At 44.3% G+C, this 72,089-nt stretch overlaps 1 protein-coding gene and 1 pseudogene across 2 annotated transcripts; one reads left to right on the forward strand and one right to left on the reverse strand.

Annotated features, from left to right (window-relative positions):
* Positions 1-8,808: 8,808 nt before the first annotated feature.
* On the reverse strand, positions 8,809-45,557 carry LOC126497383 (quinone oxidoreductase-like protein 2). Of its 2 annotated transcripts, XM_050135374.1 has the most exons (10): positions 45,440-45,556; positions 45,246-45,354; positions 42,557-42,653; positions 40,444-40,502; positions 39,858-39,926; positions 39,026-39,135; positions 36,955-37,036; positions 32,182-32,363; positions 28,795-29,023; positions 8,809-10,463 (listed from the first exon to the last, which is right to left on the reverse strand). In XM_050135374.1, exons 1-10 carry the CDS (start codon positions 45,487-45,489, stop codon positions 10,395-10,397), a joined length of 1,056 nt encoding a protein of 351 aa, XP_049991331.1. In that variant the 5' UTR covers positions 45,490-45,556; the 3' UTR covers positions 8,809-10,394. The 2 variants fall into 2 exon arrangements, with proteins under 2 accessions (XP_049991331.1, XP_049991332.1); XM_050135375.1 differs by lacking the exon at positions 28,795-29,023 and having other exon boundaries at positions 45,440-45,557.
* Positions 19,553-20,300, forward strand: LOC126497384 (40S ribosomal protein S6-like; annotated as a pseudogene).
* Positions 45,558-72,089: the final 26,532 nt, after the last annotated feature.

Genomic DNA, 72,089 nt, shown 5'->3' on the forward strand with positions numbered 1-72,089 from the left:
ACGTAAGCCAGAAGCACAGGCATCTGTTCTCTGCCTGTGTAACTCTATGTGCTGTACTTTATTTAGCTGACATCACAGCGGGCTTGTTTAAATCATCACCACCACAAACACGCGAGTGACGCATTGTACTGTAATGATGGTTCCATGTCCACAAAGGCCCTGCAGGAGCTTTTGACTCCATTACGTTACAGGAAAACTAAGGCATTTGTGGTTCACCGTTGGCTGGAAGGCCATTATGTGAAGCAGGGCTATATTTTATTTAGACTCTGAGGCAGCATGTTAATTTCCTGTGGCTTCCATAAACAAAGTAGCATAAACACAGAGGCTTCAAACTGTAAGAGTTGTTTTCTCGTTGTTCCAGAGCCAGAAGTTCCAAATCAAGTGCCCATCCTCCATGTCTTCTGGCTCCCAACCATACTGGCGGTTGCATCACTCCAATTTTTGCCTTTGTCTTTATGTGGCCATCTTCCCACTGTGAGTGTGTGTGTGTGTGTGTGTGTGTGTGTGTGTGTTGATTACTTTTCTCACCAATTGAACAAAACACCTAGCATGACACACAGATGGCCGCGCTCATGGTGGTGGGAACTCCTCATGTCTCTAGTAGTGGCTAACCAGGAAGCAGAGAAGGCTAGACAGGAAGCAAGGTTGGACCATACCCATCCAACTCTGTCCCTCTGGCCCCATCTTCATCAACTAGGCCCCACAACCCTCACAAAACAGTACCACCAACTGAGGCCTTCACACTAAAACATATGTGACTATAGAATCCATTTCTCATTCCAACCAAAACTGTGTAAATCTCTCTTTCCCTAGAATACCTAATCTTAACTGGAGTATATATACAAGTATATATGTTCAAATAATGTTATATTCACAAGTTATAAAGGCTTATTATGTCAGCATATTATTTTTTAAATAATTTATTTATTTAATTTTACATACATTGGTATTTTGCCTACATGTATCTCTGTGTGAGAGTGTCAGATCTTGGAGTTACAGACAGCTGTTAGCTGCCATGTGGGTGCTGGGAATTGAACCCAAGTCCTCTGGAAGAACAGTCAGTACTCTTAACCACTGAGCCATTTCTCCAGCCCCAACATATTCTATATGTGGAACAATCTAACAAGGGGTCTGTGGGTGGTGCCGTAGGGACAGTTAGTAATGACATTCTTACACAAAGTACACGGGCTCTTTGGGCCACGGTAAAATCTACCCGCCACCACAGCTAAAAGAGACAGCAGTGGGCTTTCTTTATAGACCTCAGTATCCAAGAAGAGGAAAAAGTAGTCTGAAAGACAAAAAGACTGTTCTGAGGGGTTTGGGGGTATCCTTCCTCAAACACGCCTATGGGAAGGAGAGCAGTGCTGATTCAGGCAAAACCCACCCTCGCTGTCCGTAAAGATTCAAACCTTCCTTTCAGGGCATGTCAGTGACATCTTCAAATACGCCAATAGCTCTTATTTGATGAGAAGCTACAAACTGACAAGATAATGGAAGCCTGAAAGATTTCCTGCTAGCTCCCCATTAGGAGAACATAGTGCACCTGGAGAGACGAAAGCAGAGAAAATGACCTGTGTTGTATACCAATCCCAAATTTAGTTAAATGGGCAATGCGCTCTAGCAATCAAGGACTAGGTGCCCATTCCTGTAACACAGAGATGGGAAAAAATAGTGTGCATCCTCATCCTGCAAGAATTTATGCACCAGAGGGGATGTGAAAAAAATTAAAAGCCAATATGAAAGACTAACATAGCTAAAAATCCTTCTGTAACCAGGCATAGTGGTGCACGCCTTTAGTCCTAGCACTCGGGAGATGTAGGGAGGCAGATCCTCATGAATTCAAGGCCAGCCTGATCTACAAGGAGAGTTCCAGGACAACCAGGGCTGGTATACAGAGATGCCCCATCTCAGAAAAAAAAAAAATCCATCTGTATTATATGGACAGACCAATACAGAAGTTCAAAAATTAGAAATTATTGATCCCACGTTTATCCAATGTTGGTGCTTCTTTGGCTCCTACTCCACCAGCCTGGCTGGACTCTTTCCCTCAACTCTCTCTCCATGAGATTCTAACATCTCTGTTTTACAAATGAACACAAGTTTGAAGTGATTCACCCAAGATCCAGTAACTCTTAAGTCAGGGAACTTTTGCCCTGAAATCCAGAGCTTTTTCTACACTACACCAAAGGATAAGGAGGATTTAGAAAGGAAGGAGAAACAAGAAGAACATTTCGAGTATGGGAAACAGGATTAATATTTTATTACTACATTGAGCTCATTGGCTCCTGAGAGCCAGCCTATGTCCCCAGATGAGACGCCACTTCAGTCTCTTAAAATACCTGCTCTTAGACTATCTGGGTCAGTGAATGAAGGATCACGGGGTCTCCGTGTGGCTATTTTTAACTTTTTAAAAAGGAATCTTTAAAGGAGAAAATAAAAATTAAGTCGGGAAATCTATTTTCTGAAAAGGAAGCCATGAAGTAGGAAGTGGCAGGGTTTTCACCCTGATATGGGAGTTGCAGGGCGGGCCCGTACATGGTCACTGGGGAAGCAAAGACAGGTGGGTCAGTGGACTAACTGGCCAGCCCATATCCCAATGGCCGATCCTGTCTCAAAAATCAGTGCAGACAGCTGCTGAAGAAGGAGCTCCTCGGTCGACCTCTTCAAAGTTTGTGCACATCTGTGCATGCACACCTGCACAGCACACACGTGTCTGCACACACAGAAAAATTCTAAATAATAAGTTAAATTGAGAAGTGACTCCCTACGGTCACAGAGGTCATATCTGCAAGTAAGTTCTTTTAGCCCAAATCCTGTACCTTCCACTCTCAGCAGGCCCACTTAGAAGCCTGGTTTAGGCAAGAGTGTCAGACAGAGACAGGAAGCCTAATAAGCTCCCCATGATGCTTTCCTTCAATGGGCAATTTTGCCACATTATTTTAGGTTACTTTTACAATCCCCCATGACACTGACCTCTAATATTGTAAAGCTCTCTTTGATTGGATTTGGGTCCCAGCAAACTTGGAGAGTAATAAGATCTTTGTGCTCACAATGCCTGTGTAAAAAGTACTATTTTTACTTTGCCCTAAAACTATTTCTTTAAAATGATTTTTAAAAAATCATTCCTAGTTTTATCCTCTGGCACTTAATAAGTTCATATTTTTATCCAATGATTTTCATTATTTCATAAATTTCAATCAGGCTCTTTCTTACCCTGTGGCTTTCCAGAATGAAGAGCCCTAATTCTTTTATCGCCCCTCACTTTTTAAAAATATGCACTCTGCACTCTTGATCAAATGAGATGTCCTTCTCTAGACCTTGACTGGCTCTGGGTATCTTTGAAGTTCATCAAATCACCAGGCCCCCATCACTCTGCCTATTATTCTGTATAAAAGAGCACAATGGCTTCGGCTAAGATGTGAAAGTCTTTTTGAGACATTAAAAAAAAAATCAAGCAGTCCCTTTGCTCTGTGTCAATCCAGCATAGGCTGCAAAGGCTTACATTTTCCTTTGACTCTGAAGGGAAGTGAAACACACAGGTACAAGGCAGTCTTGTAATCCATTGTGGAAATGGTGACTTGACTTGAAAGCTCTTGCCTACACCAGCTCATCTGACCCTTGCCTGAACCACAAGATGCAGAAGAAAACATACCATTATTCTTATGTTTCACAGGAAAAAAGTAAGATGAATCTGGCCCAAGAACAAAGCTGGAGTTGGAGAGCCAGCCCCTGGCCCTCCAGGCAAGAAACAATGCCTTTAGTCACTAGATAGAACAACCTTCTGTATAACTGCTTGTCACCTTAAATCCCAAGCGATCCCCTCTTAAGTTTCTTTTGGTGGTCTTCAGCAAAGTCCTGAAATATTCTACAGTCCTATTAAAAGGAAAGACCCTCACGGTCCATACAACAGGCTTCCTTTCTCACATCATTGGGTAATCTCAGTCACACTGTGTGTCAGGACCACATGCAGGCAAAAGACCCCTGAATTCGTATATCTAGACTGCACTCCTCTCTTTAGAGCACCAAGCAAATACTTAAACACTCTTGGGTATCTCAATATGCAAAGAACTTCATCTCCTTAATTATGCCCTCTCCATTGCGAGAACCCAACTCTTTCATTGATCCTTCTAGGAAACACATGTCCAGAAAGTTGGTGTCACCTTGACACTTCTTCCTTCCCTTCTGTGCCTATACCCAAGCCAATACCACGTCCCTCCACTTTCCTCTCCTGCGTGGTTCTACATTCTGGCCACATCTCTCCTTCCCTACCACAACCAAAAAGCTGCAAGCTGCAGTGGTCCCTTATTTAAAATGGACTCCTCCCTGATCTGCTCCCCTTCAATCCCTCCCCTCTACAGCTGGTAGAAATCAAAAACATAATTCTGATCACATCTGCCTGCCCTGATGTGGGAGTGTCATATATCAATCTGTTGATTTCATTGCTTAAGTTATAATAAACCAGCTGCTTGGCCTCATGGCTTGGAACATAGATGGGAGGAGTAAGCAGAATAGAATTCTGGGCGAAAGAGGAAGTGAGGTCAGACTCTGCTCTGCTCCCAGAGAGACCAGACAACTCTGCGCTCTGGAGCAGAGACATCATGGACGGAGGCTAGAATCTTGCCGGTAAGCGCACCTTGGGGTGCTTACACACATCATTAGAAATGGGCTAGTCCAGGTGCGAGAATTAGCCTGTAAGGGCTAGAGTTCATGGGCCAAGCAGTTCTTAAATGAATACAGTTTGTGTGTTGTTATTTCGGGCATGAGCTAGCCAAGCGGCCGGGGTGTTGGGGACGCAGCCCCGCCGCTCCATATTGCAACACTGCCCCATCCCCTCTAAAACATTTCAGTGGTATCCCATTACTCTTACGGTAAAATCAAAATTCTCATAAATTGTCTTCATCAAGTCAATGTGTACCCTGGTCCCTACTTGCAATACCATCTCACAAAGCTCATGGACATTTCTGGAGTTCCAGGTTCACTCACCTACCTTCAGTTCTTTTTGTTTTCATCAGCCACAGGGTCCTAGAATATTCCCTTTTCCTCCATCTTTCGGCAGATGCTTAAGAGGCTGTCACCAGAGACAAAGCCCTGCCCCCATTATACCTTACCTGACTCCGGTTCAGCATTGTTGTGGTTTTGCATTTTGGTTTTTTTTTTTGGGGGGGGGGGTTCGAGACAGGGTTTCTCTGTAGCTTTGGTGCCGGTCCTGGAACTAGCTCTTGTAGACCAGGCTGGCCTCGAACTCCCAGAGATCCGCCTGCCTCTGCCTCCCGAGAGCTGGGATTAAAGGCATGCGCCACCACCGCCCGGCTCACTCACTAGCTTTTTATAGGATGTTTCTAGTTAACTTTGGATATTACTAGTGAATAATTCTTTTATGCCCCTCCCCCTTGTTTTTTGCTTCCCCTGCTCTCAATCGCTCATTCTTATAGACTTCAACATGTAACTGTTTTGTCTGACTTGAGTCAGAGTCTCATTCTGTAGACCAGGCTGGCTTCGAACTTTGTGTGATCATCCTGTTTTTGCCTTCCAAAAGTATGTGTGTGCCAGCACACCAGGCTGGGTTTTGTTTTCTGTGCCCGGCTTGACTATCTCCTCCACTAGATTTGTAGCCTTTGCCCACGCCAGTCTCCCCTGTGTAGTGCTGAGCACTTTGTCCATGATCCCCCAGCGTGGAGAGAGTTCCAGAAGCCAGTGCATGCCCCATGCAGACCATCAGCATAGTAACACGCTCCGATGGTGAAGAGAACTGTAAGAGTAGAGTCCAGCACAAAGACGACTTTGAAAAATCACTTCTGTTTGCTTTTCCTATAAAAACATAGAAGGAAAACTTAAGAAGGAACAGCCTACTCCCCTACCCCAACTTATTGTTATTAAATCCAGGCGAGTCGGTGATGACCTCTTGGTCCCTTCACTTGTTAAATACCAGCACATTTATCATCTTTATTATAACACAGGTAGAAAAGATCACTTTCTAGATTTACACATATACACAGGAAGGAACACCATCAAACACACTGGTGAGAGCTAGATGGCTTCATTCCACGGATGAGAGCAGAAAATCTCACTTTGGTTGTTGACCCTTTGTGTGGGTCAGTGTTGGGGACTGAACCCAAGACCTGATAAATGCTAAGCAATTAAAATGGCTCTGCCATGGCGCTACCTCCCGAGTCTTTCACACTAGTCGGGAGAGACATGTGCAAGCAGACCAGTCCGCCATTACTGCAAAGGGAGAGGCAGGGCCGTGGGAGTGATTGCTGCAGCAGCCAGCCTCTGAGGAAGAATTAGGAAGTCTATGAATATAGAATAAACACTGTCACTTGGAGACATATTGATTCTTTTTTCCTACTAATGGCTCAGATGGTGGAGCCACCAAACAATGACTAAAATATGAGTCAGATGCTTTCAAATCAAATCATTTCACTGAAGCAGGAAGACAGGCAAGCAGAGAGCAGGTCATCAGAGGCTCTCACCAATACCTGCTAAATCTGAAATCCATTCTCCTAAATGACTGCCTCTTCCCATCCAAGTCATTTTGACATTAGTGAGCTGGGGACATTCGATCTTTACTGCTTGTGACACCCAGTGACCATCCATGCTCCATGGAAAAGGCAGCTCCCGCTTGGAATGACACATTCTTTCCCAGTTCTGAGTCACCTTCCTTCTCTCTTCCAGGAACCATCCAGCATGCCTTCAGCAATGCCAAAGGGTTTGGAAAATGCTGAAGCTGCCCTCTGTGGTGGTTTAACAATAAATCACACCCCCCAAGAGAGTGGAAGTATTAGGAGATCTGGCTTTGCTGGAATAGGTGTGGCCTTGTTGGAGGAAGTGTGTCACTGTGGGGGTGGGTTTTAAGGGTCCTATGCTCAAGCTGTACCCAGTGAGACAGACCACTCTCTGTTGCCTGTGCACGATATAGAATTCTCGGTTACCTCTTCAATACCATGTCTGCCTGCATGTCACCATGCCCCACTGTGATGATAATGGACCTCTGAACTGTAAGCCACCCCAATTCAATGTTTTCCTTTATAAGAGTTGCTGTGGTCGTGGTTTCTCTTCACAGCAAGAGAAACTCTAAGACACCCTCAAAGTTGAGTCTTATGAGATTTGGGAAAACTCAACTTTCACTTAAGAATACAATTAGCTACTGTGAAGATAAAGTTTAGGGAAATGGTTTTTTTAAAAAAAAAAAAAGTTGTGTCTTCAGAGGAGCAGAAGTGCATAAAGCTCCAAGGAGGTGAGAATATGCTGTACACAGCAGCACATGGCAGAGCCCCTTCCCACAGCAGGCATGTGACCAATTCCCACAGCATCTTTCTCCACACCTCCTTCTAAATTTTTAATTGTTTCTTTAAATGTTCATCCTTATTTGATTTCATACTTAGATTCTTTTTTAAAAAACTAGTTTGAGGACAATTTTTGCATATATATATATATATATGTGTGTGTGTGTGTGTGTGTGTGTGGTATATGTGTATGTGGTGTCTGTATTCACATGTGTGTGAACACATTCAGTTTATGTTGTGAGAATGGAAGCCCCAGGTCAACACCATGTGTCCTCAGTCTGTGTCTACGTCATATATTGAGGTAGAGTCTCTCACTGAACCTGGAGCGTTCGCTGTCACTGGTCTCTGCCTCCCTGGCACTAAGATGACAGGTGGGCCACCACAAAGGACTGGTTTCTATGGTTCTAGGGATCTGAACCCTAACCCTGTAAAGGCTTTGCCCACTGAGCCATACTTCTTGCCTCAAAGATGACTATTTTGAAATGGTCTAAGATAGTTACCAGAGAGTAAAACCTCTCACCATACTTCTTGGCACAGAACCAAATTACTACACAAAAGGCCCCACATGCACCCTTGTGTGTCAAGTGCCGGTTTATATCCCATCAGACCCCCCTTTCTGACAATTATCATTCAAGCATCAGAAGAGACAGAGCATAACTGCTTCTCCTTCTACTAGGAAGTCATATCTTGATAAACTCTCTACAAGTTGGAAGTCTCATACATTGGAAATGCATTTACTACCTCTGACCTACACATGATCATAGCCTAGCATCAGGACAAGAGAGACGGCCTGGGAGACTCAGCATCCCCTTTCCAGTATGAGGGCAAGAGTATGCTAACATAGTGTGCACTGCTGGCGTACGAGAGGACCAAAAGTCAAAGTTCAAAGTGAGGAGTCTACTGAATGCCCACTGCTTTGACAGCTAACATTCCAGTTTCAGTGAGTGAGAGACCCTGCCTCAATGTAGGAAATAGAGAGAGACTGAAGAAGACATATGACTTTGACCGTCTCAATGTCTTCCATACTCACAACATACACTCTATGTGCACCCGAACATGTGTTCCCATGCACATGTAAATACAAACGCAAACATCACACACACACATACATACATACACATGCAAAACATTATCTTCACAAGCATTTTGAAAAAGAATATAAGTATATAGTGGGGAAATCACAAATCAAATCATTGTAGGTCAAGAATTGTCTGCAGAATGTCCGGCACCTAATGGCAGTGTAGGTCTCCCCCAACACGCAGGATGAAGACAGGGCAGCAGCTCCCACCCACTGAGTTCAGCACAACACACACTGCTCTCTCCCCTTGAATCTATCAGTTTACTTAGAAGTAATAGTAACACATCTTTTTTTAAAACAGATTTATTTGTGGCAAAACATGCCCAACATTTACCATTTCAACCATTTGTAAAACAATTGGAAGTGTACACTCCGGTGGTTCATTAGGATGGTCACCACTATCGTGCATTTCCGTAGATTTTGGTTCATTTTCGCAACCTGAAACTCCTCAGGCCTTAAGTAACTTCCTAATTCCCCCTGAAAGGGGGGTCAGGTTTACCAGGATCTATTTCAAGAGGGCTCCTGATGACCACCTACTTTATGTCTTGTTGAATTTGACAGTCCCAATGTATGCACAGTTATACAATACATATGCATTATGATGTATATTATATATGTGCTATATATATATATATATAAATATACTAGTACGCATATGTACACATTCACCTGTTAAGAGGTATTTGGGTTGTTTTCAGGGCAACATATTCTTAATATAATCCCGCAGTTTAAGACTCTAGATAAGTTAAATGGTAGAAGGTATAGGAAGCCAATAGGGGATTCAGACATGATACTCTCAAGAACTTGTATCTCAAGAACTTGTAACTTGTCTGGAAAGAAGAGAAAGTGGAAGGAACCAGCATTCACTAACAGATTACTATTGCTATGTGCTTTACCCAATTACCTCATGTACTGGCTGGCACAGAAACTCTGAAAGATATTGTGACAGTCAATTTGCAGCAGTGGTTCTCGGCCTTCCTAATGCTGCAACACTTTAATACACTTCCTCATGGTGTGGTGACCCCCAACTAGAAAATTATTTTCTTTCCTACTTCATGACTATAAATTTACTGCTGTAATGAATCATAATGTAAATATCTGACATGCAGAATAGCTGATACATGACCCCTATGAAAGGGTCAGTCAACCCCCAGGGGGTCACAACCCACAGGTTGAGAACCACTGGTTTACAGCAAGAAAAGCAAAATGCCAATCACTTGAGTCACCATCCTACAGCAGGGAGGGTGGGATTCAAACCCACATCTTAGATTCAGAAGCCTGTATTCCTTCCACTATACATGTGTCCCCGTGATTCAAGGGGAGTGGCAAATCCGAGAGCAACATTCCTGAGAATGCAGGCAAATGGAAAAGGCCAGGCCTGCAGATCAGAAAGGCCTTAGAGGTGGAGGAGAGGAAAGCACAGGAACGGAGCACAGGGCAGGGATCAGCAGAGGCACACTTGGGCACTGGGGGATTGTGGAGATGATTCTGGAAGAGTGGGAAGGGACAAGTGAGTCACAATGCAGTGTCTGCTCAAGGAGTCTGAGTTCCACAGTGTAGAAAATGCTGAGACACTGAGACGAGACACAGTCAGAGCTGATTCAGGGAGACCCCATGGCGACAATGTGAAACACAGTTAAAGATGGAATGGGAGAGTTTAGCCATAGGAGAGGCCAATCAGAGAGAAGACATAATCAGAATAGAAAAGGAGGTGTGGAGGCCCAGGGACAACTGGGGGGAGGGGAGGGAGACAACAGACTTGGTGGCTGAAACACTGATTTAGGTGAGCATACCTCCCGCCCGGCTTTCCTGAGACATGTTCACCTTGTAGAATTACTAATCATACCTTTTGCTCTCAGAAAGAACAGAGTTTGGGCAAGAACCTCTGTGATCACGCAGATTATGAGCAACAAGAAAGCAGAGACAAAGGGAACTGTCACCAAGATGTGGCACCTGGGTCAGTCAGGAAGACAGTGGTCTTTACAATGCAGGGGGAGATCAGATCCTGAGTCTGCTGCCTGGGTGAGGATTTACTTCAGGGACAGGAGCACCTTGCCTGTGGATCTGCGTTGTATCACATGAAGGAAGGCCTCGTTGACCTGAAAGGAACAGAATGCAGTCAGACTTACGCATATTTCAGCGAATATCCGTCAGACGGCCAATTATTAAAATATTACTATTGAAATAATATCAGAGTATTAAGCTGTATATCTATGAACTTTATACAATTATGCAACACTAAGTCACCACAAATGCAAAGGAATACAATAATATTTAAGAATAACCGATCCACAGAACTCCTCCCCATCTAAGCTTATGATTTTCAGTGTTATCAGATACATAAGTGCCAGCAGGCAGAAAGTTTCACTGGCAAGTCCTTATTCTACTGGAAGAAGAATCAATACTTTAATTTCTAAAAATATTGTTGTTTTATTAAAAGTAACCAGTTCCTCTATAACTAAAATTATGACATATCACAAATCCTATTTTCAGAAATACAAGGTTATAAGGCAAAGTATAAGCAGTCATAGTAATGAAAGCAATGCGATACCGGCAGGAAACGGATGGATGGAATGGAATAAAGGCCCCAAACAGAACCACACTGAGTCAACTGGTCTTTAACAGGAGTAAAGCAACTCAATGGAGCAAACAGAATGCTTTCAACAGACAGTCCTGAGGAAGCTGGAGACCCACATTTAGAAACCAAAAGTGACATAGGCATTCACAAAAATTACCTCAAGCCAGCTCATAAATCTAAATGTAAAATGCAAACTATAACACTGGAAACAATCTAGTTCAGTTTGGATTTCACAGTGGATTTTTGGATACAGCACCAAAAGCACCATCCATGAGGGAATTATTAATAAATAAACTTCATTAAAATTAAGAATGCTGAGGCTGGCAAGATGACCCCACAGGTAAGGGTCCTTATGCAAGCCTGGTGACGTGGGTTTGATCCCCAGGACCCACATAAAAGTAGAGAGAATGGACTCCACAAAGTTGTCCTCTGACCTCCACATGTCCACTGTGATACAGGCACCCACACACTTAAAAATAATAACTTTTTCAGTTAAAGTATGTGGGACCACAGAGAGAGTTCAGTCAATAAAGCATGTGAACCTGAGTTAGACTCCCTGATCCCACATAAAAAGTTTCATGTGTTCCTGTGACCCCAGCTAGGGAGGCAGAGACAGGAAGATCCCAGCACTCACTGGCAATCAGTCTAGCCACATCAGTGAGCTCCATGTTCCAGTGAGACTCTGTCTAAAAAGCCAAGGTAGAGAGTGACATAAGAAGTCACCTGGCATCCACCTCTTATCTCCACATGCATGCACATACATGTGCATACACCTACATATATGCATGCACATAAACACAAAAAAGAAAGTTGAAAAGATAAGGCATACAAAGCCTTGAAGAAAATCATTGCAAAACACGTACCTAACAAAGGGGATAGAGAGATACATGGATAGATAGATAGATAGATAGATAGATAGATAGATAGATAGATAGATAGATAGACAGACAGACAGACAGACATTAGAGAGAGAAAAATGCTTAATGCTCAGTAATAAGGAAACACCCAAATAAAAAATGAACTAAAGGTCTGAACAGACATCTTATCAAAGAAGCACCCAGGAATCAAATAAGCACAGAAGAAGACACTCAGTAGACAGAGTAAAACAGTGGAGACCCACTAGACACCTATGAGGACAGCTAAGAGCCGTGGCACTGGTACCAACAGTGGTGAGAAAGCAGAGCAGTGGGATCTCTCCCTCGCTTTGGTGAGCACACAAGGTGACAGAGTCTGTGGAAGGCAGTGTGACAGTTCCCCACCTGTCTAAACATGCACTTGCTCTACAACCCAGCAACCACATTCTTGAGTCTTCACTCACATAAACCGGAAGCTATGTCAAAATGAAAACACATACATGAAAGTCATTAACAACCTCATCCACAGCTGGGCAAACCTAAGAGCAAGTGCCCTTCAATAGGCAATTGGATAAGCAAACTGGTACATTCATGCAATGAAGTATCATTCAGTGGCAAAAAAAAAAAAAAAGAAAATGAACCGAGTTGGGTGTGGTGGTGCACAACGTTAACCTCAGCACTTGGAAGGGGAATTTCCAAGATCAAGGCCAGCCTGATCTATGGAGTGAGTTCCAACACCGGGGCTACATAGCAAGATAAAACAAAAACAGTAACAACAACAACCAAAAAAAAAAAAAACTGTCTCAAAAAAGAAAGAAAAGAAACTAGAAGAAAATGAACTAGCAAGCCACAGAAAGTCATGGAAGAGCATCAAGTGAACACTGCTAATGAAAGAAGAACAGCCAGAAGATGATGCCAACCACATGGCATTCTGAAAAGACCAACAGAAACACCAGAAAGGTCAGTGACTGCCAAAGATACGGTGTAAGGGGCTGAGTATGAAGATGTAGAGCCTGGAGGATGGTTTAGGGAAGCCATTCTGTGGGCTATGTAATGGTGCTTACATAATAGCAAAGCTCACAGAGCTGTACCACACAGAGGGAGATTTGATGCACACTCCCCACCGTGATTAACACTCTTCATATGCAGGCGTCGGCTCACCGGTTGTAACAAACACGCCACGCCAGTGCAAGGTGCTGAGTAAGGCAGGCACTTCTGACTGTAGAAGAGGGAGCATTAGAACTATATACCTCCTCTCCAATTTTTCCGTATATGTAAACCTACTTTAAAAGTAGTCTATGATAAATGATGAGTACAAAGAATGAAATTAAAAAGCAAAGAGTGGAATGAACAAAACTGTCAACGATTTACAGACAGTATAATAATCTACATAGGAAAATGAACCAAAGCAACAAAAATAAGAAAAGGCATTCAAGAAGGAAAATAAAAAAGAACTTATAAAAACTGCTGACTGATCAGGTAGTGGTGACGCACACCTTTAATCCCAGCACTCAGGAAGCAGAGAGGCAGGTGATCTCTGTGAGTTTGAGGCCAGCCTGGTCTACAAAGCGAGTTCCTGGACAGCCAAGGCTACAAAGAAACCCTGTCTCAAAGAAATCAAAAACAAAAACAAACCTATTGACTGTCTCTACATTGAAAATATCAATGAGTAAGTGTAACAGAAGTAAAATATTGTTCTCAAAAGTAACAAAAATAGTAATATTTGTGAAAAACATAAAGAATATCTCATAAGATCTTATGGAAAATACTTTAAGCTCTACTAAAATACAAGAAAGATCTAAGCAAATGGCTATTCAGTCCTACTTACAGATAAGACAACAAATATGAAAAGGAAGAACAGAGGTGTAAAGTTACTGTTCTATACATTAAAACATACTTCAGAGCTATACACACAAGAGCTGTATGATGCTAGTACATGAGCAAATATTTGAACCATGAAAGGAGAAAACAGAGAGCAGGTCTGTGTATCCTGAAACCTGAAGAAGGATGAAAGTAGCATCCCGAATCATGGAAAAAGACTGACAAAGCTGAAAAAACTTGCTTGCTACAAAGAGGAAGATAAAAATTAGTTAGCAATGCAAAGGTAACCAAATATAGTCAGTCATTAAGGTACATAACACCATAAGTGTGCAGACTCAATACTGTGTCTACAGTCACATGCTCACAGACTCAATACTGTGTCTACAGTCCCAACTGTTCTGGAGGCTACAGCAGGGAGATGGTGTGAGCACAACTGTTCAGGGCTAGCCTGGGCAACACTGCAAGCCCCTATCTCAATGGTTCTCAACCTTCCTAATGCTGTAACCTTTAATATAGTTCCTCACACGTGGTAATGCCCAACCATAAAATTATTCCATTGCTACTTCATAACTGTAATTTTGCTACTGCTATGAATTGTAATGTAAATCCCTGACCTGACATGCAGGATATTTGATATGGGGCCCCTGTGAGATGGCTGTTTGACCCCCCAAGGGGTTGCGACCCACAGATTGAGAATTGCTGCCCTATCTCAACAACTGAAACCTATAAAATTAATAAACAAGAAAACCATTTTAACCCTGGGATAATGAAGGACTCTGAAATAACCACTACCACAAAACAAAATATTGATGTTGGAGAAGCTTAGATGTTAGCCATAGACAGACTGGGAGACTTTTGCAATCTAACTGCTCAAAGACTAGTTCAAGAACTACAACTATCTGCAGTCTTGAAACCTGCCTGCATGTTTATAGAAGCCCAACCTAATCGTAAAAGATCCCCCAGTGTGGTGGTTTGCATGGGAAATACTGGCAAATACTGGAATACTCGGTCCCCAACTGGTGTCAATGCTTGGGAAAGTTATGGAACCTTTTGAGGTGGTGCCTTGCTGGAGGAGAGGGGGCTCGCCCTGCTTGCAGCTCACTCTCTGGTTTTTGTTGGCTGTTAAAGATGTGCTCTCTTAGCTTCCTGTTCCAGCCATCGGCTACCATGCCCCCGCCCCCATCATCATGGATGCTCCCACAGGCACCGTAAGCTAAAATAAACTCTCTCTGCCGTAAGTCCCTTTTGGTCGTGGTGTTTTAGCCCAGCAACATAAAGGTAACTAATACACTAGATGACTTACAACACATCAAAGTTGAGAAGCACAGATCACACAAAGAACTGTACACAGTGTGGGGGGATGGGGGGGCAAATAGAAAACTCAAAAGAGACTAAATACAATTCAAACAACTAGAATACCTCCTAAATACAGAAAGAAAGTGGGGTTTTGTGTACGTGTTTGTGAAGTGTTTCTCCTAGGGGGAGGGAGCACAGAGTAAAGGACTGAGTGACCTTCACTGTATGAAATACACCACGGAGCTACATCCCTAGCCCAGCCAGCTGGTAAATATATACAGAAAGATGCTTAAATTCATTAAAGTCAGGAAACTCCCTTTAAAATACAAGACACCTCTTTCTGCCTTATTATTTGGTTAAATACCAGAAAGATGGACATTGCCATATAGCAACAAAACGACAAGTAAACAAGAGCTCTCACACATTGCTGGTAGCGACAAAAACCTGGCTGGGCCCTTCTCCAGAGTGGACTGGCAATCAGAACGAGTATGTGTATTACCACAACCCAACAGTCCTGCTCCTAGCAAAACTTAAGAGCTTAGACCTAAGAGACTGTTTATTATGGTAACACTTCAGTGCCATGAAATCAACCCCGAGGTTTATCATGAGCGCATTTGCAAACCATGGTGGGTGCATGCCATGTACCACTGCCCGGTTCTGGGAGGCAATGGAGTAAGCACAGAAACAGCAGCACCCGGTCTTCACACAGCACGGTGTCTGAAGGTGAGAAGCAGGCCCAGATCAGAAGCACACCACCAGTTATGCAATTTAAATTTAACGTAAAATATCTGGGATGTCAAATAAAGAAATGCATGTAATTAATTTAAAAAAACACACACAAATATGTTCATGCGCTTCACAAGGAAATACAAACCCACAGAAATGCATCAAACATGCTGCAGAGATGTGCTTGGAAGGAAGAAAAGAGTGAGGACGGACAGTGGGGGTGACAGTCAATGGCATAAGAAAAGGCAAGCATTTACAAGTATACAAACACAACAGCAAAGGCTGGCCTTGCATAGCCCATGTATTTGTTAACACGTGTTAAGAAGAGATTGCTGGTTAACCAACCCTTTCCATTTGAGATTGTCCCAAAGAAAGCACACACAAAATAAAGAGCTTGGAAATAAGCATAGAAGCCGGGCGGTGGTGGCGCACACCTTTAATCCCAGCACTCGGGAGGCAGAGGCAGGCGGATCTCTGTGAGTTCGAGGCCAGCCTGGTCTACAAGAGCTAGTTCCAGGACAGGAACCAAAAGCTACGGAGAAACCCTGTCTCGAAAAATAAAAAAAAAAAAAAAAAGCAGAGAAATCAATCAATCATGACACTCTCTGTGCAGCATGAAATCTATTTTCAAAAAACATCTGCATTGCAGGGCTCTGCGCCTTAGGAGACCTTTCCACAGTGCAAACAGACTCACTGGGAGGAGGTGGATGATGTCTAAGACAGATGTTAGGAACACTCATGCCCGTCGCTGTCTTCAGGTGACTCACCGCTGCTCGACTCTCCCTGTCAGATAGGAACTGTTCATTCCCCCAAGGTTTGTCCCAGCCTCACAATAGGAAATGCTGAGAAAATAGGTATTGTTTGAGAGTGGTGCTTCATCTCCCAGCCTCCTGGTGATGAGGACTCCTCTGCAAATGAATGCTAACGTGAAAGGGAGCTATGACTGCCAGTGCTCAGTCTTGTTTCTACCCAGTTTCACTTTAACCGTTTTGCATATAAACCTTTTGCAAAAATGAATCCCATATTTACCTGGCTTGCAAAGAGGTAAGACTATGTGGAAAGCTTAATCCCATTTATCTGACTGTATTTTAGATGTCCCATCAGCTTTCCAGGCCCAGCTGCCACTTCTGTTATTACTGTAATTGCTTCTAAAAGCAACTCAACCCTGTCTGCTTGTTCCCAGTGGTGTCCATTCAGGACTGGGAAATAGAGAAAAAAATAGAGTCTGGGGCCCAAAGTTAAGTGAAGGCAATAAAGATCTGAGTGACAGCCTGCGAGGCAAAATGCAAAGCTTCCAACGCATCCTTTGAGAGCTGCTAACAGGGGTCTGAGGACACTGCCCTGCATCCTACACGCTATACAGACAGGGAGCCACAAGGCACTAGAGCCGACACAAGCTGTACCCAGCACACTTGTTTTCTGCCCTGAGGGGGCTGAAGCCATAATTAAATGCGTCTGGTGAGACACGCAACCTGGAATTTGAGGAAGGGAAGGATAATACTTTTGTTTTAAGGTGAAGGTTCTGCTTTTGGAATTTGTAATTAGCTCATCAAGTAGGAATAATCAGAGTACTTACAGTCCCCAAATACATCATGCTGATTCATGCCTCCCATTAGAACTTGGCTCTTCCCTATCAGCACTCTGCCCAGGCTTTCCAACTGAAAAATAAACTCAAGGGCAGGACTAAGTCCCACATTTTTATGGACTGTCATACAGAATGTTCTCAGTGAATGATGAACGAAACAGGTCCATGAATAAATGAGTGAATGTACCTGAGACTGAGTGGGCTTTTCTATTAAAAGGCACTGCTGAATTACATTCGTCATGTCCTTATTCTGATACAGAATGCTCTGAACCCTCTTTTTAAAGTCAGTCAATGATGGAGGGACAGCTCAGTGGAAGGGGGCTTTTCCTAGCATGTGAGAAGTCCCAGGTTCAAGTCCCACAGTATCACACACACACACAAGTCAATCATTCCATTTCCTCAGAAAAAAGATGCAGAGATGCAGACAGCATAAAAACTCATGAAAAGTACCCAAGATCTCTGCTCATTAGGGGAATATAAGTTATACTCATAAGAAGGTAACTTTATACATCTACTAAAGTGGCTAAAATTAAACAACTAATAATATTAAGTGCCAACAGATACAAAACCACTCCAACTCTCAGGCATTATTGGTAGGGAATGCAAAATGGTTCAGCCACTCTGAAAAACAGTTGACAGTTGGCTTAAAAGTTAAATACAGTTTTAGAAACTAGGTAGAAGCAAAATCCCAAAATGTTAACTCAGACAGCCTAACTTCCAATCCACATAGCTACCCTGGTTTCTGGTCCAGAGTGCCCTGCTCATAGGAAGCCTATTTGCCATGGGCTGTCATAGGAATGGCATAAGGCGGTGCTGTCTTCAAACCCCATGGGATGTGGAGGCTGAGTCAGAACTGTTTCTGAGTGACGGAGACAAAGTGAAGAGCTCCTGGGGTTGCCAGCCTGCCCTTTTCTTACTGCCATCAACAGCCTCTCCTTTGCATAGGTTTCCTTTAAACAAACCATTTAGAAGCAACTGAAATCAAGTCTTGGCCCTCCCTCATTCTTCCTAATAACATTATTTAGGTACTATAGGAGATGAGGGGAAATAGTAAAGCCATTTAAGTATCTCTATAATTTTTAACATTAAATGTACATTTAGCATATATCCTAGAAATCTTGAGCCTAAAATAAAGTCATATTTCTACAAAAAAAAAAAGCACATGGATATTAGTCAAACCAGAAAACAATCACATGCCTTTGATAGGCAACTGGATAAACAAGCTGTGCTAGATCCATTTTCCATCCAGCGAAACACCACCCAGCCTCATTATAATAAAGTTTCCATTTAAAAACAGAAAACAATACCACTTCACAAAAAAAAGGGAATAAATTACTGATGCATTCAGCAGCCTGTATTAACTTCTGAAGACATATGAAAAGTTAAAGCATCCAAATTCCTGGGGCTGAAGAGATGGCTCAGCAGTTAAGAGCACTGGCTGCTCTTCCAGATGGTGTGGGTTCAGTGCCCAGCACCCACATATGACACCCCACAACCATCTGTGACTCTAGTCACAGGGGATCCGACACCTTCTTCTAGCCTCTGTGGGCACCAGATGATACACAGACATACATGCAGTTAAAACACCCATGCACATAAAACATAAATAAATTTAAAAGTAAAAGTAAATACATAAATCAACAAAAAAAGCGCCAAAATCAAAAGCTATGAACTATATAAATCCATTTATATGGTATTCTGGAAAAACCCAAATTATAGGGAGAAAAAACAGATTAATGATTGCTAGGAGCTATGGGATAGAAACGGAAGATAGACTCAAAGGGGCATAAGGAAACCTAAGATGATGGAAATAGGCTATATCTTGATTTTTTTGGGGGGTTGATTATATACTGTATTTGTTCATCAAACTCAGAGAGCTGTCTGGGTACAGTGACATGCACCTATAATCCCAGCTGCTAGGGAGACTGTGGCAGGAATGTCTCTTCAACTTAAGAGTTCAACGTTACACTGGCTGAGAAGTTATTGGCATTGTATTGCTGCTGGGAGAGGAAAGTCATTTTCTTCAGTGGAGTGGCACGGGGTATATTGTCTGCACTAAAAGGTAAGCCCCACTTTCAAGACAAGTCAGCCAAGTGACTTACTGATAGACTAGACTTAATGGGTTTTAAAGGATCAGGGGGTAGAGAATATGAATGATACGATGTTGGGTGGGTGAGAAGGTGGGGGAAGATCTGGGAGGAGCTGGAAAGGGGGATGAATATAATCAAAGTATAACTATGAAATTCTCAAAGAATAAATAAGAACATTATTAAGAAAAAAGAAAATGTTCCTTCCTGTGGCACCTTCTAGGCAGCTAACTGTGTCAAGATGAAGCTGAACATCTCTTTCCCAGGCACCAGCTGTCAGAAACTCATTGAAATGGACAATGAACGCAAACTTCCTACTTTCTATGAGAAGCAGGGCCACAGAAGCAGCTGCTGGTGCTCTAGGTGAAGAGGGGAAGGCAGGTTATGTGTCCAAATCCATGATGGGAATGGCAGACAAGGTGTTCCCGGAAGGCAAGGTGTCTTGACCCATGACTGGTGAGCAAGGGGCATCAGAGTGTGCCTGCCGATGAGCAAGGGGCATTCTTGTGACAGACCAAAGAGAACCGGAGAGAGGAAGCACAAGTCTGCTTAGGGGCACATTGTGGGTGCCAAGCTGAGTGTTCTCAACTTGGTTATTGTAAAAAGGGGAGAGAAGGATATTCCTGGACAGACAGAAGAAACTACTGTGCCTTGGGGGTTGGGGCCAAAAAGAGCTAGCAGAATGCAAAAGCTTTTCAGTCTCTCTATGTCTACCAATATGTTGTCGGAAAGCCCTGAAACAAAGAAGGTGAGAAGCCCGGAACCAAAACCCCCAAGATTCAGCATCCTGTTACTCCCCGTATCCTGCAACACAAGTGCTCTAAGAAACAACATGCTAAGAAAAACGAGGAGGAGGCTACAGAATGTGCTAAACTTTTAGCCAAGCGAATGAAAGAAGCCAAAGAAAAATTCCAGGAACAGATTGCCAAGAGACGTAGGCTGTCCTTGCTGAGAGCTTCTACTTATAATCTGAGTCCAGTCAAAAATAAGTCTTTAAGGGTAACAAACAAATGAACAAACCACACACACACTAGTGTTTTCACTGAGGGTTGCAATTCCAGGGCAACAAGGGTAAGAGAAACTGAGTCAAAGGAGAATGGAAACAGCATGGTGGTGTGTTACAGATCCTCAACTGATTGTCTCTTCCAAGGTACACAGAGCGCCTGCTCATATGGGACCTCTCTGGAGAAGCCATGTGTGTAAAACAGTCAGTGGGACGAAAATAAAGCAATTTACCTCCTGTCTTCCCTTCCTCAAAGCTTGCCCAATACAGTACACTCTCACTGCTTCACCCAGCCCTCATGCTGTTCCTAGGAAGAGAGGCTCCTGTGAGTCCATTAGCTCAAGCCTCTGCTCCACGGATGCAGCTCCAGCCTGAGGAGCCCAGGGAGGCCTTGGCACTAAGATCCGCCTCATACTGGGGAACAAGAGATTGTCAGTGGAGTGAGGAGAAGCATCCTAGGATAGCCATCTAGGCTGCAGGACTGCAGGCCCACTGGAAGAGCATCCCCAGAGAAATGTGACAAAAAGCAAGTGGCCAGAGCCTGGGTGGGGTGGAGGGTGGTACAGGTAAGAATAGCAGATATGAAATTCTCCACAGACTGGGTCTGGACCAATGGAATAATTACTATAGTGTTTATAGTTGTGTTTATAAGACTATTCCACCTGTTCAGAGGAACCTGGAAGCAAACAATTTCTAAACATTAATTCTAATTAATTCAAGTGTTCCAACTCCCTGGACTCTATTCCCAAAGACCAGCTCCGCAGCCCAGGCCCTTCCAGCTCATCACCCACCCCCTGCCAGGCCTTATCTCCAATCCCAGCGGACTTCCTTCTACTGCCCAGATGAAGACCACACCAGTCAGAACAGAGATGTCCTGTTGCACAAAAGATCAAGCTAGCTGGAAGAGAGGGTCAGCCCCTAACTTGGACAGAGACTCCCTAGTAGTCATGACAGCCAGAAATCTAGGCCACAAAGATCAGAAGACCAAAGAGGAAACAGAATCCAAGGAACAAAACACCATCCACCAAAGACAAACTGAGAATTCAGCACCTAGACCTACAATCATCCAGAACCTCAATGCCTAAACACCAGAGGAGGAATACAATCAACAACAGCCAGAAATATGGCAACACCAGAGCCCAGTTATCCTATAACAAGACCTGAATATTCCAAGGCAGCTGAACACAAGAAAACAACCTTACAAACAACTTTATGAAAATGATAGAGATCCTTAAGAGGAAATGGGGGGGGGGGGAAATCCCATAAAGAAATCAAGGAGACAAACAAAAAATTGCTGAAAATCAACAAATTCCTTAAAGAATGCCAAGAAAGCTAAGAAAAAAAAAAAAAAAACCAAACAGGTGAAGGAAGCAATTCAAGACTGAAACTTGAAATAGAAGCAATAAAGAAAACACAATCTTCCGGGCAAAGGTGGTGCACACCTCTAATCCCAGCACTTGGGAGACAGAGGCAGGCAGAACTCAGTGAGTTCAAGATCAGCCTAGTCTACAAGTGAGTTCCAGGACAGTCGGGACTGTTACACAGAGAAACCCCTGTCTCAAAAAACTAAAAGAAAGAAAGGAATGAAGGAATGAAGGAATGAAGGAAGGAAGGAAGGAAGGAAGGAAGGAAGGAAGGAAGGGGAAGGGGAAGGGGAAGGGGTAGGGGTAGGGAAGAGAAAGGAAGGGAAGGGAAGGGAAGGGAAGGGAAGGGAAGGGAAGGGAAGGGAAGGGAAGGGAAGGAAAGGGAAGGAAAGGGAAGGAAAGGGAAGGAAAGGAAGAAAACACAAACTGAGGGAATTCTGAAATGGAAAATCTGGGTAAATGAACAGGAACTACAGATGCAAGCATCACCAACAGAATACAAGAGATGGAATGATGTGGGAGTGTCATATATCAATCTGTTGATTTCATTGGTTAAGTAATAAACACACTGCTTGGCCTCATAGCTTAGAACATAGGTGGGTGGAGTAAACAGAATAGGATGCTGGGAGGAAGAGGAAGTGAGCTCAGACTCTGCTCTGCTCCCGGAGAGACCCGACAGCTCTGCTCTCTGGAGCAGAGGCCCTGCTTCACTCTCCCAGGCAGCTCCGACCCAGGATGGACGTAGGCTAGAATCTTCCCGGTAAGCGCACCTTGAGGTGCTTACACACATTATTAGAAATGGGCTAGTCCAGGTGCGAGAGTTAGCCGAGAAAAGGCTAGATAGAAATGGGCCAAATAGTCTTTAAATGAATACAGTTTGTGTGTTGTTATTTCGGGCATAAGCTAGCCAAGCGGCCGGGGTGCTGGGGACGCAGCCCCGCCGCTCTTATTTCAACAATGGAAGAGAGAATCTCAGGCATTGAAGAAACAATAGAAGAAATAGACTCATCAAAAAAAAAATGTTAAATCTAAAAAACTCCTAACACAAACATCTAGGAAATCTGGGACATTATAAGAAGACCAAACCTAAGGGGGAAAAAGGAATAGAAGAAGGAGAAGAATCCCATCTCAAAAACCCAGAAAATATATTTAACAAAATCATAGAAGAAATTTTTTTCTAACTCAAAGAAGGACATGCCTATAAAAATACAAGAAACTTACAGAACAGCAAATACATTGAATCAAAAAAAGAACGTCCCCACACTACATAATAACCAAAACACTAAACATGCAGAACAAAGAAAGAATATTAAAAGCTGCAAGAGAAAAAGGTCAAGTAACATATAAAGGCAGACCTATTATAATTATACCTGACTTCCCAATAGACACTCTAGAAGCCAGAAAGGGCTGGACTTGCAGACTGTAAGAGACCACAAATGCCAGCCTAGACTACTTTACCCAGCAAAACTTTCAATCACCATAAATGGACAAAACAAGATATTTCATGAAAAAGTCAAATTTAAACAATATCTATTCACAAATATACAGAAGGTACTAAAAGGAAAACTCCAACCCAAGGAAGTGAACTCATATCGGCAAAACCCAAAGAAGAGAAACACATACACACACATACACACACACACACACACACACACACACACTACCAAAAATAACAACAAAATAACAAGAATTAACAATCATTGATCATTAGTAGCTGTCAATATCAATAGATTCAATTCTCCAATAAAAAGACACAAGCTAGCTGGGCAGTGGTGGCACACACCTTTAATCCCAGCACTTGGGAGGCAGAGGTAGGTGGAGCTCTGTGAATCTGAGGCCAGCCTGGTCTACAAGAACTAGTTCCAGGGCAGGCTCCAAAGCTACAGAGAAACCCTGCTTCAAAAAACCAGAATAAATAAATAAATAGATAGATAAATAAGTAAATAATTTAACAGTTAAAAAAAAAAAGGACCCATCCTTCTGCAGCATACAAGAAACATACCTCAATATCAAAAACAGACATTATCTGTAGGGATAAGTCCCACCCCTTAGGGGGCGTGTTCGCCTCAGGCTAAAGTTCTCCTATAAAATTGGTGAGCATGCTCCCAGCGCTCTCTTCTGCTTTCCTGGTCTCCGCGGGAACAGTGGTTCTGTAAGTCTATTCCTCCATTAAAGCTGTCTATATTTTGACAATCTGTCTGCATTCGCTTACGCCGTTACAATTATCTTAGTGTAAAAAATCAGGAAAAGATTTTCCAAGCAAATGGACCTAAGAATCAAGATGGTATAGCTATTTTAATACCTAACAAAATAGACTTCAAAACTAGCCGGGCAGTGGTGATGCACGCCTTTAATCCCAGCACAGGGAGGCAGAGGCAGGTGGATCTCTGTGAGTTCGGGGCCAGCCTGGTCTACAAGAGCTAGTGCCAGGACAGGCTCCAAAGGTACAGAGAAACCCTGTCTCGAAAAAAAAAAATTTAATCAAATGGGATGGAGAAAGACACTTCATACTCATTAAAGGAAAAAAATCCTCCAAGATGACACTGAATTCTTAATATCTATGCTCCAAACCAAGGGTACTCACATTTGTAAAAGAAATATTACTGGGGCTGGAGAGATGGCTCAGTGGTTAAGAGCATTTCCTGCTCTTCCAAAGGTCCTGAGTTCAATTCCCGGCAACCACATGGTGGCTCACAACCATCTGTAATGATGTCTGGTGCCCTCTTCTGGCCAGCAGACATACACACAGACAGAATATTGTAGGCATAATAAATAAATAAATATTAAAAAAAAAGAAATATTACTNCTATATTTTGACAATCTGTCTGCATTCGCTTACGCCGTTACAATTATCTTAGTGTAAAAAATCAGGAAAAGATTTTCCAAGCAAATGGACCTAAGAATCAAGATGGTATAGCTATTTTAATACCTAACAAAATAGACTTCAAAACTAGCCGGGCAGTGGTGATGCACGCCTTTAATCCCAGCACAGGGAGGCAGAGGCAGGTGGATCTCTGTGAGTTCGGGGCCAGCCTGGTCTACAAGAGCTAGTGCCAGGACAGGCTCCAAAGGTACAGAGAAACCCTGTCTCGAAAAAAAAAAATTTAATCAAATGGGATGGAGAAAGACACTTCATACTCATTAAAGGAAAAAAATCCTCCAAGATGACACTGAATTCTTAATATCTATGCTCCAAACCAAGGGTACTCACATTTGTAAAAGAAATATTACTGGGGCTGGAGAGATGGCTCAGTGGTTAAGAGCATTTCCTGCTCTTCCAAAGGTCCTGAGTTCAATTCCCGGCAACCACATGGTGGCTCACAACCATCTGTAATGATGTCTGGTGCCCTCTTCTGGCCAGCAGACATACACACAGACAGAATATTGTAGGCATAATAAATAAATAAATATTAAAAAAAAAGAAATATTACTAAAGCTTAAGTCACACATCAAACCTCATACATTAATTGTGGGAGACTTCAAATCCCACTCTCACCAATGGCCAAGTCATCCAGACAAAAACTAAACAGAGAAGTAATAGAGCTAACAGATGCTATGAATCAAATGGACCTAACAGATAGCTACAGAACACTTCACCCAAACACAAAAGAATAGACCTTCTTCTCAGCACCTCATGGAACTTTCTCTAAAACTGACCACATACTCAGTCAAAAAACAAGTTACAAACACAGATACAAGAAAATTGAATTCTATTTATTTCAGACCTGTGAGGTTTGAGTGCTATGTTAGGTCAGGATGCATAGGCAGCCAGCTTCATCAGACTGCATACCTCCGCAGAGCTATTCTCTAGACAGATTATGGATGGATATGTAATCCACCCCTCACAGCACAAACATCAACATAGAGTAAACAGTTCTGTTCCACTTTAAATTCAAAACCTGAAGACTATGGTTCTAATCCTGCCTTCTGAGATATCAATGCAAAAGTTATCCTTCATGGGAACAAGGAAAGCTCAACTCTGTATTTTGTAAGAATGCTATCATGGGCATTCAAAAGTTACTAAATTCATCGTGTTTTTTCCGTGTGTATTGTCTGGATTAATTCTCACAACCAGTGTAGCACATAGAATATATTACTGCCCCGTTGTAAATGATGACAGAGAAAAAAGATGTACAATTTACTCATAGCCAGCATCTGAACTCCAGGGTCCTGTCCTCAGTAAGCCACCCAACGGATACATGACCTACAATAGCTTGATTCCATAGCTAGACAGGCTCAAATAGCACACAGCCCCTGCCGTCAAGGAATCTGTGCTCTGTGGCAAAGATGGGTATTGAACAAGTAATTACAAAGTAAGTGAAAAAAACAGAGCCCCGGGGCTGGAGAGATGGCTCAGAGGTTAAGAGCATTTGCCTGCTCTTCCAAAGGTCCTGAGTTCAATTCCCAGCAACCACATGGTGGCTCACAACCATCTGTAATGGGGTCTGGTGCCCTCTTCTGGCCAGCAGGCATACACACAGATAGAATATTGTATACATAATAAATAAATAAATAAATAAATAAATAAATAAATAAATAAATACAGAGCCCCTGCGGTTCAGGTTTCAGTCCACTAGCAGGACAATAGTGCAAAGTTTATTGCCATATTAATACCAACCATCATGGTCAGCTCTGCAAAACCACCCATCATTTAGACACTGCATAGATTTTATGAGTTCAGTGATCATTTTCTTTCTTTTTTCTTTTTTTTTAAGCATTTTTATTTATCATGTATATAGGGCTCTGCCTACATGTATTCCTGCAGGTCAGAAGAGGGTACCAGTTCTCATTACAGATGGTTGTGTGCCACCATTTTGTTGTTAGGAACCAAATGAAAGGGCAGTCAGTGCTCTTAACTGCTGAGCCATCTCTCCAGCCCTAGTGATTGTTTCCGAATCCCAACAGGTTTTGACAAATAATGTTTAAATCAAAAATAAGGTTCAATAAAATCAATTATATATTCACTTACCCTCAGAACAAAATCGTCGCTGCCTAAGTAAATACCAGAGTGCTGATCATTTTAATTACAAGATAGCTCTTTCATGTAGATATTTCTATGAGAGATGAATAAGCCTCACACCATGGGATACAGCATTTTTGGCTGTGGTAGCCAGAACCACAGCACTTGGGAAGATGAAGCAGGCAGATTTCTCTGAGTTTGAAGTCAACCTGGTATACATGTGCATTCCGGGCCAACCAGAACTACACAATGAAAACTTATCTTTTAAAAAAAAAATACAGCATTGCGAAGTCAATTCTTGGTTCATTTAGAGATAGTCTGACATGGTCATGAACAGAGATTTTGGTGTCTGACCAACTATGCCTACATGTTGGTTCTGACACAACACGTTATTGGGAAGCTTTCTTGGCTTCTAAGTCCAAGTTCTTCACCAGTAAAAGGTAATTAAACAATGGGCAGACCACAAAGAGTTTCTCTGAGGGCTGAACAAATGAATGAATGAATGAATGAATGAATGCAAAGTGCCCAGCCTCTAGTATCTGTCTAAATTGTCTGCTGGGTTGTGGACACAGAAAGAGAAGAAATAGCAAATGTGTGGTGTATGGATGGACTTAATGTCAGGGAGCCAGAATCAGAAGGCCACTGGAGAGCCCCTAAATCAGCAGAGGAGGCAGATCCAGGCACTCTCAGTAAAGGGCCCTTCCTGGGAGGCAGAAAGGCGAATGGAAGCTGGCAGACAGTAATTAGAGCTAATTCATGTTTGGGAGGAAAGAACAGCAATGTGGACAATTAAAGTGGCTTTTCCCCATGCCTCAGCAACACTGAAAGCACGTCAGCAGAGGGAGGAGATGTCACCCACCACTTGCTTGCCCTCCCGCAGCGCGACTTGTCTACCAACAGGTACAGCCTCCGGGTGATAGAAAGCCACAGCCGGAAAGGGGCCCAGAGGTTACCGAAACTGGTGGTTTTCGAGTCTTTAAACCACAAAAGTCTTTTCTTAAAAGGAAAATATGAATGAAAAAGAGAAAGCATGCAGTTCCTTCGGCTTCTGAAAAAAATGTGGTCCCAGAGGGCAGCAGCTGTGGTCTCCACTTCCCACCCACATCCCCACCACAGCTCCTAAAGCATCATCAGAGAGCCACAGACAGTGACCTTCTCCTCGATTCTACCTTAGAGACCAAGGTCAGGAAGCAGGGGGCTCCCGTGTCTACAGAGGAAGCGGGCTAAACTAGAACAGAATACAACCAGTTTTCTAACGGCCAGTCGGATCCTCTACCAACAGTTTGCCACTTTCTTGACCCACACATCAAAAAGGAAACAGACACAAACTGCTTCAAGAACCCAGATGGGAGGCTGGTAACCCATGAAGTGGAGCACCATGAGCCTAAACCCTGCTAATCCACACCTGAACAGGACAGGGCCTTCATCACTGACAAGAGCTACCAAACAAGGTTGTTCATTTTTTTCTTTTACACACTAAAACAAATTAAGGCAAAAACAAAAACAAAACAAAACAAAAAATCCTGAAAGAAAGGCAGGCACCACAGGAAATGCATAGCAGCCTCGCTTCACAGCCCAGGCTGCGTGCAGTTCTGCTGGGGAGGAAGGTTAAGCCGCATTAGTGAGACTGTGGGGGAACGAAAACAGGGAAAATATCCTAACAGGATTAACTGCAGTGACTAAGGCATTGATTAGAGTCTTCTGATACCCAGCATGATTTATGTCCTGAGCCCAGTGCCCCGCTCAGATCATCTGCTTAGACCTGGAAGCATCTATATTTGAAAACCAAAGGTCAGGCCAAGTGCTTCCTCCTTGGGACTCTATGTTGCACAGTTCAAGGTTCAAATCAACACACGTAAATTATTTTCTAAAGTACCGTGACTTTCCTCCCTTTGAGTCACCAGCGATAGACCGAGCCCTCAAAGTTCAGCATAACCTGCATCTACGTCGAAAGCCAGGAGACTGGCAGGAATCCGGTCACGCTGAAGCCTATGATGTTCCACTGCTTCGTATGGACATCCCAGCACTCAGGACAGCATTTTCACCTTTTCAGTCCATAAAAGGAGGGTTTATGCTACTCAGAGAGAAGGCTGCCAGATTTGACATAGATTACTTCCCAGCCTTATCTGTCCCACGTTCCTTACACGCTGCCTCACCTTCTCCAGTTTGAACACAGCGCCGACGTGTGGGTGGATGAGCCCTTGCTGGCAGTACTGCAGGGCTGAGGACATGCTCTTGGAAAACAATGCAAAGTCCTGCTGTTGGTAGCGACCCCAGAATAGGCCTACAGCAGAGATATTCTTCAGGAGCAACAAGTTGGTGGGCAGAGAGGCGATTTTTCCTCCAGCGAATCCCAACACCACAATCCTGCCTTCCCACGCCAGGCTGAGGGAGAGGAGGGAGGGGGGAAGGTTATAAGCAGCAATGGACAGACGGCTGGGAAGATGGCTCCGTCAATGGAATGTCTGTAGCGCAAGCATGAGAACCTAAGTTCTGATCCCCCTCATTCACATAGGAAGCCAGGCATGGGGTGTGCACCCATAATAACAGCACTGGCGGTCTCTGCGCAGCCAGACCAACTGAGATGGGAACTGATGGGTTCAGTGGGAGACCCTGTCTCAAAATATCAGGTGAAAAGCTGGGCAGTGGTGACACATGTCTTTAATCCCAGTACTCAGGAGGCAGAGGCAGGCGAATCTCTGTGAGTTCGAGGTCAGCCTGGTCTATAGAGCTAGTTCTAGGACAGCCAGAGCTGCACAGAGAAACCCTGTCCAAAAAAAAAAAAATAAATAAGGTGAAGAAAAATAGAGGAAGAAAGAGAAGCAGTGTCTACCTCTGGCCTCCGCACAAGCATACATGAAGCATACATGGACAAGTTTACCACCCCAACATACATGTACATATACACGCATACACACACAAGAACAATGGACATGCATACCCATCAAAGTGGCTACTCTAAAAGAAAAGAATTAATAGCAAGGATGTGGAAAAATTGAGATCCTCATGTCCTATAGGTGGGATTTATTTCAAAATGGGGAGTGGGGGTACTACGATGAGAAACAAAATGAAGTTTCCTCAAAAATTTAAAAATATGTCTCCGGGAGGTGGTAGCACACACCTTTAATCCCAGCACTCGGGAGGCAGAGGCAGGCGGATCTCTGTGAGTTCGAGACCAACCTGGTCTACAGAGCTAGTTCCAGGACAGGCTCCAAAGCCACAGAGAAACCCTGTCTCGAAAAAAAAAAATTAAAAATACATTCACTAACTCTACTCCGGTGTATTTTAGAGAACATGAGAAGTCTCTGTGCGCACCTATGTCTACAGAAGCATCATTCCCAAATAGCCAAGGGATAGAAACAAGTCACGCCTCCTCCCCAGATGGAAGGATAAGGAGCGGCACACAAACAAACACACGTGCTCACACGTGGAATAGTACTCCACCTCTGCAAGGAAGGAAACCCTGTCACGTGTGTCACACAGGTCTGGGACAGTGTGCTTTAGAACCGAGGCTGGCTCTTGTGGAACAGTCCTTCTGTACACTGTGAATATGTGTCACTCCGACTAATTTAATAAAAAGCTGAACGGCCAATAGCTAAGCAGGATTTGGGGGCAGAGAATGCTGGGCAAAGAAAGATGGAGTTGCCAGTAAGAGCAAGAAGGAACAAGACATGCAAGAGGACAGGTAAAGGCCATGAGTCATATGGCAACATATAGATGAATAAAAACAGGTTAATTTGGCTGGGTAGTAGTAGCACATGCCTTTAATCACAGCATCGGGCAAGAGGCAGAGACAGGTGAATCTCTGTGAGTTCAAGGCCAGCCTGGTCTATAGAGCTAGTTCCAGGACAGGTAGGACCGTTACACAGAGAAATCCTGTCTCAAACTCCCACCACCACCAAAAAAGGGCTAATTTAAGTTATATGAGATATAAGCCTAAGTTATCGCCCAAGCTTTCATAATTAATATAGATCTCCATGTCATGATTTGGGAGCTGGCAGGAGAGACAGAAAAAGTCCAATTGCACTCTCTTCAACTATGGAAGGATATTGGGTATCAACAAATGTCTTTCCACAGGCTGTATTTCAAGGCAACTGGACTTGAAGATTTTGAACACAGGCAGCAGGAATAAGACAGATGATGGCATAAGCAGTCAGTGTAAACAAAGATATTTTAGGACTCCTTAAGGCATGGTACTTCTTTAGAGGATTCTGAATAATCTATAGAAACTGCCAACTTTTCTTTATCCCATTGTGAAAAGTGCCATAGAGCATACTATTCGTGAATCATAAAAATAATAACAACTTTGCATGGGCCTTTGATGGAAGAGATGTGCGTAGTTGTTTGGGTTTTGTCTGTTTGGTGGCTGTTGTTTTGCTTTGCTTCTTCAGAAAGGAAATGTAAGCTGTCCTTGAACACAGTTATCAAGGTGGAAGGCAGGAGAGGAGGAGGTGCACTGGGTCTCTGCACCCTTGACTGCTTCTCTAAGCACAGGACCAGCACCCTGAGTGATGCTCCCTTGTCCAGATGCCGGCTTCCCAGCTCATGGGATTCCTTTGGATTCTTTCCAGTGCTAACTGGATTCCTTCTGTGGCCAAGCTGCTCTCTCTGCTCTTGTTTTTCTACCTCAAACTGAGATAAATGACAAAGCATGGATGTAAAAAACATGAAACCAGGCCAGGTGTGGTGGCTCCTGTGTGCTTGTAATCTCAGTATTCAGAAGGCAGGACACCAGGAGTTCAAGGTCAGCCTTGGCTTACTGAGTACCTTTCAGGACAACACAGCAAATACCCTGTATGCTTTGTTTTTTGAGGAAGGGTTTCTCTGTGTAGCTTTGGAGCCTGTTCTAGAACTCACTCTGTAGACCAGGCTGGCCTCGAACTCACAAAGATCTGCCTGCCTCTGCCTCCCAAGTGCTGAGATTAAAGGCATGCACCACCAACACCCAGACAAATATCTTGTCTTAAAAAACCCAGGAGGAGAGAGAAATGGAGAGGGTAGGTGGAAGCAGTACTCTCAGAGAACGCCAGAGGCCCTGGTGAAAACACAAAGAAGCTGGTAAGAAAGAACAGTCCCACCAAGCCCCCGGTGACACAGTTCATCAGAAAAGTCAAGAAGCACACAGTGTGCTGCTGCAGGGCCTGCACCGTCCAAAGAGCTGGGGAATGGGGAACTGCCGCCACAGCAATCCAAGCATCAGAACAGTGCTAGCCCCAGAGCCCTGCACCCCTATGTATTTAAAGCAGTTAGTGGGGGGCCCAGGGAGTTAGATTTAACACACGGATAATTTCTAAAGTCCTTGGCATTGCCAACTGGAGAGTCTGCAGTCATTTTTTGAATATTTTCCAGCTGGGTATTTTGTTTTTACTATATTTAAGCATTTCCTGATTTTCTCTGCTTCTGTTCCTTGTCACCCACCCACTCAGCTATTCTCGCTGATGCCGATGCCTACAGGAGACATGAGCAGCAAAGACAGAGAGAAGCCGAGGCAGGAGTCGGAGATGCAGGAAGGCTCTGTGGAGCCCCAGCTCTAGGGCACGTACCTGCTGAGAGACTCTAGGAAGACGTCTCCTCCCACCATGTCGATGGCCACATTCACCCCACCACTGCCCACCAGCTTCTTCACTGCCTCCTTCAGGCTGCCCTGGCTGTAGTTCACGCTGAACTGTGCACCCCGCTCCATGGCCAGCTTGCACTTCTCATCGCTTCCAGCGGCAGCTATGACCTGAGGGAAAACACAAGGCTTCCAATGATCCAGATCATGTCATAGGAGGGGTACAGCCTAGCAATCTATCCTCAAGCGCTTCTCAAGAAACTCCCCCTGCCCAAGCATCAGCCTTGATTCCAACACTGACAGACCTCACGGGCCCCTCCGGGAACCATAAGTTCTGAAGCCCACAGTTTGAGGAACCCCATATGTCTAGTTAGATGGTTTAAAAAGCAATGAAAGTTTTCTCCAACTCCAAATGAAAACCACCATTTAATGAGCACCCACCATGAGCCACACAGTAAGAATACAAGCTGGACATCACAGCTGGAGTCAAGAAAGCACGATGTAGCGTGTGGCCGGGAAGGAGAGAGGCTCCACACGCACAAACCAGAGACATCCAGTCTAGAGGTGAACATAAGTCAGATAGACCAGGGTTCAAATCCTGGCTCTTCTAACCACCAGCTGTGTCACACTGGACAAATTACTTAGGAAGAACTAACTACACACTGTGTTAGTATTTTCCCAGGCACTATTCTAAATGTTTCATGTACAGCAGAAATTCATTTATTCATGGTAGTTCAATGAAACACACACCATTAGCTATATGTTATTAATGGAGAAACTGAGGCAAGTTAAGAGAAGTTAAGTATCCAAGGAAGTTCACACAGCTGAGACCCAATCCAGGGAACTCACTTAACCGAGCTCTGCACACTTAACCTCCTCATGCCTGACTTCTCTGAGGCTCAGCTACCTCAAATCAGTCAAAGAAAACATACTTCTAAAGGTAAGTGGAACCCTGAATACAAACGCCCCAGGGGAGGTAGAAAAGTTGCAGCCAAAGTCAGACATATGCAAAATCTTATTCTATTTAAACTTCAGAGGAAGGTTATGGGACAGGGATAATTACTGCTCGTCCATTACTGCAGAGGTACAGGCTCAGAGAGATTAAGCAATCAAGCCAGGGTCACCCAAGTAGTAGATGGCAGAAGAACACTGCAAGTCAATAGTACTGCCTTCTTCCAAAGTGCATGTTGTTCCTGCTTTGTCATCCTCAGGAAAAATCATGCCTACAGGTTTGTGGCTAGTCCAGGATCTGGGAAACTCCAAAGCTACAAACACCGAAGTGTCGCCAAGAAGAACCTTTTCAGTGAGGACGCCCAGCACAAAGTCCAAGGCGGTGCTCAGAATCTGCACTTGTGTAGCTTGAAAGCGTTGGTTGGACTGTTAGTTGGGGGCTTGGGTTGCTTGCCTGGCTTCTTTGAGACGGGCTATTGCTATGCACTGCAGGCTGGATTCTAGCTCTCCGTTCTCCTCCCCCGCTCTTCTGGTTCTGAGAACAATGGGAGTATACCACCACTCCTGGACATAAAGAAACTTAATTTTCTCTCTTTTTTTATGGTGCTGGGAATTGAGCCTGGAGCCTTACACTTGCCAAACAATTAATTGCTCTACCTGCTTAGCCATGCCTGGGTTTTTCTCCAGCCTGCCTCGCAAGCACACATGTGGAACTCTCTATTTGTGATATCTTGACAGCACTCAAAAGACTTTTAGATTTAAGTACTGCAAAGTGTGGATGCTTGGGCAAGGGATATTGGACTTCTTCTTACCCATAAGGAGGCAGTGTAGAGTCCATCACAGTGGTACATGCCTATAAACCCATCTGTCTATAAGGCTGAAGCCAGCCTAGGCGATGGAGAAAGACGCAGTCTCACTGTTACTGCCCCATTCTACTGACCACTTTAACCATTTGTAAGCTCATTTCCCAGCATTACTATGTATGTGTGATGGTTAAGATCTCTTTGAGTTAGATATAGCAGCTTCTTTGTTAATTGATTGCTAAATAAAATCTTTAGTATGTTAAAAAAAGAATGTGTTACCGGCAGAGGTGGCTCACGCCTTTAATCCCAGCACTCAAAGCCAGCCTGGTCTACAGAGTGACTTCCAGGACAGCTAGGGCTACACAAAAATACCCTGCCTTGAAAACACATAACAAAGCAAAATCCTCCCAGATACTAAAGAATATCAGTGCCCATAAAGGATTCCAAACTCACCCATAACTATTTGGAAATGAAAGCTACTTTTAAGTGCTCCCTAGTACAGCCCTTAAAACAGCCCAGTTTACTGAGGGCTATTTCCACAGAGGGCTATGGCGAGCAGACACCAGACCAGAACCAGGTACCTGATCCCATCTACAGACAGTCACGAGGTCCCAGTGAGACCTACAGTGAATTACTTTCCCTCTTGGTGCTTCACTTCCTTGATCTGTGAAGCAGAGATAATAAACACTTAGAGGACTCCTCTCCCAGGGGTGGTGTGAGGATCAAGGTTAAGACAATTGCTTTGGAGGCCCTCTGAACGCAGCAGGCAACACTGTGAGCAGAAAGTGTGATCACGTGGCCTGTGCCAAGCAGGGTGCATGCAAACAGTTTTAACCTTTACTTTCATTTATTTCTATTTTAAAGAACTTTCTGCTTCAAAAGAAGATATAGCTCAGATGAATTTTAATATCTGAATTGAAGCAAAGTTTTCTACCAAACCTCTTAGAACTAAATAAATAGTATAATTTTGTCTTCCTAAGAAATGCTAAACAGACATGGAGACTAACCATGATCTCCTCCCTGCCCCCGTAAGAGAGCTAAAAGCCCTTCCTGATAACATGAAATGTGCTAATATTGCACAGGAAACCTCCAAATTCCCAAGGCCGTTCTCAGCTCTCACATCTCCTTCCACAAGTTTCCTAAGGTGAGAAAGGAAAGATGCCATCTGAGGCACCAAATACCATCAACTTCTGTTTCTAGGCACGGTCTCACCATTCCGGCCACATGGGCCTGAGGAACCTTGCACGCGGTGTATCCAAAACCGATCTCTATTTCCTCCCGCACGCTCCGTCTCAATAAATGCCAATTCCAAAAGTTAACTTAGTCTTTCTCTTCCCACTCAGTGTCTAACAATAACAGGACTCATTAGAGCTGTGCTGACACACCATACTTCTTATAGGCATGTGCACATGGAATCTCAGTATTCCCAGCAGCTCTACGGAAGCGCTGCTCACAAATGAGGCGATGGATGCTCTTCAGCTGGAAGCAGAGCTGGCATGTGAACCCCCTCCAATACCTTTAAAGTTTTCCTCTGACTAGTAGGATGCTCTCTGGTCTTGGAATTCTCTATTTTTTCCCACTTCAGTGATCTCGACTGCCTTGGTCCAGGTATCATAACCTTTAGCCTAGGCAATGCACCTGCCCTTCTGTCTCCATCACCTCTGACCTTACCTCTATCCCTCATACCCACAGTCACGGTGAACTTTAAATGCAAAGACAGTGCAGGGAGTGGTAGTGAGGGCCTGCAATTCCAGCCAAGCTGGAGGATCCCCAGTTGGATGCCGGTCTAGACCACACAGGAGGATCCCCAGTTGGAAGCCAGTCTAGACCACTCAGCAAGATCTTGCCTCAAACAAAACAAAACTTAAAAATAATAATGTCATTTTCCTACTTTAAATTCTCAGCAACCCTCCCAACGGTCTCCAATAAACTTTCAAATACTTCAGCTACAAACAAGGCCCTCGTGGTCCTATCATGCCGGACTAGTCACCTTTCATCATCCCCTACAGGTCCTTTGTTCCAGAGATAGCACTGGCAGCAATTCTCTTCTTGCACGGTGCCTCTTTCTTTTTCTGGGTCTTCTACAGCATTGTCCAACCACTACAGTAGCCTTGACTTGCCCTCACCTTCTGCTATAACTGATACCAGTCCTTCAGAGATCATCTGAAACGTCTATTTCCTCATAGAAGTCTTTCTCCGGCCCCTGCAACCCCAGAGATGTCCCCTGTAGAGAACCAGTCCATCTTCCACTCATTCATTCATTCATTGCTTGATTTAGGAAATAGCTCTTGAGTATATACTAGGTTCCAGGTACCATGAGAGCTGCTGGGATGAGTCCTGAACCATGAAACCATTTCCCCTGCCCTCATGGGGATTATAGTCCAGAAGAAGGGAAGACATTGACCCACAATGGGCCACATATGGAGTAATCACACAGGAAGGTATGTACTAAAAAACAGAGGCATAGGATAGTATGAGATCATACATAAATAGTAGGGAGGGGAGACTGACCTAGCCTGAGGACAGAGATGCTTCCCTGGAAAGGTGCCGTGAGTTTAAGCCTGAATAAGTGGGTGACAGTTGGGAGCACTGCAGGTAGAGAGATGTGCATCTGCAGAGGCCATGGTGGGAGGCAGCCCTTGCCAGGTTCCAGTACCTCAAGGCCCAGTGGTACACTCTAGGTCTCCTCTTAGTGGGAAAGCACACAGATGGCAAGACCATCCTCTAAGTACTGTGTGTCCCGGTGCCCTTCCCAGGACACTTGATAAGTGAATTAATGTCTTTTATGCCTAAACACTGGAGTTAATTTTTTTTTTTTTTTTGGTTTTTTCGAGACAGGGTTTCTCTGTGGCTTTGGAGCCTGTCCTGGAACTAGCTCTGTAGACCAGGCTGGTCTCAAACTCACAGAGATCCGCCTGCCTCTGTCTCCTGAGTGCTGGGATTAAAGGCATGCGCCACCACCGCCCGGCTGGAGTTAATTTTTAAGGGATACTCTAACACACGCATACCTTGGCCCGGAGAACATTTGTCGCCACATCGATCACCGCAAGGCCTGTGGCTCCAGAGGCTGCCGTTACTAGAACAGTTTCTCTGTGCCGAGGGAAGACGAGTATTACTGCAGGAACCTTCAAAGCTCATGCACGCTAAGATCCCAGGAACACAGATGAGGGCATTTTAAAGAGCATTCAAACCTTCATGTTACTCTATCCTCCAGCCTGAAGGGGTGGGATATGTACGTGACTTCAGGATCAATGCTAACTCTGTCTAGTTCTAAAGATGTTTCCAGGAAGAGGTCTCTCAATCTCTCTGGATAGCCTGTCTCACGGCAGTAGCGGCTGCTCCTCTGAGCGACCACACTGACGCATGCCTCATGTCATCCCGTAACTATTCTCAACTAAACATGGTCTGATGTTAGAAGGTGGTATGTTTTCTGTCCTACCCAGTCCCACACCACCCACAGCCCTTTAGTCCCAAATAATCACACAGAGGTCCACATTAATTATAAACTGATTGGCCCATTAGCTCAGGCTTCTTATTAACTAATTCTTATAACTTACACCAGTCCATAATTCTTGTCTGTGTTAGCCATGTGGCTTGTTACCTTTTTTGGTAAGGCAGTCACTTCTTGCTTGCTCTGTATCTGGCTTCCTCTGTGTCTGGGTGGTAACTGCAGACTGAATCTTTCCTCTTCCCAGAATTCTCAACATCCTGCCTCTACTTCCTGCCTGGTCACCCTGCCTATACTTCCTGCCTGACTACTGGCCAATCAGCATTTATTTAAAATACAGGTGACAAGGTCCAGACCATTGTCCCACTGCAGTGTAGTCATGGACTAGACACTGTTCAACTGAAGCTACCGGATGGAGCAACTCTGAAGGCCAGCGCTGTGAACTGATTGAGAGCCAGTTTCCCAAATATAAAAGGAAGATTGCAGAACTTTTTTTTTTTTTTTTTGAGACAAGGTTTCTCCGTAGCTTTTTTGGTTCCTGTCCTGGAACTAGCTCTTCTAGACCAGGCTGGCCTCGAACTCACAGAGATCCGCCTGCCTCTGCCTCCCAGGTGCTGGGATTAAAGGCGTGCACCACCACCGCCCGGCTTAGAACTTTTAAATTTAAAATATCCAGAGCCGGCAGTGGTGGCATATACCTTTAATCCTAGCATTCATGAGACAAAGGCAGGTGGATCTTTGTGAGTTCGAAGTCAGCCTGGTCTACAGAGTGAATTCCAGGACAGCCAGGGTAACACAGAAAAACCTTGTCTTGAAAACCAAATATAGATAGATAGATAGATAGATAGATAGATAGATAGATAGATAGATAGATAGATAGATAGATAGATAGAGTATCCTGCTTGGCACAACCAACCAAGCCTCATAGAAACACATACCATAAGCCTCACACAGGAAGTGAATTTAAATAAACCGGGTCCCACCTAGGAATAATGGTACAGACCTGTGATCCTAGCACTCAGAGGCTGAGAATGAAGCTCTTAAATTTGAAGCTAACCTGGGCTATATAAGTTGTTCCAGGCCAGCCTGAACTACATAGCAAGACCCTGTCTCAAAAATAAAATAGAATAAAATAAGCCAACTCTGTGGACTTGATGTATTCCTATAAAGTGATCCCCAGAGTGGTCAGGTTCAAGAGATCTGCTTTTCCAAATTCATACTCTAAGTTCTAGCACTCCGAGGCAGAAGGAAGGTCCACAGCCAGTCCCCAGTATCGAGAGACTGTCTCTTCTTTGACTTTCCTCACCTTAAAGGAATTTAAGCTGAAGAGAAGCCTGGGGAAAGGTGAGGGGGGAGAATGAGGGGGAAAGGTGAGGAACGAAGAGGTAGGATAATGCTGTCTTGTTGGGGTTTGGTTTGGCTCTGAAACAGGGTCTCATGTAGCTCAGACTGGCACCTAACTCACTCTGCAGCTGAGAATGGCCTTGGGTTCCTGATCCCCCTGTCTCTCTTCCCAAATGCTAGGAACACTAAGTGCACCACCAGGCTGGGCTTCAGGCAAAGTCCTGTCAGGCATTGCTAACATCAGAAAAAGGAACCACCTAACCCTCTGCCTCCTACATAGTCCTTACCCGGGCTGGGTGCCGGCCCGATGCTCTAAAGCCAAAATAGCTGTGCCATAAGATACCGGTAGGACTGCAGCATCCTGTAGAGAGACGCTTTCTGGAATCCGCCACAGGGTCTACACAAAGAAATAACAGCATTTGTGGAAATGTGTGCCTGGTTACCGAAGCTGTTCAATACACATTTCGATGCGATTGGTGAGTAATTTGCAATGGGAAACACATGTCTATTATCACCTATTAAGGAGTACAGATCAGGACCAAGCATGCCGGGGTGAGTTTAGGACTTGGGCGTAAGAGACTTCCAACCCCTGAGGCTGGCATCTGCTCAAAAAAGGAGCCAACTAAAGGAGAACAGACTCCGGATTACTATGAGGTCACAGGTAAACTGTGTGTTATGTAAATCGTACCTCCCTAAAACTGGATGGGATTCTTATAAAACGGCCCCGCTAGGGGGCACCATTCACATCCTGCTCACCCCATTGGGGCGACCCTGTTCCTAGTGCAGACCACTTCATATGCTTATAGGAAAACAAACCCATGATATCAAACTCAATGCGTTAAACCAGTTTTTCAACCACCTGTCACTAAAAAGGGTCCAAATAAATGGCCAGCCAGTTGTTCAGGCACTGAAAAAAATAAACAAGCAAAACTCTGTGCCAGGGCTGTCACACCAAAACAGAAGTTTAGTTAGCATTTGAAGGGAGATAAAAAATGTTTGGCTAGAAACAAGCTATAATGATACAAACACAAAAGAAGGGCGAAGTGAGGAAGAGAGACATGGAAACCGAAAACCAAAGAGGAAATCTATGCGTCCATGAGTGCCGAGAGGCAGCTATACCTTCTGGTCAATGACACACTCTTCGGCCATAGCGTTCAGGTTAGGACAAACTCCAATAACCCGATCTCCCTGGAGGGAAAGAACACATGTACTTGGCCCATGTTCCAAGACACACATCTCTGCCAGAAGACATGGCTTGGCCTTAATATCTACTCAGAGTTCATTTCTGGTTTGAAAACATGGCAATTCTCTCAATACCAAGCTACCAAGCCAATAGGAGCACATTTTAGACACCGGGGAGTCGAGGAAGGAAAGTTGGTAAGAATTAGAATCCCTGATTATTTTTTTCACTTGAGACTCAAACTTAAAAATCCTTTATCCAAAAAGAAAAAAAAGAAAAAAAAAAAAAAACAAGCTCTTTATTCCTTCAGTAACTGAAGATCAAGTGTTGTCTTATATTCGTAATAGTTTAATAAGGCCAGAAACTTCCACCCACTCTCCCCACCTCCTCATTCAGAATTCGTTCTTTGCCTTCTGTCTTGAGTTCCTTTGGTCACACGGCCAAGGCCAGGAGAAGCGAGATGGGTGTAAACGAAATGAGCACATTCTCACAGCTACACACAGTCTGGGGTTTTAACCAGTTTACCTTGTTCACAGTGGTGACACCTTTTCCTGTCTCCAGGACAGTCCCAGAAATCTCCATCCCTGGAACAGTTAAACATTAGGTTTACCTTTGAAGCCAGCACCCTGGAGATAGGAAAACTCTGATCAACAGGGCCCCTCATCTGCTCTTGGGAGCTATTAAGTTTTGAATGCCCAAAGGGTAAAAGGTGGTACTCAAAACACAGGATAATGAGCGTAAGGTTTCATCGTCTCAACACATAAACTACAGCTGCCCCACTCTCCACCTAGGTCATTCATGAATATGCACGCAGTACACAGGTACTTTTGACCCTGATCGCAGGGCCACCGGGCTCCTATACAACCCCAACTACAATCACCAAGTTATATTTATCTGCTGTCTTGTCTCCTTTGCTGAGCTCTGAGAGGGCCTCAAGGACATGACCTATGTTTATTCAGACAGTACTTAGCTCAGAACAGGATGAATTAGTGTCGTGTCTCCCTTTCTTCAGCCACCTCTGAAATTTCTCTTCCTTTATTTATGTGTTTGTTTCTTTGTTTTTTTTGTTAGTTTTTGTTTTGTTTTGGGGAGGGTTATTTTTGGTTTGGTTTGGTTTTTTTTATTTTTTTATTTTTCGAGACAGAGTTTTTCTGTGTAGTCCTGGCTATCCTGGGACTCACTCTGTCGACCAGACTGGTCTTGAACTCACAGAGTCTGTCTCCGACATCCAGGTGCTGGTATTAAAGGCACGCACCACCACCCAGCCAGCTCTGAAATTCCTGAACCTAATAGCTATGCATTTCCTACTTGCTCTGCCAGGGAATAACTTAATTGTGACATCTTCCTCTGATCTATTCTTTCAGCAAATACAAGGAGAAGGAAATGGTTCTGGTATTAAGACACAATACCAAAAACCCCAAACATAACAGCTGTGTTGCAATCATGCAATCACTATAATCTTTATATTTATCTATATAAAATATGCAAGTGCTCCAAACACACTAAACTCTACTTAGATCTCCTTAAATAACTTCAACAACAAAAAACAGTCTTTTATCTGTGTGTTAATGATCTAAAAGTAACCAGCAGAGAGTGTGATGGAAGTCAGACAGTGGGCTGCTAGGATACACTTGGGCTTTTACTTCCTCTTATTTTTTTTTTTTTTTTTTTTTTTTTTGGTTTTTTGGATAGGGTTTCTCTGTGGCTTTGGAGCCTGTCCTGGAACTAGCTCTTGTAGACCAGGCTGGTCTCGAACTCACTGAGATCCACCTGCCTCTGCCTCCAGTGCTGGGATTAAAGGCGTGTGCCGCCAACGCCAGGCCTTCCTCTTCTTTTTGAGCCTTTGACATTGAGCTCCTTTGGGCTTGGGCTGATGAGTATACAGGTCTTAGCTGCAAGCGTGTTTATGATCCTTCAGTGAAAATATAAAATGGAGGCAACACCAAGAAGGCAAAGGGATAACTAGGGTTAACAACAGGATTCTGGTGAACACAACATCGAAAGGGCTGCCCATTTATTCATTTGAAAGTAGTTAGGGAATGTCCTTAGCTAGCTGTGCCTGTCACCTTGACACAGCCCAGAAGTACTGAGGGATTCTCAATTAGGGGCTTGCCTCAGTCAGATTTGCCTGTGGGCATGTCTGTGGGGCATTTTCCTGATTGCTAACTGATGCAGAAGGGTCTAGCTCACTGTGAGTGGTCCCGGCTCTGGGTAGATGGGCCTAGGTAATATAAGAAAAGCTGCACCTAAGAGCAAGCAACCTTCTCAACAGTTTCTGCTTCAGTTCCTGTACTAACTGTTAAGCCAAATAACTCTTTCCTCCCCAGGTTGATTTTGGTCATTGCTTTATCACAGCAACTGACAATCTAGCTAAACCACTGAGTGTCATCCATCTATAAACAAACCAGAGCAATGCTAAGCTGGGGATACAATACTGAGTACTGAGGCCTGGGGAGGGAGAGGGGGAGTGTCACGAGGTAGTGACTCTAACAGTGATGATGGTGTATGTAACAAAAACCTCCCTCACTAGTCAAGCCTGGCGGAGGGCGGGGAGTAGTGTCTGAGAAGATGCACGCGGCTCTGAAAACCCTCAGAATCTCCCTTTCCTGAAGTAGTAGATTGGTCCCCCTGTACTCACCGGGTGTAAAGGGAAGAGGGGGTTTTTCCTGATACTGGCCACGGCAGACCAGAATATCGGCAAAGTTAATGCCACAGAAATGAACATCAACTCTGACCTGCAAAGGAAACAGAACAACAAAACAGAGACAAAGTTCATTTGGTAACAATTAACTCAGAAAGGGTTACTGAATGAATGACAGCCATATGCCAGGTACTGAACAAAAAGCCAGACAGAGTATTATAAGGCAAAATGGACAAAACTAAGGCTTCTGTGGACCTAAAAGTATAGGCACCAACTAAAGAATAATGAAGCTAAATGAGTCTCACGAGGTAGCCCAGACTGGCCTCAAACTTGAAATCTTCCCGGAATTATAAACCTCAACCATCATGCCTGGCTCATGTAAAATAAGATAGGAGAAAGCACACATGAGGGTATGTGACCCCTTGAGGAATGCCAAGAAAACTAGGAGCATAACCCTTGAGCTAATAAAAGCAAAGAAACAATGATTCAGACCAGGAGGTGAAAGTTTGGCACAAATAAAAGTGAATGACAGGTGTGAGCGTCCTGTATCAGAGACAAAAGAAAAACCTAGAACACGAAGTGGAGAAAGAGACAAGGCCGTGAGAGTGAGCGCACTCCACTACACCGAGATTTGCAGCTGTGAACTTTGTACTAGGAACAACAGGATGCCACTGAGGGGGTCTAAGCATAGACAACTACGGTCTGAACTCAAGAAGCCGGAATCCTGGAGGCCAGCCTAGAGCCCTGTCTTCTATGCTCTCTGCAAAGCTGTCACGGAGCAGACCAGCAGCGACGTGGCCAGGAGTTCTCAAACCAGTGGGTCTCCAACTCCCCGATGCTGTGCCCTTTAATTGAGTTCCTCATGTGGCGGTGACCCTCGATCACAGAACTGTTGCACTGCTACTTCCTATCTGTCATGTCGCTGCTGTTGTGCACTGTAATGTAAACATCCGCTCTGCAGGATCTCTGATAGGAGACCCCTGTGAAAGGGTCGTTTGGCCCCCAAAGGGGTGACAACTCACAGGTTGAAAACCACTGCTCTAGGCTTTCTGGGGAACCAGTGAGTCTCAAAAGGTAGTTGGTCCTCAGCATCCCCTGGGGATTTCTTAGAAACTCACACTTCAGCAGGTGTGGAGGCATGTGCCTTTAATAATAGCACTGAGAAGGCAGAGCAAGGCAGATCTCTGTGAGTTCCAGCCCAGCCTGGTCTTCACAGTAAATTCCAGGTCAGCCAAGGATACATAGGAAACTGTCTAAAGAAAAAGAAAGAAAGTAAAAAATTCAGACTTTCAGGCCACACCCCATGCTGAATCATACGCGGGAAGTAAAGGCTCAGCAATCTGTCTGAACAGGCCCAGATAACACCCGTACTCACTAGAGAACATATCCCAACAGACCCTGGAATCCCAGAAGATGCCAGTCAGAATTCCAAACCAATAGTATTTACTTGTTTAAGTTTAGTATAGAGGTGGCAGGGTGGTTAGAAGCCATTTTTCATCCACAAAAAGCATTCATTTCTCAATTCCTTTTGGTTTTCGAGACAGGGTTTCTCTGTGTAATAGCTTTCTTGAAACTTGCTCTGTAGACCAGGCTGGCCTCGAACTCACAGGGATCCGCCTGCCTCTGCCTCCTGCGTGCTGGGATTAAAGGCATGCGCCACCACCGCCCACAGCATTTCTCTATTCTTTAGGCAGGTGCTGCTGCCAGATTTCATTCCAAACTCCAGGGATTTAATGTTGGAATAACAATAGTGTAAATACGGCTCTCTCGAGCTAACTCCCCAGCCCTGGAGTAGTTACTGACTCACAGGTCCTCAACGCACTCCATTTTGGTTTTAAGAACAATTTAGCCAAGAGTGGTGAGGCATTTCTGTGCTCTGGAAGCTGGTGCAAGATCCTAAACTCAAGGTCAGTCTGGATTATGTGGTGTGTTACAAAACCAAAAAAGCACCAATTCCCCCAGAAAGGAATGATTCAAGAGGAGCTCTGGGCACGTGAGTCGGGAGAAACTGCTATCACATGCTCTTCCAAGCAATCCATTTTAACCACAGCCTCCATTCTGGTGACCTTTAGGGCTGCAGCTGCATTTCTGCCTCCTGTCAGCGATCCCTAGCGTGAAGTCACTGGCCGGCTCCACCCTGTTTCAAGTTCTGCATCCTTCACTGTGTGTTTGTCACGTACTGTCACCACTGTGGTCCCTAGGCAAAGCCAAGGTGGCTTTCACCTATCTGGTGAAACCACACAGGAAAAAAATACCAAATTACTGCAGGGCTTCAGAGGGGCCCGGGCATGTATTCACTAGATTGGGGTTTGGGAGAGTGGGAAGGGCAGATAATTTGATGCTGACGAGGGGCTAAGCAAAGGATAAGGGTCCTTTTATCTGTATTGTTATGTAAAGCCGTGTGTAAATCAGATGCTGTTTCTAAGGCAACTGCTCTGGAGTTTTGGAAAGGAGCCTATACATGAGTTTTGAGAGACTGCTTCCTGACAGTTTTGGCCTTTCTGTGAACCTTGAAAGGGCTTGATCTTCCAGCCCAGAGTGGATGCGCTCTAGCCTCCGGGTCACCCCCTATGCTTGGGAACTAGGATCTTGACTGCGGCAGGAAGCCATCTACTGTGTGGCCGAGATAGACGGAGATTTTGAACCGTACATGGAGGCATCCAGGGGTCAATGTCTGTCACCCTACCTCCTGTGGCCCGACAGGGCGGGAAGCCACCTCTTCAATGACCAGGGGACGCTTCAACTCGGAGCAGAGTGCGGCGCGGTAGTGCCGGCCTTGGCTCTGCGCGGCTCGCCTGCAAAGAAGAAAACGGGGCTGGTTTTCTCGGGTGTACCCGGGGGCCGGTACTGGGGGGCTCTGGGGAAGAGTCGGGCTTGCACCTGTAGAGCCACGTCGAAAGGAGGTGCTGTGCACACAGCCGCGCCGCCATGACTAGCTGAAACTCGTGAGGGGCGTGGCCAGCGCGTGGCAGGAAGAGCCCGGGGGAGAGCGGAAAGGCGTCCCTGGACGCGCCCCGAGGACCGGACGACCTGCGACCCAGCGGGTGGGGCTCTCTCTGTCCGCCCGGGGGCCAGCAGCTGCAGCCTGCTTCTAAGGCTAGACCACGGAGCGCACAGCCCTGGAGTCCGTCCTCGGTGCGGAAAAACAAAAAGGAAGCATGAGGAAAATGATTCGATTACCTCAGATTAACTTTTTTTTTTTTTTTTTTTTTTTTTTGGAGACGACAGTCTAACTATGTAGCTCTCAATGCCCTGGAACTCGCTGTGTTAAGCAGGCTGGCCTAAAAGATGTGATCTTCCTGCCTCTGCTTCCTGGGTGCTGGAACTATGTAAAATCTGTATTCAGCGCCAAGTGGTGGTGGTACAACCTTTTAGTCCCAGCCCTTGGAGGGGGGACACGGAAGCAGGTGGATTTTTGTGAGTTGGAGGCCAGCCTGGTCTACAGAGCGCGTTCCAGGACAGCCAGGGCTACACAGAGAAACCCTGTCTTGAAAAACTAAACAACAGCAGCAACAAAATCCGTATTTGGAAGCTAGAAGAAGTTTCTGCAGTAGTTCCAGGGTTCTCTAACAGAAAGAAGTACTAAGGTGAATCCTTTGATGTCTGCATTCAAACGCCTTGCTAGGGTCCCTGCCACTAATTTTCTCACACAGGATTAATTATGATAAAACTAAACTGTTGCTAACAATCTGGTGTTAACGGATCCTAAGCAAATCCAAAGAGAATGTCCAATTAGACAGAAGCCAGCTGGGCACACGCCTGTACTCCAGGGACCCAGGAGACAGAGACAAGAAAAAAGTCTAACATTCGAATCAGCCCGAGCTACAGAGTGAGACCCTGTCTCAAGTAAAAATAAAAATAAGTGAACATGATGACAAACGCCTCTAACCCCATCACTCAGAAGAAGGCAGAGAGATGACTCTCCATAAATCTGAGGCCAGCCTGGTCTACATAGCCAATTCCTGGCCAGTCAGGGCTACATAGTTAAAGCATGTCTCAAAATATAAATTAATGAGGAAACTGAAATCAAAACTCAATGGTTTTCATGTTCCAAAGGCCTGCTTATATGAGGTTTAACATCTAGTAAATGTGATCCAGTGACCACACAATCCCTAGGTGCACAGGTACACCCCGGAAGAATTAAAAACAACATTATTGTATATATGAAATATCATATAAAACTGGTTAGGAATTGGAAGATGGCTGAATGGTTAGAGGTGCTTGTTATCAAGCTTGACAACTGAATTCAGTCTCCAGAACCCGCATGGTGGAAGGAGAGAACCTACTCCCAAAAACTGTCCTCTGAACTCCAAATGCTAGCCTTATGACATATGTACACACACAATAAATATGTATATATTATATATTTTTTATTTATTATTAAATAATTCTATAAATATTACATAAATTTGTTTTTATTATATACTAAATATATATTACATATTAAAAATAAACTGGTTAGACATACTTGCAACAGTAACCAAATATATAGCAGCACTATCTGAGAGGTATGTGATATACTGGGGAGACTGTACCATTGGATAAATAGAATTTATTGACACCATAGTGTCTTTAAAAGACAGCTGATCAAAGAGTATATAGGTCACAGATTGAAACCCAATACTACCTCTTCTTTGACCCCTTCCTTAATGGTTCTTGCCCTCAATTAACTCTTCCATAAAGAGAAGGCACTGAACATGAACGAACAGCAATTGAAAAGCAAAACTGAAGTAAGAATGCATTTCTGAGACTATGGCCTAGAGGCTTTGATGGTTGAGACCTCCAAGACCAAATATCCATCTCAGGTGTGTAGTAGAGGACACTGTCATTACAACATTTACTGGGAACTTTTAGCTTCACATACATAAAACAGAAGGGAAACAATGTCCAGAACGTGGTAAAATGTCTCAAAACCTGTGTTTCCAATAAGACAGACATGCAAACCCTTTGTAAACTGCTAATCACCAAGCATATAAGATGAAGCCAGGAGCTGGAGATGTAGCTCAGTGGCCCAGCGCTTGCCTGGCATGCTGGAGGCCCTGGGTTCAATCCTCAGCAATGCAAAAAAAAAAAAAAAATGGAAAGAAGCCAGGAATTGTGGAGAAATGCAATGTCACCACCAAATGGCCTTCTTAGGTTAGTAGTGTAACTCTGTAGTAGAGCACCAACCAAGCCTGTGAGGCCCTGAGCTTGGTCACTAGCACCTAGGGGGAAAAAGTTATAGTTGCCAAAAAACAGTCAACAAGAAATCTCAAATTTGTGATGTAACCAGAATCATTTGTTCTGAGTATTAAATAAACAAACAATTTGAGCTCCAACTGGTACCTCCAGAGTGCTGGGATTAAAAGTATACACAACCACACCCAGCCCTGGCAACATTTCTTAATCTTATTTATATTTACAGTATTTGTATAATGCTTGACACTTTTAAGTATTTAATAGATGTGTACCTAAAGAATTGTTGAATGAGGACTCAGTTATCTAGTATTAATTCTTCAGATAATTAGAAACAACTTTAAGTGTCGTCTCTTTTTCTTTTCTTTTTTTTTTTTTTTTTTTTTTTTTTTTTTTTTTTTTTTTTTTTTTTTTTTTGTTTTGTTTTTTTGTTTTTCGAGACAGGGTTTCTCTGTGGCTTTGGAGCCTGTCCTGGCACTAGCTCTGTAGACCAGGCTGGTCTCGAACTCACAGAGATCCGCCTGCCTCTGCCTCCCGAGTGCTGGGATTAAAGGCGTGCGCCACCATCGCCCGGCTCTTTTCTTTTTTTTTTTTTTAAAGGTTTATTTATTTATTATCTATACAGTGTTCTTCCTGCATGTCTGCCTGCAGGCCAGAAGAGGGTACCAGATCTTATTACAGATGGTTGTGAGCCACCATGTGGTTACTGGGAATTGAACTCAGGACCTTTCGAAGAGCAGGCAATGCTCTTAACCTCTGAGCCATCTCTCCAGCCCCCTCTCTTTATATTTTCAATTAAGTACTTTAATGGAAATGTTTTTATGTGCAAGTATATGATAGCAGGAACACATGTGTGGTATGTTCATGTATGCATACGAGTGAACATGCCTGTACTCACTCAGAGGTCAGAGGAGGATGGTGGGTGTATTGATCTTTCACTTTCTGCTTTATTCCTTCAAGGCAGGGCCCCTCACTGGCCCTAGAGGAGGTGCTAAGCAAGCCCCAGGGATCCTCCTGTCTCCATCTCCCTCAGCACTAGGCTTAGAAAAGCACACCCAGGACCACTCCTGGCTTTTTAGGAGGGTGTTGGGATTAAACTCTGGTCCTCATGTTTGTACAGCAAGCGCCTTTACTCACCAAGACATTGTCCTAGCCCCAGAAAAATGTTCTACTATTGTTTTCACAATATTCTACCAATCCCAGAAAATATGAAGATCATTGAGTATAATGAAGCTTCTCAATACTGCATTCAACATTTATAAAACAATCTGAAGAAATTAGTAGGCGTCTATTTAAGAAGAGTCTTGAAAGATGTTGAAAGTATTTCAGGTAGTTGAGTTGGTCTGAGCACTTGTATGTAAAAGAAGTTTCACATTTACAGAGAGCAGTCAACAGCAAGGCAGGCTGTTTAGTAGTAGTTACCATGGTAGCAAAGGAAACATCTAGCCTGCCCATCAAGGTGTTGCCACCACACCTTGCTGTCTACTTTCAGCTATTGTTTCTGGTTGTCCTGGTTATTTAGTTTTATTTGGGAGTGAGGCAGAACGAAGAAACAAGAAGAATAAAAGTTGAGTCCTGAAGGAGATTAACATCAAGCAGTTAAATCCAAACCATCATTCGTCTTCTCCAAAGAGGCAGGAGAGCCATTGCTGCCCTGCACACCAGCTTGAGGGCTCATTAGGGAAGTAAAAGAGTAACAGATGATTCTTCCTTCTGCTGCAAATCACACGGAGAGATAATATTTAACATCCAGGAGCTGCCGGAGGCCTGGGGATGAAGAAGCAAGCCAAAGTTGGATACACAAACCTCTCTGTTTTCACAGAATAGTAGACAAGCAATATAATCTCAGTACAGGACAGTGTTCGGAATGTACAAGGATCCTCCATAGCAAAAATGTGCTATCCAGTAACACATCTTGAAAACAGAGGCTGTCTTTGCTGCCTCCGAGTTCACCTCCATGTCTAGCACATAGCAAATACCCAGTGAATGTCGAGAGGGTGCAAACAAGGAGCTCTACAAGCTGTCTAGGAAAGCTGCAGGCACCACATAACTGAAGCCATGAATCCCAAAGGTGTTTGTTTGTTAGGCTTTATTATTATTTATTTATCCGTGTGTGTGTGTGTGTGTGTATGTCCATGCATTTATGTACAACATATGCAAGAATCCATGGAGGCCAGAAGAGGGAGTCAGAGCATTTATAAGCCCTGTAGTTGCTGGGGATGGAATTCTCAAAGAACAGTAAATGCTCCTAACTGCTGACCCCATCATTCCGACCCCAGTTTTAAGGGTTCTTGCACATAATTCCTTACCTGAGTTTATGGCTACTGGGCATAATTTAGTCTTCATTTATTCTAGTTCAGCATTGCTATCATAGTTATATGAATTATCATCTTGTGATGTCCTCCAAAATGCTTGAGATGTGGAGGCAGAGTTTGCCTTTTCAGTACTCTTCCCCAGGACATGAATTCTGATCACTCCAAGGGAGCTAGTGTTTATCAGCTTCAGAGATGTGCTTTGACATTGATCCGAGGAATGGCCAGGAACTACTTCTCCATCCCAGGAATAATCGAAGGTTTGCTATGCAAGTGATTTTTTCCACCACCCATGGAATCAGGATTTCTGGCCTGAGATGGAGTTCAGGATAGTCCCAGCACTTGGAAGGCAGAGGCAAGAGGATCTCTGTGAGTTCAAGGCCAACCTCGACACACAGGAATACAGCAAAACCCTGTCTCAAAAAATAATGACAACAAAAAAGATATTCTCATTAAACTGCCTCATTTGTAAGAAACAGAGTAAGTGGGATGTGGCCCAAGGTCTCATTGCTGGGTGGTGGCAGGGAAAGACAGCATTAGGATCAGATTTTTCCTGTGTGCTGCTCTGGTTACCATTCAGCCTGGGTCTCATTTCTCCACATGTACATCTTCTTCATCGTCATCCATATTTCACCTTTTCACGGTGTTTCATAGGTTTCAAGTTACTGTCACCCAAACAGCTTCACCATTAACATCGAGAGCAATGACAGTCAGTGTTAGAAAGAGCACTTGTTGGTTTCTCATAGCAGAGCAGTTACCAAGTGCTTTTACATGATGTCATTAACCCTCACAATGGTCGTAGATAGCGGAAGACTAGCATGCTATTTTTCCCCACTCTTTTATGGGTCGGGGAATACAGGCTGAAGGGGGTTAAGTAGCTTGCCCAAGGCTACACATTTAGGAAACCGAGCAGTTTAGCATCGCCCTAATTGCCTGCCAGAGCCCCTCCAACAATCTCCAGCCACCCACCGTGCTTCCCCCAAATGCCCTCTGGAGTAGACAAAGAAGGTATTATACAATGCACTGTAAAGCCATGCTCGGCTTGGAGTCTTCAGCTTGGTTTTATAGGAATTTTACAGTCTCTCAGGCCCAGAAAAGAGAATAATTCCCCCGAAGAAAAGAATAAAGTGAAAGTGGCCCTCCGGGGATGCCCGCAGTTGAAGGACAAGAACAGGAAGAAATGCTAGCACATAGGAGCAACCGTCCCGGTCCATAAAGCCATAAGCTTGAAAGTGCATTGGTTTCATGTCAGAGCAGACTGTGTAAGATTTAAAAGTGTGAGTACACACACACACAGGGATGCGCAACACGATTACTAGAACAAGGCTCCGACTGGGTTGCCTGGTTACAAGCTGTGACTTAAGCAGGTACCAGCAGGCATTTGGGCTAAATTCTTGGCATGTAGGTGGAAGCACTTAGAAGCAATGATGACCCAGGATGTGGGGACAGTCATCTCCCCAAAGTTCACCACCAGCATCTGCGGGAAACAACTGTTTTCCAACTGGAGCCGTCACTGTGGAACCAGTGAACAAATTCTCAAACGTCCTAGCAACTTTATGAAAACTGTTCAGTTTCCGCATTCCCCAGGGGAGGGAAATTCTCCCATTGCACGTGCCCTCCCTCACCCACCCCTAGGAAATGTTTACAATGCTGCATTAGCTCTCTAGTCTCACTGTTCAGGTCGGTGTTCCTCTCTATCCCCACGGCCAACCTGCGAGAAATACAGATAATTCTAAGAATTGCTCAGTGAAGTAAAGGAATTTGGGTTGTGGGATTTGTCACACCTGCATTTGGTCCCTGGCCTAGCTACTCCCTCGTTGTAATCTTGGGAATGTAGTTTAATTTCTCGAAACTTCCACTCCCTCGTACATAAAGCAGGCTTAAGAACAGCTGCCTCTGCCTCAGGTAGAGGTCGTGAGGATTAGGACACAGAAGCAAGTATACAGCTAGATTCGCTCAGAAGACACACTCTTTGCCCTTGAGAGTCTCACCAGGTAACCGGGCAGCAGTGACATCAGCTTGGTCTACAGAGCGAGCTCTAGGGCAGCCAGGGCTACACAGAGAAATCCTGTCTCGAAAGGCCAAAAACATTGTCTCACCATCTAGCAAAGTGAAGCGCAAAGGTGGGTATAGTGGGGGCTGTAGGACCAGAGAGAAAGGTTAATTGTCCCCTGTTTCTAACAGGATTAGCCAGTCAGAAGACACAGCCAGTCAGGAGACACAGCCTGGGTAAGGGATTGCATATAGGAGAATATGGAAAGTTCAAGGTGGTCCAAGGTGGGTAGAGCCAAAGAACAGTGAAAAGGGGCTGGGAGAGAACGAGTATAAATTTTAGAGTCAGGCATCCCTTTCCAGCCTACATCTCAACCAAGTGACCTCTCCTGAATCTCAGCTTCCACATTTATGAAATGACTCTGATCACAGATCTTTCATATGGAAAATGCCTGGCACAGAATCTACTTCTTAAAATTATTTTGATTGCTCTGTATCTCTGTTTATCTACACAAATCTTGATGGTTGGCCTGTAGTCTACAAACCTTTCCTTTCAAATCGGTGGGAACATAAATGGAGGGAGTGATTCACTTAACACACATTCGTTAAACACCAGCATGTGCCAGACAAACGGGAACCCAACAATGAACAAAACAGACAATTTTTGGCCCTGGTGGGGGGACTTTAGTTCCTAAATTGAGATGTGGGAGGACAGTCTATGTGCCCCCCCCCCCAGCCCAGGCTCCCCAGTTCACTGATAAAAAGCTAATAAACCGGGAAAGCAAAGTTCCCAAGAGGTCTAGATGTTAATCCCACTTCCTAATAACAACGGGGAGGCTCCTGTCCTCTCCTTAATCGGGTCTTGCTTATCAAGCCCCAGCTTCCTGTTGTGACCCAGGGGACCGAGTGCCTTGTGTTGTTTGGCAGGAAGAAATGTCAAGGAGGGCTCAAGCGGTTCTCGGGGGCTCTGCTGCCTGAAGTGGCGGCAGGAGGAACCGGGAAAGGAGCATGTGCACACACACACACACACAAAGGCTGTCCCGAGCAAGATTCGCTTATCTCAGCCGCCAAGAGATAAGCAAGCTCAAATGCCCTGCGAGGGTGCAGAGGGGCTGTTATTTCAACAGCAGGATAATCATCCTTCACAGGTGTGGTTATCCTTAAGAAAAGCCTTCTCCACAGGAATCTCACTTAACCCCTCAGACTGTTAGGAATTAACCCCATTAATCCCACCTTGCCCTTGTAAATTGACTCCTCTCTCTCCACAGCCTCCTTCCACACAGCACATGAGTACCTTAAAAAAAAAAAAAAAAAAAAAAAAAAAAAAAACTCTTACCTCATTCACAGACATCTCCTCACAGCCAAGTCCATAAACCTTTCGAATATACTTGTTGGTTTCACTTATATTCACTCACCCCACCGTGCGCCAATCCCAAGTGCCACTGAGAGTGTTCTTGCTGTCCCCAAGGATGTCCTGTTTGTCTAGTCTCACAGATACTTGTCAGTCTCTATCAAGGCTGGCTTCTTGTGGCTTCTGAAACCAGTCACTGCTTGCTCTCCTCAGCCTGTTCCGTTCTGTCATGCTTCCAGTTCCCTCTGCCACCCTCAATGCCTTCAACCACGTATGTGCACCTGTCTGTTTATCCCTTTCCTTAAGTGAATTCTTTTTCCTCAAAATCCTATTCCAGCTTCTGGTTTGAGCACCCTTTCCTAACTCTTGGTCTCTCTCAACCTCAAAGACATACTCGGTCCCTCTCTCTCAGCCACTTTCTCGTGACTGCTGCATAGAGTCACTAAAGCACTTAGCATCTGGTGTTATGATAAGCCAACATTTCTTTATTCTGAAAAAAAGTAGAAAAAACTTCAGAAAAGAGGTGGTGATTTCTCAGGTTTTGCTTTCCAAGTGCCTGGCTCTGTGCCTGGGACACGGCAGCCATGGAGGCTTCAAGGTATTGGCCAAATTCCCTAGACTCAAGCCATTGGAGGGTGCCACTCATTTGGTCTTGTGACTCTCTGCCTGCACATGGAACCCAGCGAGGTTACAAGAATTTTAGTCTCAAATACCGAAGACACCTGTAAGTCAAGGGCCAAGATGGTGAGAGGATTTCCTCTTCCCCACAGACATTGCTCACTTACCAGGTGTGGAGGGTTTGGTACGTGCGGTTTCCTTTCACACTTCCCATCTTTTCCTTCCACTAGACAGGCACCACCATCATTTCCTTTTGAGCCAGGAGGCAGGAAGCCTAGCTTACCTCCTGAAACTCTCAGCATTAGGTTTCCTCACAGGAGAATGTGCTAGGGAATGATCTAATAAGACATTATCACGGAGTTAGCCATGAATACTCCCTACCATCCAGAAGTAACATTCCAGGAAATGCACCCCCACCAAAAAAAAAAAAAAAAAAGGAACCTTGGCTTGCCCTGGGATAAACAAGCTTTCTAAAGAGGGAGAGACTGCTGCAGACAGTGTGTGCGTTTGCCAATTACAAGCTCAAGTTCCACCCAAATACACACAATCAAAGGCTTTACCAAGGCCATCATTACAAGTACACGGCCCTCCTGCTGTTGCGGGCAACATTTTCCTGCCGCAGTGAAGCAAGAGAAATGTCATCACAGCGGCGGCGAGGCAGAGACAGCTTGTTTGGAGTGGCGTGGCAAGGTCTCTGTTCCACCTGATGACTCATGTCACCTTGTCAAGTTAGCGCTGCAGTTTGGGAGGGAGAGGAGGAAACCAAAAGGAAAAGGGTGGGCGTGTAATCTGTTTCACCGTTTTAGACGGCCTTTTAATGAGCTTTCTCATTATGGGCTCTGTGGGTCTATGCTTAAAGCTTTCCGGAAACGCCGATTAGCAAGCTGAAATCAGATGGCACCTCCCCAGAGGTGGCTTGTTTCTGGAGTACTGTCAGGGAGGGAGACGATGGAAGAAGAGGTGGCCTAGCAAATCTGAAACCAAATGATGTGACTTTAGGCAATCCCCATGAAAATTCTAATGTTCATCAATTATTAGAATATCAGAGGCATCCGGGATAGCTTTGGTCTATTCAATTTGTTCCTGGGAACAGAGAGGATAATTGTCTTGTGCTATTCTACCCCTCAGCTCATATTTCCTGTAGGGCATGCATTACATTGCATCAAAGACAAAGTGCCCTCTGGACTCTCTCCTGTAGTAAGATGGGCACCAAGTCTTACCTAGGCTTCCTTTTTATATCTAGGGGCTCAATGCAGTGTGCAAATCTAGTGTTATGTCCACTAAATATGATTTAACCGTTGCACTAACTCAATGAGGTGCAACCGGCACATGGAAAATACATCAAAGATTTAGGCAAGTACTGAGCTGCAAGTCTGAGTACTTTATCAGGTTGCAGGACTCCGAGAGCATTTCATTGTACTGACAGCCCCAAAGTAAAAGCAACAGCCTTCCTTTAAAACTGTCCAGAGGAAGAAATGTATTGAGATTCAGAGAGACAATTGCCTTGCTGCAGTGAGCATCGTTTCTGCGTATGAATGGGTCCTTTTCATAACAGAGATAGATGTGGCTTTTGCTTTGTTTGCCTTGCCAGTGAGTTTACTTAACAGAATACAAGCACAGATGCATGAAAGTGAACCCTAGCTGTTGCCTAGCTTGAGCCAATTGTCCTGTACTTCCCACTTCTGTTTGGATGGTACAAAGAATGCCCTATTCCCAGTGATTCTAGAGACGTTCGTATGATATATTTGTAAACCCTGAGACAATGCTGGCCATCGAGGTAAGTACGATGGAGCATAAAACAAGGAGAGGGGCTGGGGCTGCCCCTCATTACTGATTCATTGGACTGGGTACAAACACTGAGAGAGGCTGATGCAATTCTCCCTAAAATGTTTGCTGAATGGTCCAGTTCCCCCCTAAGTCTGGTGAAGAATAGTCTTGTATGCATGCCAAGGGCTGGCTCTCTCTCTCTCTCTCTCTCTCTCTCTCTCTCTCTCTCTCTCTCTCTCTCTCTTTCTCTCTCTCTCTCTTCACACAGACACAGACACATACACATGTCAGTGAAGAAGAGTGAGTGATTCATGCCCAGGGACATCAGAATGAGCTTGTATGTTCTCAGATCAACTATGTCAGTCCTTTGCAGCAGGATGAAGGAAGGACAGCAGCAGCAGAGCCCTGAAGGTTCTGCTGATGAAGAAAACACTTGGTCTTCCAAGCTGGTGTGGCATCCTATTGGACGGCATTTATAGTTTCAGCAACCCTCCCTCTCCCCAGTGATTTTACTTCCTGCTGAAGTTCAAGGGCTTCTGACCTAGTGGTGCCTTGGATCACTAGAGGGCAGCCTGGAACAGCATTTTCCCAGCAATTCTCTCTTGCCAGCAAAGCTGTGGCACCCATGTTGTTCTGGGCAGCAGCATGCCAGCCCATGCTGGAACCAGTCTCCTTTCAGAAGCGTGTCTAGTTGCCATCTCACTGACTATACCCTGCATGTATTCCCACAGTGGCCCTAGAAGAAATCTGATTTCCGAGGGAAAATGAGGCCTTAAAGACTTACAAATTGCATACCCTGAAACATTAACTATAAGAAGAATGAAGACATTCTTCCTACTCTCAAAAAATTCAAAGATAAGGCAAAACTATAGACATCTTTATAGAAAGCAATTGTCAAATTAATAGGCTAAATTAGACATAGATTCCAGTCTTTGTTAACCAAAGAGCCCCAAGCCCCAGCTGACTGCAACAATTGCAGACCAAGATGCATGCCAATTATTGTGGGGAGGTTAGGAGGGAAAGGGCCTTGGGACAAACTGAAAAGAGAGGTGAGGGCAGCCCAATGGCTAACTCAACGGCCCTTTCTTTGGGCTTCAGAAGGTACTTACCTAAATATCATCAGCTATCAATTTTCATATTGGCATAGTGGCCATGTATTCAATACAAGCTTGCACTGCACTAACGGGCGCCAAGCCCTGGGAATACAACGGCAGACAAGACAAAGACTTTCGTGCCCTCAGCTGTTTACAGGGCGGTGACAGGAAATGAGTAGGCAGTTACCAAGTAGCGTACTAAACGACAGGTAAAGCCGGGTCTGTGGTCACCCCAAGTACAGGAGGGAAAAAGGAGGCTTCGCACAGCTAGAATTCTCCAGTGGAAGCATCAAGTAGAGGGGCTGGGAGCAGAGGGAGGGAAGGCATGCTTGAAGGCCAGGGAAAAGAGGAAGCAACATATTTGAGGAACTGAGAGAAAAGCAGCGAGTCTGGGTAAGTGGGTGAGGAGGCACACACGGTGGACCGGCCCAGAATATAAGGAGCCTGTTCCAACTGGGGTGTTCAGTAATAACCCTCCGGGCACTAAAGGGTTAAGAGCGGCGTTGTTAATCAAGTCCCCATCTTAGGAGGGCCTGCCTATGCCAGGGTCAGTGCTGCCTTGGAACATTAACAAACAAGCAAATCCGTAGGACTCTGCCGTTCCCTTTAATTGGACCTTTCCGGTTTCCTTCCTCCATCCATATTCACCAGTTTCCCTTGAAACCCTTTCAAAACGGAGTTCTATTTTAAGGTCATCTTCACTGGGAAGGAAGCAAGAACCTAGCAAATGTGATTGTCACACTTGCTGGACTGCCTGTTCTCAAATCCCTGTGTTCCTTGCAGCAGGTAATCTCCAGGGAGGTACAGAGGGAGGCAGGGGGGACACCAAACCCCACCCCGTTCCCTAGATTGGATTCACACTTATTGAATGAAGGCAAGACAGAGGGGAAAACACAAAAATCCTTTGGGTCCCTGCACAGAACATATGCAAAATGTACAAAGAAGCCTTATGTCCTGGGGAGCTGATGTTCAAGACTTTTCATTAGGCCCACACGTCAAAATTTAAAACCCCCGGATCTAGCCTCCTGTCCCGATCTACAGGTTGCCAAGACGCCGGTGATGACAGTAAACTTCAATGACCAGCAGGAGCGCTGTACAGCACCGCCGCTTAAGCCTTATTTAATTAAAGTCTAATTCCATGCTTGTTTGCCTAAAGAATGATATAAGAAAAGTGCCCCCCTCCTTTTTAATGGACTCCGCCCTCGGGCTTACCCCACCGCAGGCTGCACTGTACTCTCATTTCCTAAAATGGAGAATACGCCTTCGGGCAACACAGGTTCTACCACGCGCTTCCCTGGGACAGGAGGCTCACGCCCAGTTTCCTTTCCTTCAGAGCAAGGAAGAGTCTGGATGGAGGGCCTGGAGCCTCTGGTCACAAAAATAGACCACTGGAGTGCGCGTGGATTGTCCTTTCCTGACAACGAGCTTACTCAGGAAGAGGCACTTACACGAGATTTTTTTCCCCCCGTTTCTTTCTTTCTTTTTTTTTTTTTCTTCAAAAAAGCATTCAATGGAAAAACAAGGGTGGAAAGAAGCGCTTTTAGCCCCATCCTCTTTATTCCCCCAAACAGGCTCAGGCGAAGCTGTCCCCACCGCCACCCCCAAAGCTCCCTTTTGGTGTACACCCACCCCCGCCCACCCCAACAGCTTCCAGATTCCTTTGCACCATGCCCCACCGAGTCCTAAAAGAACCATCGTCTCTCTGATTGTTGGGCTCATAACTGAAACTTCCCACACAGCGATATGAAGAGACATATGATTCAAGCCTCTCCATTCCAGAAATATTATTAGTCTCTGGGAAAAAATAGGGGCCTGCTCTATGTCTGTCACCTGAAATAAACTCCCAGATCCTTACCCACTGCTTCCCAGATGCTCGATTCTAAAGATTATTCAAGTTTATTTTGCCACCCCCGGGGTTCCTTACCCCAACAGAGCCAGAGACAGGGAAGACGAAGGTGAAGCCCTCAGACGTTGGCCATCTGGGGGGGCGTGGGGGGTGTGGTCACATGGAGGGAAAATGTGTTGGTCTAACCTCTGAGACTCCCTAGAGAATCCAGTTTGTGTCTCTTTGCAGAGCTCGGAACAGCCTGTATGTTCTCCTCTCCCTGTGGTGTGCCTGGCGCTTCCCCAGCGAGATATCTCCTGTAGAAGCTTTTCCTGTGAGGGTGGGGAGCTTTTGTTCTCTGCGAAATCTGGCGCAGCTAATTAAAAGCATTGTCCTGGGAGGCGGGAAGTGGAGGGCTTCCAGGGACCCGTGTTTTTACCGGGGGAGAGTAGCTGCTGCGTGCTATTGAGATGTTCTTGATCTCTTGGCCCTGCTGGGCTAGCCACTTCAGTGGGAGATTTTGATAAAGCCCAGTAAAATAAAAATAGACACATGAAGCAAGGGCTTTTCTTTTCTTCCCTTTGCGTGTGCTCGTTCTGCGATGATGGGTTTCAATCACAAACCATTTCAGAGAATGACCCTCCAATAGTTTGGCTTTTGATTCCGACTGACCTGAAAGATTTTGGAGGTCATGGGACAAGAACCTTATTCTGTTTCACTGTTTCCTGGCCAATTGCATGCAGGCATATTGCTGAAGTAAAATTTCTAGCAACATTTAGTTATTGGTTGACAATGTAGAAGTAGTTAAACAACTCTTAGCTATTAATTTGGGAAACATGAGTGCCTGGGGCCGTAGAGATGGCTCAGCAGTTAGGAACACTGGCTACTCTTCCAGAGGACCTGGGTTCATTTCCCAGCACCCACGTGACAGGCTAACAACCATCTGCAACCCCAGTTGTGAGGGGAGGGGAAGTAGATGCCCACTTCTGACCTCCAAAGGTACCAAGAATGCATGTGGTATACAGACATACAAGCAGACAAACATTCATACACATAAACTAAAATAAAAATAAATAAAACAGGAGTATGGTATTATATGGGATCATACAAGTCTTAAAATAGCTTATAATCTAGGATTGTCCCCCAACTTTGCTGAGGCAGTATTCATTTGAGAAAAACCACTTCTCTAGTTTGCAATCTCTAGAGTCAAGAAGTATCATTCATTCACCAAATGCTACAGATATTGACTGTTGTGGAATATTAGTTAAAGATGTGCTACATTCTTTTATGCTGTGGAATATTTGTTCAATGATGCAAAGATTTGTTGCATTCTTTTATGTTGCTTTTGTTTAATTCTGTAAAGCTGGTTACGCTGCCTGCCTAAAACACCTGATTGGTCTAATAAAGAGCTGAACAGCCAATAGCAAGGCAGGATAGGGATAGATGGGGCTGGCAGGCAGAGAGAATAAATAGAAGGAGAAAAAGAGAAGAGGGAGGAGTGAGAAGGGAAGAAGAGGAGGATGCCAGGGGTCAGCCACACAGCCAGACACAGAATAAGAAAGAAAAGATATACAGAAATAGAAAAAGGTAAAAGCCCAGAGGCATAAGGTAGACAGGACAATTTAAATTTTAAAAAGCTGGCTAGAAGCAATCCAAGCTAAGGCCCAGCATTTATAAGCAATAGTAAGTCTCCATGTATTTATTTGGGAGCTGGGTGGCGAACCCCCAAAGAGCCAAAAGAGAAAAAACAAAACAAACCGACTACAATTTACTGAGCATGAACTCTACATGCCAGGCAGTGTTCCGGATGCCTCGTCTGCAGAAGCGAACAAGACAAAGACAGATCATATGGTGCCTGTAGTCAGGGAAAATGAACAATAAACCATGTCCAATACCTAGATTAGAAAATGTATTAAGTGGTGATAAGTGCCTGGAGTCAGGGAGCAGATTAAAATAAGGCCACCTGGGAGAGTTATGATGCAATTGAACAGGGACATGGTAGAAGTGATAGCTAGATTGAGGTTACTGACGGTGAAAAACTTTGGTGGGGGGGGGGCATTGCAAAGCACCTGAGATGAGAGTAACCTGGAACAAAGGAGGCCTTTGTGACTGCAGGGGAAAGGACAGGAAGAGAGAGGAGAGGGGTGACACTTTTGACCAACAGAGCCCTGGGTGGCATTTTAAGGATTTGTCTTTGATGGGAAAGAGGGAACCATCAGAGGTTTTGGAGCAAAGGCACTAAATGATCAGATTCAAGTTTTAACAGAATCATCCTGTCCGCTATGGAGGAAAATACACTGTGAAAAAGATCAGCAAAAGAGACGAGTCCTGTGTGTATACACAAATTTTCCTCCGGATAGATTTTGAAAGTAGAGCCAACCAGGTTGCTGAAAGATTAGATGTGGAATGTGAGAATAAGAATCAAGTTCAAGCTAACGCCAAGACTTTCGGCCTGCAATTGAGAGGAAGGAAAAAACATCAGCTGAGAAGGGAAGGCTACACTGGGTCACTTTGAATCCATCTGATCCAAGTAACTTTATCTGTGGTTCTCATTCAAGCGTGCTCATGACAGTCATAAGGGGCATCCTTGCCAGTTACATCAGAGATTCTGTTTAATAGACAATAAGTCTGAATTGAGGTCCAACAATAGACATTTAATGTACGCATTAAATACTGAACCACTGAATTGTTTTATAAAAAAAAAAAAAACAACCAAACAAACCAAACTGATGAGAGTCAGTGTGCTTAAAATTCTTGACTCTGTAATGAAACAAATGAAAGAATTTATAGACAACTCTCCCACTCTCTATGATGATCTATATACTGTGGGTCCTTCTCTGAATATATATTCTGAAAGAATTGTATAGTTTATTACCAATTGAGCCAATTGAGGCCAAGGCGTTTTTTTTTTTTTTTAAATCACATCGAATGAAACTGTGAGGTTAACTTTCAATCTACTCCAGTGGGAAATTAATAACACTGCTTTCAGAACAGTAATTTGACAAGTAGATTAAGGTTGTTTTGCTCTCATGTAGTTTGACCTATCTAAACATCAAGCCAATCACCATGCCTCCAACCAGAAAGCAATGGCAAAGGCTAATTTTCATTGTAAAATAAATGGCAAGACGAGATGAGTGTCTCCAGAGAGCGGGGTGTGGGGGTGCACACCTGTAATACGTTGGGAGGCAGAAACAAGAGGACCGTTGCACATCAGAAGCCAGCCTTGTCTACAAAGCAAGTTCCAGGCTAGTCAGTAGTACACAGCGAGACCCTATCTCAAAAACAAACAAACAGACATACCAATAACAGAAAGATAATCATCTCCAAGGACGTTGTTAGTGAAACTTAAAAAGGGCCTAATGGTCTGTCTGGGGCTCATCCTGATCCCAGTTTCCAGATTTGAAAACTGAGACTCAGAGAAGCTAATCACTCAACTAGAAAGTCAATGTTGGGACTAGGCTTCAGGGCTGCCTATCAATGGCCAGCCAGCAAGGCTGGTTCCCAGGGCTGTCAGCACTTGCTTGTCACAATTGGTTCCACCAGGGCTTGGAATCCTTTGGTGAAAAGGGAGGTTGCATAATGAAGCCATATTCAATAGGGACTTGCTATTCAGTGCGCCTCCCGACTGGATCGCTCTTTTATCCTGGATCATTTTCTCCAGCTATTTATTTCTGTGCGGTGGTGGAAACATTGACGACAAAATGGCACCTTCTTACCCGGTTGCCTGTGCGTCTGACTCACACCTGCTGACAGGACCAAGCCTGTCAGCGGCGTGGTTCCCCGGGGAGCCGGAGGTGGGTATTAACTTGCCCTTGCCCTCCCCATCATCGTCACGAAGACTGTCAGCTGAGTTCTGGTTTAAAAAAAAAAAAAAAAAAAAAACAAGAAGAAAAGAGAAAGAAACAAAGCAACTGGGCAAACCTTTATTACTCAGTGGGTCACCGCAGGCAGAGAAAGCAGCTCAATTTTCCAGTCTCATGTGGGAGCTCCAGGCTGGCAGTTGAAAGGCCAGCTTTTGACTTGTAAAACAGCAGCTAAATTGGCCACAGAGGCGCTTCTGCAGAGGAACAGGGCGCTCCCCTCTCTGCATCCAACCTTTATGCTACAAATATTCTCTTCAGCAGGTGGAGCATCTGTCAGACGACATTTATTTGAGGGAAGCATTTAGAGTGCTTGTCCTTTTGAAATCAAGCCTCAGTTTAACCTAACGACAGTATTCACACCCATCGAGAGGAGAGGACCAATTGAAGCAGGGTCCCTTTCTCATCTCTGGGAGGCTGTACTTTGCTTTCTCATTAATGACAATAGGCAGGCTGGTACCCAGTTTTAGCTCCCAGATTCTCCCTGCCCCAGACTCTTTAGACTACAACTCTTTGCACGGCAGCTGTCCCATAGTCGTGTTGTTATTACAAAGAGCAAAGGTGTCTGGTTATTTGTGGATTAAGCCCCTGACCTTATCTTCTTTAGCCTTGCTCAATGTCACCCCCACACAGACCATCTGCCTTTGGGATCTGCTTGGATTTAGCTGGCCTAAGGAAACAACTAAGGGCACAGGACTTAGGTCATTTTTTTTTTATTATTGCTGTTTTGAAATACACGGTCTTTGCTTGCATACTCGTTAAATGGCTAGAGCTGATGTGTGTGTGTGTGTGTGTGTGTGTGTGTGTGTGTGTGTGCTTTCCCCCTCTCTCCTGAGGTTGTTTTGGGATATTGGGAAAGGGGGAACAATGAAGAACAAATTGCTCTGATTAATAATGTATTTATAGTTCAGTCTGTCGGGTGATTTCCCAGGATGCCAGCGTTTCTTTATGAGGACAGAAATACTGTATCTGTGACTGGCTAGCCCTACAATAGGCAGAAGCCAGAGGAGAATATGCAGTAACAGGAGTGGGATGCCCTTTTATTTATATGTATATATTTGCCAGGTTGGCAATATAAATACATCGAGCCCAGCTTGTCTAACTGCTCGGAAACTTGTCTCAAGTCATTCCAGTTCCCTCTAGACTGTGTCCTTGGAAACACATCCACTTTATCCTACCGCCACCCCCACCCCCAAACCTAGGGAGCACCTGGAGGCATGTTTCATTATGAAAAAACTTAACTTTTAAATTACACAATCTGTCGAAGCTTGAACTAAGGTCTGGTTTCCACAACTCCGGAAATAGAAAGCACCTTCAGCACCCTGCCCGGGCTAGGCAAGGTAAGGGACAGGACAGGTGTTTGTGACACTGGGATGGAGGAGGCCCAAAAATCTTAAAGAACTAGAAAACAAGTTCAAACAGTTACCTTAATGTTTACATGGTTTTAATAGTCATCTTTATGTAAAGAAGACATTACCTCAGACTCAGTCATGATGCCTCTAGGAACCTTGAGGTGTCCTGTTTGCTTCAGACCTCCTTCACTGAGGAAGGATAATTCCCAGGGTCCCTGGGTAGACACAGAATGACCTCATTTCCAAAAGCTCCAAGTGACCAGTGACTAACTTTGTAACCTCTCTCCCTGTCTCCTTTGCTCTCCCTTGCTCTCTTTCTTGTTTCCTTCCTTGCTTTTTCTTTTTACCTTTCTTCTTTCTCGTTTCTTCCCCTTGTGGTTCTGGGGGTTGGAACCAGGTCTTCGTGCACACTCAGCTCACCTCTACCCACTGAGAGACTCTCCCACACTAACCCCCAGCTTGGAACAATGATTCTTCAAGGTGCTAAATGTAACTTATTTAATACTTGTATATTGGGTTAATGTTAAAATTTTACTGTTACCTTTAGATTCATTTGTGAGTTCATTTCATAACTATTGAATGTGTAGGTATATGGAGAGAAATGATACCGCAGCTGCCTTTAAAAGTTGTAAAAGCCTGCGGGGCGGTGGTGGCAAACACCTTTAATCCCAACACTCGGGAGACAGAGGCAGGCTCCAGGATGGTCAGGACTGTTAACAGAGAAATCCTGTCTCAAACAAACAAACAAACAAACAGGAAGTTGTAAAAGCCTGGACTCCATAGGTACTTGTTACGTTCTAGTTTGTGTTTATATAGCTTTCCTTGCTTGAGCCTTTAATGTGCCTACAAGAATGAACTGTTCCAGTCTCTGTTCTGCAGAAGGAAACTGAGGCACAAGTCAGGAAGTTTTCCAAGGTCACAGAACTGGAATTTTAACCCAGGTGATTTTACACCAGAGACTGAATTCTCAATCAGTTACTTGTGTAGTCTCAGGTGTGTTGGGCTCTAAAGAGAAAAGACAGAAGTATTGCGATTGGAGGGAGTACAGAGTAAGGGAAGCTTTAGAGAACATTCAAGAGGCTTGTTGAACTAAACTATCCACCACTGTAGCATAATACATCTTTGAGACTCAAGTGTTCATCAGTAAAGTACTTTCGTTTCCATGGTAGGTAAAAACATATTGCAGACACAGCTTAAGCAATTTTGATCCAAAATTCCTGCAACAGAAGTATTTTGTAGTTTGTACTTTTCTACTCGGCCTGGGAATATTTTCATAGATAAAATTAGAAACGCAGGAGATGGGAATAGGTCTAAATACAAAATTCCTTCAATGTATCTATACCTTATGTTCATAGACTGAAGGTAACTTCGTACTGCCATTTAAAATAATTGTGTGCAAATTAAATAAGTTTCTATGGTATGAAATTTTTTATGGTGACATTCTGCTGGTACTCAAAGTTCTGGATTTTGGAATACTTTGGATTTTCAATGTTCAGATTAGGGATGTTCAGCCTATATATGGATAGTTGGAGAAAAGGGGGATGTCCCAGAGCTGTTAGCTAGGTTTTATTATTGGGACTAAGGACAGTTTTTTAGCAAAGAATCCAGAATTAGCTCAGTGAGATTTTGGGCTGGAATTGCAACGGAAAGCCTGGCAAAAATGGTTAGGCCATGAAAAGCCACCCACACTGTGCCAAGGAGTTACGGCTTTATCCTAAAGGAGTTGTATTTTCACTCTGATTCCAGGATGAAGAATGGGTTAGAGAATAACAAGATTAGAAGCGAGAGCATCCAGGAGACTCTTGAAATAATCCTGAATATAGAAGATGGACGTTTGGCCCACGCCATGGTAGAAGAAATGGAAAAGAAATGAGCACAGATTCCAGCGGTGCTGAAGAGGGATGACCGCCAGGTTTGATAGGCATCAGGACACATGTGAGAGAGAGTTTAAGTCGGCGTACCACAGAGATACTTACACATCCATGTTTACCACTACCCTATTCAAAACAGCCAGGGAGCGGAGCCGGCCTAAGTATCGATAAGTGAGTAGACGAAGAAAATGTAGCACAGTGGAGTTTTATGCAACCATAAAGAAAAATGAAATCCTGGCATTTGTTAGAAAATAGATGCAATGGAAATCATGGTAAGCGAAATAAGATAGATTCAAAAATATCACATCTTTCATGCCAGAACCTAGATTAAAATTATATGTGTGTATGTGTGTATGTGTATGTAGAAATGACCTCTTGAAGGGGAGAAAGAGCTTAAAGGAGGCAGAAAATAAGATAATTGAATACATGTGGAAGTAAAGTTGAGGTTGGGGTGCTGGGAAGACGACTCAGTATGTAAGCACTTGATTTGTAAGCACAAGGACCTAAGTTCAAATACCCAGATGCAGCCCTGGTACCAGGTCTTGAGGAAAGCCTGATGCAGCAACCCTCATCTACAATCACAGTGTTTCTCTTGGGGGGGGATGAGAGGCAGAGTCAGGAGAGTCCCCGGGCCATGGGCCAGCTGGCCTGGCATATACAGCAGGAAGAAAAACAAAGCAAGATAAGCAAGCTTGTCCAAACAAGGTGCAAGGCAAGGTGAAAAACAACCCAACGTTGTCTTCTGATCTCCAGACACACACTGTGTGCCGGACACATGCCCATGTCCACACCCACAAATACCCACATGTGCACATACATACAAACATGGATAAACACAAATGAAAACCAAGGTTGGGACTAACTGGGAGAAGGAAGGGAATGAGCTGGAAGGGAGGAAGAGCAGGCGTGGAGAAAGGCAGTGGGGGAAGGGAAACATGGGAATAAAGCATATGGCACAAATACCTGAAGGCATCATGATGAAACCCATCGCTTGTAAGTTAACCTAAGATGAGATCTGAAAAGATGGTAGGAGGAAGAACAGCTTGGGAGGGAAAAGCAGGAGAATTTGAAATGATTCAGTTAAGTGGAAATAGTCAGGGGACAGGTTGGTATATCCTGTTGGGAATTACAGACTTGGAAGCAATAGGCAGAGAGAGACGGTAACTGAAGCTGAGGGGACATACGGGCCTACTTGCAAGTATGGAGACTGAGAATGGAGGGGGCCAGGGCTTGGTAGAGGGCCTCCCTCATGAAGTGGGGATGGTCAGCTGATGGGGATATTAAAAGACAGGGGGCTAGGGAAGTAGTTCAGTTGGTAGGGTGCTTGTTTACTACGCCCAACGCTCTGGGTTTGATCCCCAGCACCATGTCAACTGGGTGTGGTCACAAAGGCCACCACTCCTAAGGTGGCACAGGCTAAAGGATCAGAATTTAAGGTCAGCTTTAGCTGTGAATTGAGTTCAAGGCCGGTTTGGGATAGATGAGACATTATTTAAAACAAAGAAAAGAAAGGAAAAACACAGAGGGAAAGACAGAAAATTCAGCCAGAGGGAATATTTCAAGAGACTGTGAAAAGTCATGTCAACCCCTGAGAGTGGGAGCTCTCCCGAGGGCTTCTTATTAAGGAGCCTACTGCTGCCCTTGGTGATCAAATATTGCGAGAGGTATTGGGGCAGGGAGGGCCAGGAGGTTGAGGAAGCCCTGAGGCCAGGTCTAGACAATTCTGTGGCCGACACTGATGTGAAGAAGGACAAGTACCTGAGAACTTTGGTTCATTTGTTGACTTGGTTGTTTACCTTTCTTTCCATAGCAGTCTTGAATATTTTAAATACTGATAAAAAAGGACTTAGTAGGGAGGGAAGAGAGAATCACAGAAGAAGAGTAAGAACTCTGATTAACTGGGGGGAGGGGGGCCGGGGTTGGGGATGCCAAGGCCCAGCTGTAGCAGTAGCAAAGAGGAACCGTCCCTTGGCACAGTGGGAAGTTAGGCTCCGGCTGTGGCGGTGGGAAGTCTGGAAACTGAGGTGCTTACCATCGGGTGGCTACTGCTTTCCCTGCCAGTGGGTGTTGAGTCATTCGCTGAGAGCGAAGAGGAAGTGACAGTGTGGGTGGGAAACGTGGATGTTTGAAGATTAGCAGAGCGGAGAAGGCAGCAGGGCTGCTGTGGAGAATGGAAGGAAACACGTTACAGAGCTGCGGCAGGGGCTGGAGGAGCGGCAGAGAACGCCTCCCACTGTGGCGAACACTTCCAGCCAAGTCTCCTGCTGAAACCCAGGCGCTCGCTCGCCAGCAAAGTACCTTATTCTGTTCCACAAAGACATTAGGAGTTGGAGGAGAGAGATACACAACATCTATCAGCTGCTTGACTGAACAGAGCAAAGATAAATATTTCTTACAATCCATTATAAGTGCTATGTTTACAGCAGGCACCATCTACACCACTCTTCCATGTGTTCTACTATCACAACAACAACAACAAAAAGCATGAAAAGGTAAATTTGTCAAAAAGAACAGACTCTGGGGCTAGTCAAATGTGAGGTTTGGTCCTGGTTGGTCCATCTAGCCCCATGTGATCAAAGGCAAAAGACCCTCATGCCTGTGAATGGAAATACAAATATTGGCTTCCTGGAGATGGGATATTTGGTAGAATAATACCTTTTTAATATTAAATTTCTTTTTGGCCGAGGACTGAATCTTGCAATATTGCCCAGATTATCCTTGGGCTCCTGGCTTCAAGCCATCCATCCTCAGCCTCCCTTGGACCTGGGGAAAAGGCGAGTGGTTATTAACTAACTGCCTGGATCTATTCTGTGTCATCTACTCCTGGAAGAGATGAAGGAGAGAAAGGGAGCTCAGGAGGCGCTGAGTGGGCAAGTGAGACAAACTGGTGTGTCTAAGGAACCATCCCAGTGAGCAAAGCCCCTCACCCCACTAGGTGGTTAAGTCAGAGGCTAGACCTGAAGCCAATGGCAAGAGAGGGATTCTCTTTGGGACAATTGATTATTTGTAAATAATAAGGAGAAAAGAAAGAACCTGGGTGGTGAAGTTCAGGGTGTGTGTGTGTGTGTGTGTGTGTGTGTGTAGGGGGTGGGGTCACTGGAGAGACATTCAGACACATCAGAACTCAGCCTTCAGGATGAGGAGCAGTTCATTAGAGTTAACTATTCATCTCTTATTTCTGAGTAATAACTCATCCCACAAATACCATGTCTCCATATTTATGAGGGCAGAGTCTCAGAGCAACTTAACTGGATGGTTTTAGCTCTAGGTCTCTGGTAAATGGCAACCAACCCAAAGGCTGATCCCAGACATCTGTGGGCTTCATTGTAGCTGCAGCTTCTGCTTTGAAGCTGACATACATAGCCGTTAGCAGCTGGCCTCAGTTTCTTCCACATGGACCTCTCTGTAGGAATGCACAGAATATGGTAGCGGCTTCCCCCGCATGGATAATCTGAGGGGAAAAAAAAAACCAAGAAGCAAAAACAAACAAACAACAACACACACACAAAAAAAAAAATCAGGAAGGGAAGAGAAGAAAGGAGAAACAAATAATTGAACCTTTCCAACCTGGTTCTAAATCCATGATTTTGGGCAAGTGAGATGGTTCAACACATAAAGTTGCTTGACATTAAGTCTAATGAACTGTGTTTAACCTGCAGGACCCACTCTATCTTACAAGAATATAGAGTCTATATATTTAGTATAGATCCCAGCGCTAGTAAAAGTGCAATAAATGTTATGGTTATTAGTTTTTCTATTTTGAGGGAAAAAAGGCCCTTTCTAGATTCAAGACCTAAAGGATTAGATACAGTCATTTTGAGAGCTAAAGATCAAATTTAGTCCATCTTTGTAACATTTAATAACAAGCACTGTGACCCACCCTGAGTTACTCAGTGGTGGATCTAGATTGGCTGTGACCATTTGTTTGTAAAGTCCTAGTAACCTAAAGTCATCCTTTCAAACATGAGTTACCTTTGTACCTGAACTGGAGCCCATGCCACTGCCTTACTTGAGGGGCCTAGATGGGCTGGCTTCTGCTAGAATTGAATCCAGACTTCACGCCAAATCTGAGCTGAATGACCTTGGGGAAGAGTCCCGTGTCCTGAGAGGCTGTCTTCCTTTATCAGTGGGTCTGCTGGGAGGGTTAAATGAGATGAGACGCAGTGAGACATTCAGGACAGTGCTTATCCCAAGAGGGTTTCCCATGTTTAAATGTCATTTTCCCTTTCCTTTTTCTGGTAGGGTATAATACCTCAGTCACTCTCTGGTTAAATAACTACCAAACATGTAGGCTTATGGCACCTGCTATCCACCACATGGTAACTTTCTTCTTTGTGATCTGTTGAGGATTGAATGAGGGCTTGGCTCATGTTAGAACAAATGCTCTCTCACTGGGCTCCATCCAAGTAAATCCATTCTGTTTTGCTTTGCTTTGCTTTTTTTTTTTTTTTTTTTTGGTGTTGTTTGAGATAGAGCCTCTTTCTGTAGTCCAGGCTGGCCTGTTTATTTGTTTTAGAGCCTCCTTGTATAGCCCAGATTGGCCTAGATACTCATAATCCTCCTGCCTCAGCATCCTGTGTACTGGGATTAGAGACATATGCTAGCATGACCAGCATGTTCTATAGTCTGGGTTTTATTTAGTAATTTTTAAATTAACTGTGCTGATTTGGGTTAAGTATTCCTTTAATGAGGTTGTGTGTGTGTGTGTGTGTGTGTGTGTGTGTATGGTCTAAGGACAACTTGCAGAAGTCAGTTCTTGCCAGTTTTGTTTTCATGTGGTGGTTGGGCTGAACTCAGGATCTTGTGCATGCCGAGCACATGATTTATCAGTACTCTGTACCCATGGCCCTATCAGAAATGTTGAAACAGTGAGTGAAGGTACACAGTAATATCCCTATTGTTTATTATGTTTTGCATTTTCTCAGTAGCCAAGTCGATCTCCCTAGATATATTTCTTAAGGGCAAGAATAATTTCTTATTTATATTTTTGTTCCCTGTAATGCAGTAGTTCTCAACCTGTGGATTACGGCCCCTTTGGGTCCTATATCAGGTATCCTGCATATCAGATACTTATGATTCATAACAGTAGAAAAATTATAGTTAGCAAGTAGCAATAAGATGATTTAATGGTGGGAGTCACCGCAGCATGAGGAGCTGTATTAAAGGATCGCAGCACTAGGAAGGCTGAGCACCGCTGCTCTAGTGCCTGGTATAGTGACGATGCACAGGGATTGGCATCTTATCTTTGTTTGCTGGCCAAAATTAGTATCAGAATATTCAGAAGGGATTGAGATTAAAACAATATAGGAGGTCTTCTCAGTGGAAAATGAAGTAAATTAGTTTGGGAAAAGAAAAAATTGGTATATCTAGGAGACAAATTATATAAATTGTATAGATTTTTTTAACATGTTATACAATACTCTGTAAGGACATATTAAAACTAAGTGATATTTCAAATCTTTAACAAGATAATAGTGACATAAATAGACAGATATATTTGTAAAATACTTAATATTTTATTTCATGGGAAGAAATAATATAAAGATGTAGTTATAAAGGAATTAAAGCATTAATGATATGAATGATTTATTCATCTGGCCTCGCAGGGTGTTTGACTCATTTTGCTTAGAGAATTATTAAAGAAGAGAAGGAAGTGAGTTTATATTCTCTGTTCATCCATGGGATCACCAAGGTAGAACATTTAGATCCGTGATAATATCAGTGGGGCAAAAGACCAAACAACTTCATATCTTTGCTCCCATCACATCTGAATGACAAAATATCAACCCTGGATCAATTCAAAACTTGGTCAGCCAGTTTCTCCATCTCTACCACTGTCACTGGGCAGCTTGGGGCGGCTACTTCTTGTTTGAGTGGGCAGTGCTGTGACTCTTTTTTCATATTTGTGCTCCCTGCCACTGTTCTCCACTCAAAGGCCCATGGCCTATGTATTCGTTATGATGCTGTAATAACACAGCATGTCCAAGGCAATGTTAGGAGGAAGGGGTTATTTTGGGCTTACAGTTCCAGAGTCCATCACAGTGGCTAACTGGCAGGCTTGATGACTAGAGCAGCAAGGTGAGAACTTACATCTTAAAGCACAAAGAGGAAGCCGAGAGAGCATACTGGGAATGGCGCATGGTTTTGTGTTGGGCAATGGTTTAGTCTCTTGCCTTTTTGGTAGGCCCACCACCCAGTTCCCAAATAAATCATACACAAAGGCTTATTCTTGGTTATGAATGTCCAGCCTTAGTTTGGTTGGTTTCTTGTCAACTTTTCTTAAATCATCCTGGCTACCTTTTGCCTCTGGGCT

Source organism: Alexandromys fortis, unplaced genomic scaffold (assembly GCF_014885135.2).
Source record: "Alexandromys fortis isolate MF-2015 unplaced genomic scaffold, M_Fortis_MF-2015_v1.1 scaffold_21, whole genome shotgun sequence".
Classification (NCBI taxonomy): Eukaryota; Metazoa; Chordata; class Mammalia; order Rodentia; family Cricetidae; genus Alexandromys; species Alexandromys fortis.

Bases quoted from the DNA above. Each gene is read 5' to 3' on its own strand.
- LOC126497383 (XM_050135374.1), bottom strand. From the start codon at position 45,489: ATGGCGGCGCGGCTGTGTGCACAGCACCTCCTTTCGACGTGGCTCTAC. The intron at 42,654-45,245 runs GTAGGGTGACAG...TTTCCTTTGCAG, and splicing joins GCCCTGTCGGGCCACAGGAG to GTCAGAGTTGATGTTCATTT. The intron at 10,464-28,794 runs GTGAGGCAGCGT...TGTTCCTTTCAG, and splicing joins CTGTGTTCAAACTGGAGAAG to GTCAACGAGGCCTTCCTTCA.